Genomic DNA, 72089 nt, shown 5'->3' with positions numbered 1-72089 from the left:
ACCCTTACGCGCGGGCGCGCATAGTCCCCTGCTTCGATAATTCAACTGTCTATATCACGCGCGGGCGCGCGTCATTCCTGGAGTGGGCGCGCATGGCTCTCTGGAAATTTTTCAACTCTTCTCTTTAGGTGACGCGTGGGCGTGCCAGATCCAGGCGCGGGCGCGCATGGCATTCTGATCCATCTTCATCTACTCTTCAAAATCACGAACCATCTTTGCTTGCTTCGCCCTTTTCATGACTCCTTTGATTTCATCCATCATAACTTCAATATTTTCTGTATTTCCTGACATCCAATAACAACAACAACAATTTCCACGTAATTCCGCTCAAAACCAAATAATTATCCAATAATATCAACACAAATTAAGTGCACAAAATGCAATTATCAAATTCTCCCAAACTTAAATGTTTGCTAGTCCCGAGCAAAACCAATCAAGACTCCAACACAAAACATACAATACTCACTCAACAAATCAAGACCAATCAAGAATTACTATGAAACAATGGCCTTAGCAAAATATTCAGAAAATTTCATCCAATCATATCGAACTATCACTTTTTAATTTTCAACAAACACATGCTAGTGAACCTCCAAAACTTACAAATTCCGCAACTCACGTTCAAAATACTCTTATCCAAATCAATTCACACATTCATAAATCATGAGGACTTTATAAGGCAAAAGGATCAACGACAGGATAAATTACATTTGAAAAACACGCAAAAATCAGGTTATTTCACAAAAGAAACGTGTACGTGTTTCGGTCAAAAATTCATATTCATTAAAAGTGTCAATCAATCATCCATAGGCTACATTCTCGTAACCCTTCTCCACTAGTATATTGGGCAACTGTGACTTGGTCAGAAGGACTTAATTGTCTTGTAATGTAAGGCCTGGCTTATGGCTACAAATGAAGGATTAAGAATTCAAAATAAGAAGTAATTTATATTCCTAATTTCAACTCCCTTTTTCATTCACAATTTCACACTTATTTTTCTTCACTTCAATGAATTTTCAACTTTTTCACAACTTCTTTAAAACTTTTTTTTTTCAACCATTTTTTTTTTCTACTACCTTTTTCTTTTCAATCCATCCACCACACCAATCCATTTTACACAAATAACACTAGGAGCATATAACATTTTAGCATTCAAATTACTCCTTTAAAGGTAGAAAATAGTGTATAGGCTATTCAGGTAGTCAATGTAGAACCTTGAAATAATGACGAATGGGGGTTTAATCACACGTTTACACGCATGCCATTCGATTTTCAATAAGGCACAAACAAGGTACTAGAGATAACATGTAAAAATAGGGTAGCTTGAAAGGCTCAAACGATTTCACAAAAATTGCCTAAATCATTCCTAATCACAGTTATGTCTGTATTGCGCCTCAAAGGGTTTCCGAACTAGTTCTAGGCAATCTCAATTCATAAGTAAATCACATGAATTTTAAACAGTGCAGAAAAGAAGTAATCATCAACAGGAAACGATGATTTTCAACAAGACTCAGATCATGTACCTAAAGTACTCATGTATATCTTGTGAAGGCTCGAAGGGCAACTAAGGATAAAATAATTTCAATAAAAATCAGGCCCAAGGATCCCAAAAATTGCCTCATTCATTTCTATGTTTGTATGTTTTAACTCTGACTTAAGAACAATCACAGAATATGTAGGGATTCATTCATCTCATTAGTTCACCAATAAAAATTCTTTTAAGTCCGATCATGGAGTTGAGATAAAAACAATCATTTGCATCATTGGCCAATATATTTTCATTTCTTTCATGGTTTCTTGAATTTAACTCGCATTCACACAACAATTCACACTTTTCCAACCTCACACACTATTCTTGTGACAAAATCCATCCCACCACCAACACAACACAGAAGAGTAAACAAAATAAAACTAAAAAAAACACAAAAACTAAACACAAAAAGAAACTGAAATAAAACTCAGGAACAAGTTCAGCAATTTTGAAGCAAAATCAGCAAAATTCCACCCCCCCCCCCCCCAAACTAGGTACAATAAGTGTCCTCAATGATTTAAACAAGAAAGAATAAGGACATGTACCTTAAACGACGACCGTCAGTGGTCGTCGCTTTCTTCACTCTCATCATCACTATCAACAACAGGTGCCAGGTCTGAAGCACCAAAAGTAGGTGGCCACTGGGGATAAGGAGGAAAAGTATGAGCCGAGCTCGCAGCATGAGGAAATTGTTGGCTCAATGCACCAGTGAATCCCTTCATATAATCCATGAAAACTCCATTTTTCTGCTGAAAGTGATGGAACTCTTGACGATGCTGGCGCAGATCCTTCTCAAAAAATGTAACACGTGCTTCCAAAGATGGAGGCGTCTGAGTCTGTGCTATAGAAGCTCTACTAGCCGCTGTGCTAGCATTGAACGCTCGTCGGGCTGCACGTTCTCGCAGTTCACTAACAGATGGATGGCGAGTAGAAGAACCACCATCGGGTATAAGGGTCGTGGGCTTCAGCAACTCTTCAGTAGGGCTCCAAACCACACCCACTGCTTCACATAAATCCGTAATAATTGATGGCAAAGCGAGCCCACCCCCCCCCCCCCCCCTCAAATGACCAGTGAAAACGTTCTGAATAGTTTTTTGACAAATACGGCCTAAATCCATAGACATTCCTTCAACAATGCAATATACGAGAATCGCTCTCTCCCTTGTGACCTCATGATCATGGTCAGTAGGTTTAAGTCTAGCGCAAACCAAAGCGTACCACCTCTTGGTATCCCTTTTCAAATCTACCTTCTTCAACATCACTTCCCAGCCTCCAGACGGCTCCCGCGACACAGATGGATTGAATAATGGCATCATAATCAATCTCCCCAGACTTATATGCAACATATTCATCATTGTCCACTGGCGGGATATGAAACAGAGTGTTAATCGCAACCGAGTCAAAAGGCACCATCCTGCCTCGCACCAATACCTTGAATTCAACGTGCTTAACCTTCAGATTCACATAAAATTCCCTCACCAATGAAATAACTGCTTCTTGGGGCTGCTTAACAAATTGAAGCCACTACCGCTCGAGGACTTCATCCCCGACATTACACCGAATAATCCCTTTCGGCTCAAATCCAATTGTCGTATCAAACCCTCTCTCAGGCAAAATATTCTTAGATAACAACGCATGATAATTCTCTTTGGCCTGTTTTTCCTAGAAACGATAAGCATCAAAATTAGGGGCCGAAGAAGAGGATTCACCCAACTTAGTTTTCTTCTTTGGAGCCATATGTCAAACACTTAGAGGGCACAATAATAATTCTCAATTCAACAAGAACAGATCAATAGCCGTGACGCCCCCAAACTTATCAATTCAAGTCACAACACATGCTTCTCTTCAATGTGAAACGAGCACTAACAATAACTCAAGAAACCCTACAACTCAGATACAAATCCAAGCCACAATCTCCACTATCTCAACAACCCAATAAAACGGAGAATTTACGAACCCTTAATCATAGAGACCTACCACTTAAACAAGAGCAATTGCAGCACGAGCCAAAAAGAAATCTCGTTGTGCCCTAGCCTATCGTCTCCCTTGTAGCTGAGAAGAAGAATGAGAGAAACAAGGAGGAGTATGAAGAACACAACACGAGAATAAGGAATTGAGAATGGGATTGGCAATTTGGAGAAGAAAGGAAATGAAAGAGAAGGAAAGATAGGGTAAAATCAGAAGAGAGAATGAGAAAGGAAGGAAAGAAATCGAATCTGAAGAGAGAATGAGAAAGGAAGGAAAGAAATTGGTGTTTAAATTCAAATGGGGCGGGCGCGCATAGAACGCTGCTCATGTATTTTTTTTTTTGCCCAAGACGATGCACGGGCGCGCCAGAGAGACAGGCGGGCGCGCATAAATCTCTATAATTTCATATTGTGCGGACTTTTTCATGCGCGGGCGCGCCAGAGTGACAGGCGGGCGTGCATAAGGTTCTGGACCAGTTCTTTAATTTTTTGAATTTGTGACGCGCGGGCGCGCCAGATGGGAGGTGGGCGCGCATGAGGTTCTGGAATTTTGTTCCTGAGAGAGAAAAAAAAAAAGAAAAAAACTCAAAACGCGAAAATAACAAAACTAAACGCAAAAAAAAAACGAAATAAAATTAAAAATAGACAAAAAGAAAATATGGGTTGCCTCTCAATTAGCGCTTGGTTTATAGTCCTTTGCCGGACTTGCACCAAATTTAGACCGGGTCTGTGAGCAAAGTACTCTCAGTACTTCTTACTTCGGTACCAAAATAGTGTTTAACTCTTTGCTCGTTCACCTTGAATACCCTTCCATCTGTACCTCGAAGCTCAATCGCACCGTGCGGATATACCTTCTCCACCTTAAATGGTCCAGACCATCTGGACTTCAATTTTCCTGGAAACAATTTCAGACGGGAGTTAAACAACAATACTTTCTGACCTGGTTTGAATTCTCGAGGTACAATGTTTTTGTCATGCCACTTCTTTGTTTGCTCATTGTAGATCTTGGCATTCTCATATGCTTCACTTCGAAACTCGTCCAATTCCGTCAACTGTAATTTACGCAACTCCCCAGATGTTTCGATATCCATATTCAGCTTCTTGACAGCCCAAAATGCTTTGTGCTCTAACTCCAAAGGCAAATGACATGCCTTAACAAACACCAACCTATACGGCGACATCCCAATCGGTGTTTTAAACGCAGTGCGGTAGGCCCATAATGCGTCATCCAGCTTGATTGCCCAATCTTTTCTATTCGTCTTCACCGTCTTCTCCAATATTTGCTTGATTTCTCAGTTAGAGATTTCCGCTTGACCATTGGTTTGCGGATGATATGCACATGCCACCTTATGCCTGACACCATACTTAGTGAGCAAGGTATTAAAAATTTTATTACAAAAGTGCGTACCTTCGTCACTGATTATTGCTCGTGGTGTTCCAAACTGTGTAAAAATGTTCTTCTACAAAAACTTTACTACAACACGAGCATCATTAGTAGAAGTGGCAATTGCTTCCACCCATTTTGACACATAATCGACTGCCAATAAGATATAAGTGTACCCAAAAGAAGGGGGAAAGGGACCCATAAAATCAATACCCCACACATCAAACAATTCCACTTCTAAAATATTTGTAAGGGTTAATTCATGCCTTCTAGATATATTCCCCGTTCGTTGACACTTATCACATGATTTCACTAAGGTATAACTATCTCTAAACAATGTAGGCCAATAAAAACTAGATTGTAGTACCTTAGCAGCAGTTCTGGTTGCTCCAAAATGTCCTCCATAGGGTGAGGAATGGCATTGTTCCAAAATTTCATTTGCCTCTTGCCCCGCCACACATCTTCTAATCACTTGATCAGCACAACGTTTGAAAATGTAGGGATCATCCCATAGGTAGAACTTAACGTCATGGAAAAACTTCTTCTTCTGATGTCGGTTCAACTCTGGAGGCATAGCACCACAAGACAAAAAATTCTCAATATCAGCAAACCATGGAATAGAAGAACTTACCTAAAATATCTGCTCATCCGGAAACAATTCCTTTATGCTCTCCTCCTCCTTAACGTCCTCTAACTCCAATCTCAACAAGTTGTCAGCAACTTGATTTTCACTACCCTTTTTATCCTTGATCTCAAAATCAAACTCTTGTAAAAGTAGAATCCACCTTATCAAGCGTGGCTTGGCGTCCATTTTGGAAAATAAGTAGCGAATCGCTGCATGGTCAGTATAAACAACTACTTTAGTACCAATTAAATATGGACGGAATTTATCAAAAGCAAAGACTACTGCAAGCATCTCTTTTTCTGTAGTGGTGTAGTTTTGCTGTGCGGCATCCATGGTGCGACTGGCGTAATATATGGCTAGAAACATCTTATCTCTTCTCTGGCCTAACACAGCACCCACTGCATAGTCACTAGCATTGCACATTAGCTCAAAGGGCTCCTTCCAATCCGGCACAATCATGACGGGTGCGGTGATCAATGCCTTCTTGATCTTTTCAAAGGCCTGCAAACAATCATCATCAAATATGAATGTAGAATATTTTTCAAGCAAAGTACACAGGGGTTTTGTGATTTTTGAAAAATCTTTGATGAAATGCCTATAGAACCCTGCATGGCCTAGGAAACTTCTGATGCCCTTGATATTCTTCGGAGGTGGAAGTTTCTCAATTGCAACCACTTTGGCTCGATCTACCTCTAATCCATTGGATGACACTTTATGTCCAAGGACAATGCCCTCTTGAACCATAAAATGACATTTCTCCCAATTAAGAACTAAATTCTTTTCCTGGCACCTTTGTAAAACAAGAGAAAGATTATGCAAGCAATGATCAAAAGAGGAGCCAAATACTGAAAAGTCATCCATAAAAACTTCCATCACTTCCTCCACCATATCTGCAAAAATCGCCATCATACACCGCTGAAAAGTCGCAGGTGCATTACATAGGCCAAACGGCATCCTCCTGAAAGCAAACGTGCCATAGGAACACATAAAAGTAGTCTTTTCCTGATCCTCCGGTGCGATAGCAATTTTATTATAACCTGAATAACCATCTAAGAAGCAGTAATAGCAATAACCAGCAAGTCTATCAAGCATTTGATCAATGAAAGGAAGTGGAGAATGATCCTTACGAGTAGCTTTGTTCAACTTCCTATAATCTATACAGACTCGCCAGCCAGTTACTGTACGTGTGGAGATTAACTCATTATTTTCGTTTTTAACCACAGTAATCCCACCCTTCTTAGGCACCACTTGAACAGGAGATACCCAACTACTATCAGAAATATCATAAATCACTCCTGCATTCAACAACTTTAAAACCTCTTTCTTAATTACTTCTTTCATAGCGGGATTCAACCATCGCTGATGATCAACATAAGAGGTATAAGACTCTTCCATCAAAATTTTATGCATGCAAATTGTTGGACTAATACCCTTAATGTCAGAAATTGACCACCCTAAAGCAGTTTTAAAATTTCTCAAAACTCTCAATAACTTATCTTTTCTACAGTAGACAAATGAGCAGATATAATAACAGGACAAGTAGAATTTTCACCAAGGAATGCATAACATAAGTGTGCAGGCAATTCTTTCAAATCATGAGTTTCAGTGGATACCTTTGGTGCACTATGTTCCAATGCTTCAGATTCCTTAGTACTCACCATTTTTTCTTTCGGAGCGCTGTCAAGGAATGCTTTTTGTTCATGTAGCTCCCAATCCTCTTCCTTATCAAGCACCTCATCCGCCACCAAACATCTTTCGAGTGGATCAGTAATTCCTGCACATGAAAAAGAATTATGAGAATCAACAATTTCAATACTTTTACATGTACTTACCTCGTTTGGTCCCCTCATGGTGTGATAAATATTAAAAATCACAGCTTCACCACCAACTCGAAGTGTGAGCTCTCCCTTGTGGACATCGATCAGTGCGCGTGCAGTAGCTAGAAAAGGTCTCCCAAAAATCAAGGGAGTTTCTTCATCTTCATCCATGTCTAAAATCACGAAGTCTGCTGGAAATATAAACTTGTCGACCTTCACCAAAACATCCTCCACAATACCCCGTGGATATGTGATACTCCGATCAGCCAGCTGTAATGTGATGGTGGTCGCCCTGACTTCTCCGAGCTCCAAAGTCCTGTATACAGAAAAAAGCATCAAATTAATACTTGCTCCTAAATCACATAAAGCTCGATTTACCTTAGAACCACCAATAAAACAAGGGATAGTAAAACTCTCTGGATCCTTAAGCTTTTGTGGCAACTTTTTCTGCAGGATTGCGCTACACTCTTCTGTCAGATTCACCACTTCATTGTCTTGCAATATCCTCTTCTTGGACATTACATCTTTGATGAACTTTGCATAGTTAGGCATTTGTTCCAAGGCATCTGCAAACATAATATTGATGTGTATCTTTTTGAAGATGTCTAGAAACTTGGAAAATTGCTCATCAAGTGCCTTTTTCTTAAACCGCTGTGGATACGAAAGTTGTGGCTTGTACATCGATTTTAATTCAGATTCTTTCTTGGGCTCTTCAACCACGATTTCGTCAACCACTGGTTCTTCAACTTCCTTGGCTTTGCTCTGCTCCTTAGCCTCTAACGCCTTCCCACTTCTTAACTCCACTGCTTTGCATTGCTCTTTTGGATTCATTTCAGTATTGCTGGGAAACTGTCCTCGATTTTGATCCTTTAAAGCATTCGCAAGCTGCCCAATCTGTGTTTCCATGGATTTCATCATAGCCCCCAAACTGCACATATGTTTCTCCATGCTATCCATTCGAGTTTCAGTCCTCGACATTCTCTAGTTAGATTCAGTAACAAATGTAGACACAACATCTTCCAAAGATGCTTTACCTTCACCTTGATTTGTATTGAATCCCGGAGGGGGTTTCAACACATTTTTGTTGTTGGAATAGGAAAAGTTTTCATGGTTACGTAAACCAGGATGATAAGTATTAGGATGAGGGTTACCTCGATAATTTCCATAGCCTCTGGGATTGATGTATTGAGCTTCCTCAGGTGGATGAGATTCTTCTATGGCAACCGACACACCTGCAGGTTCTGCGATATTCACCTTGTTCAGAGAAGCAACTTGTGTTCTCAACGCAGATAGTTGTGCAGTGATGGATGTGAGAGGATCCACACTGTACACTCCCTTCTTGACTCCCATACGTTCAGACGGCCATTGATAACTATTGATAGTTATTTGTTCCAGCATATCATAGGCCTGAATTGGGTCCTTGGCAAAGATAGTACCCCCAGCAGCAGAGTCCACAGACATTCTTGTAGGTGTATTAAGTCCATTGTAAAACCACTCGATCTGTTCCCAATCTGAAAAATTGTGGTTCGAACAACGTTTAAGTAAATCTTTATACCTTTCCCATGCCTCATATAGCTGTTCTGAATCATGCTGTTGAAAGTTACTGATCTCAATCTTCAGCTGGGTGGCCTTGGATGGTGGAAAGAACTTCTCTAAAAATTTCACAGTCATGCCCTCCCAAGTTGTTATGCTTCCTAACGGCAATGACTGCAACCAGCTCCGTGACTTGTCCCTGAGAGAAAAGGGAACAAGCGTAAACGTATTATATCCTCAGAAACACCATTTATTTTTACCGTATCAGTAATCTCTAGGAAGGTGCGCAAGTGTAAGTGAGGATCAGATGTAGCTCTTTCATTGAATTGGTTCTGCTGAACCATGTTGATTAATGTCGGCTTCAACTCGAAGTTGTTGGCATTTATTGTCCCTCGAGCAATTCCAGAATAGTGAGCCTGGATCGTCGGCCTGAAATGGTCTCTGATTGGCACCAAGGGCAATTCATTGACATTTTCTTCAGCCATGTTAAGTTGTTCTTCTCTCCTAGCTCTTCTCAAAGCGCGTGCGGTTCGTTCAATCTCTGGATCAAAGAGTAAAGAATTCGCACTTTGTGTTCTTCGCATGAACTGCAGTTAAGAACAACAACAATTAATTAGTACTTAAAATAAGATGAAATAAAATCTCTAAATTAAAAATTAGACTAATTGGTAACAAGACTAAACAAAATCAAAAATTACTCCCCGGCAACGACGCCAAAAACTTGTTGTCAAAAATACTTGCAAGCGTACAAGTGTCAAGTTTTAATATAGTGAATTAATCAAGTATCGTTTTCTCAGAGAGTAAAATGAAAATATTCAGTACTTGTAATTAAAATAGTCTTAATTTTATTTAGAAAATTGAACTTTTAGAGGTTTGATGACAAATTAAATAAATAAAGAAGGTTGTAAAGCATGCGCAAATAAAGAAGGTTGTAAAGCATGCGCACACACAATCCTTACAAGATTATCAATCAGAGAAAAATAGTCTAGAGGTTTGATTTCACCTGGTGTCGACAATATTCATTCCTAATCAATCTATTTTCATGAGTTCATTTCAATTAATAACCAAGAACACATAAATTATACTATTTTCCTCTCCCGAGTATCAAATAGAATGTATCAATTACAGATCGATTCCAATATCCCTATTAAAAATCTACTTGTAATGATATGTGTAAAACAATGTTCTTTCTAGGCTCTATTAAAGCTATAAGATCTTCCGAGTCATATAAACAATTAATAGTGTGAATCTCATTTATCCTATTCTAAATCCCCTCTCCCGAGTGCCGGATTCTGAATAAATATGACAAATCAATTTATGGCCAGTAAATTGAAAAGAATCTCAAAACTAGAATCGCAATTAATTTAGAAGAACTCAAATCATTAAAATCAATAATTCATAAATATGTCTTGACCAGGCTACAAACCTCTAGACTTAAAAAGTTTAGTTCATAGCAAAATTTATAACAACCCAAATCATGTTTAAGAATTCAAACATAATTCAACAATCAAAAGAAATAAATAAAGAAGGAATAACAAAGCCGTAGTCTTTCTTCCGTGTCCGGTTGAAAAGTCTTCGTCTTCGTTCCAAGCAATCTTCAAATCTTGATCCCAAAAAATCTCACAAAAGTGTTCTCCAGATTATTGTGTATTGGCGGCTAGATCAGATCTTCATTAGGTCTGAAAACTTCCTTAAATATTCCCCGAAAAATCATCCAAAATAATTCCAAAGATATCCCAAAGTTTCCAAAATTACAAATATTCAGCGACGCGCGGGCGCGCCACCCTCACGCGCGGGCGCGCATAGCCCTCTGTCTCGATAATTCAGTTGTCTCTATCACGCGCTGGCGCGCGTCATTCCTGGAGTGGGCGCGCATGGCTCTCTGGAAATTTTTCAACTCTTCTCTTCAGGTGACGCGCGGGCGTGCATGGCATTCTGATCCATCTTCATCTACTCTTCAAAATCACGAACCATCTTTGCTTGCTTCGCCCTTTTCATGATTCCTTTGATTCCATCCATCATAACTTCATTATTTCCTGTATTTCCTGACATTCAACAAAAACAACAACAATTTTCACGTAATTCCGCTCGAAACCAAACAATTATCGAATAATATCAACACAAATTAAGTGCACAAAATGCACTTATCATTCGTTTACCACACTGTCCTCATTAGTATTCTCATCAATAGGTTTTTCAACTTTAGTTTCTAGAATTTCTGCATGAGGTGTTGTCGGAGGTGTTGGCAACACTCCTTGGACAACATCTGAATTTCCAGAATTATCCAGCAGATCATCAACTTCATCCTCAGTTGTTTTCTTCTTTAGATCTCTGACAGCATCTAACTTACTCAAGTTCTTTAGTATCTTGAAATTTGCATGACCCAGTTTTTGATGTCATAAATCAAACTCATTCACTTTTGTATGTCTACAAGTCATCTCTTCTCCAAGTTGATAGCAGTTATCGAATGACCTTGTACCTTTCATGACACACAAATTTGAATCATCAAAAACTTTGCATAATTTCTTATCAAATTGCACATGCAAATTATCATCACAAAGTTGGCTTATGCTTATTAGATTTGCAGTAAGTCCTTCAACATGAAGCACATTTCGAAGCTTAGGCAAACCAGCAACATTCAGAGTTCCCTTTCCAACAATGTTTCCTTTTGAACCTCCTCCATAGGTTACTTTTCCACTTTTCTGTTCAACGTAGTCAGTAAGAAACTTTTTGGAACCTGTCATATGACGTGACCTGCCACTATCAAAGTACCACACATCTGAAACATTAGTTCTCAAAGCAGTATAAATCATATGACAGTGATTATCAACTTTTGGTATCCAAACTTTTCTTACAGAAGATCTGTTTCTATAGATGTTGTGGAAGGATGTTGGCAACACCTTAGGCAACACATTTGATGCAGATCTCTGTCTGTAGTATTCCTGCAGCTTAAAACAGTATGGTTTGATGTGACCAGGTCTATGACAGTAGTGACAAATATACTTACGTTTCCTTCTAGACATTGAAGGAGAAGTAGGCTGTGGCTTTGGTTTTGGAGGATCAATTGGTAAGGCCTTTTTGATTGAGATTTCAGTACTGCTACTTTCTTTGACAAACACAGGGTCTTTTGAACTTTCACCACCTCAAATTTGCTGTTTTCAAAACCTAAACCAGCTGTATCATCTCTTCCCATCATGAGTAGAGAATCAAGCTTGGAAGTGCTTGAATTGAACTTGGCCAATGTAGCTTTTGCTTTTCTGAGTTTTTCCTTCACTTGACTTAGTTTCATGTCTTTCTTACTCAGCATAACTTCAAGTCTTGACACATCAGCCTTTAAATCATAATTTTCTTTTGAAATAATGGTGTTCAGCTTATTCCTTTCAATCCAATCAGTATGTATTTCTTCCAACATCATCTGAGCTTCTTCCATGGATATAATATCATCACCTGAATCATTATCACACACATTATCAATAATGGAAGAATTTAAGCAGACTGACCTTTGGAAGATGTTGTGGCCGGTGTGGCAACACCTGCGGCAACTCCTAAAGTATTGACTTGAAACTTCTTTTTGTTTTCCAGTAGGGCAGATAGGGCAGTGTGACTTTCTTCATCTTCCTGCTCTTCTTCATCAGACTCTTCATCACTTAAAGACGTATTCGTACCTTTCCTAAGCGTGTTAGCACACTCATTTGCATAATGTCCAAAGCCTTGACAAGCATGACATTGTACCGTGTCTAACTTCTTTGGTACTGACTTCTTCTTTCCTTCCAGCATCATTCGAGGCTTAGGAGTATCAGTAAGCTTCCTTGGTGATTGTTCTGGTCCAGTAATTCTCAGAGGCTTGTTAGAGAACAATGGAGCCTTGAGTTTTTGATCCGTCTTCCTTGACTCTTTCATCTTCTTCAGATAATCATTGAATTTCCTAGTCATGAGAGAGATCGAATCATCCTCTAAATCAGACTGATGAACTTCTTAGTGTAATTGAACATACTCCTCATATGAAGGCTTTGTAGCTTGAAGTGCTATAGAATTCCCATTATCCTTCTCTTGTGCTGATGAGTTCATCTCAAATACTTGAAGGATACTTATCAGTTCAGTCATCTTCATCTTTGAAGTGTCTTTTACTTCTTCAAGCGCCCAAATCTTCCCATTGAATCTTTTTGGCAAAGACCGAAGGACTTTGTTCACCATATTCTCACTGGCAATAGGTCCTCAAAGAGCATGCGCCTCTGTAGCTATCTCCCTAAGTTTCTTGTCATAATCAGCAATAGTCTCATTCTCATCCATCCTGATATTCTCAAATTTTGTGTTTAGCAATCTCAGTCTTGTTCTTCTCACACTATCAGTTCCTTCATAGTGTTTTTGAAGAGCTTTCCAAGCATCCTTAGCAACAGTGCAGTCAGCTATGATTCCAAATATTCTCATATCCACCGATGAAAAAATTGCATTGAGTGCTTTAGCATTTTAGCTTGAACTTTGTGTTTCCTCGGCGGTCCAAGTTTCTTCTTGCTTGATAATATACTCTCCTTCTGGATCTAACATCTTTGGAGGATTCCAACAAGTCAGAATGCTTTTCCAAGCACGAACATCCATCGCTTTGATAGTATATCGCATCCTAGTCTTCCATAGTGTGTAATTCGTGTCATCAAGGACCGGAGGTTTCAAAAACGAGTTCGCAACAGACGATGAGTCCATCTTATTCCCTGTAATAAAATAAATAAACCAAGATCAGTTCTTAGTGTATCAAGAAGATGGCTCTGATGCCACTTGTAAGGGAAAAGGGGTTGCACATAAATAGTTTGAGGTGTCGTCACAAGGTGTTGACAACACCTACAATAACACCTAAAGTAATTTGTAGCGGAATATAATTTAAACGTGAATAAAATAAACAAGCAACCAAATAAATAGACTCAAATGATTTAAGAAAGAATATAAAATACTCTTGCAGCGTCTCAGGGCAAAACTTCACTAGAAAAATAATTCAAAGAGTTTTACAAACCCTAAAACTAGTGATTATTGTAAAATAAATTTTCTCCAACATATGAGAAAATAAAACGAATAAAAAATAACTCCTAAAAATTCTATGCACGATAGAATAAATAAAATAGAGTAAGGAGTTGAAAATCTTGATGCCAAAACTTGTAGAGACGAAAACACTCTTCAATATTTGATCTTCAAGTGTTCTTCAAAGCATCAAGCATTCACGACCGATACAAGCTTCAGTTCTTCTCTCAATGTACGTACGTGAAGCTCACAGAAAATCACACGGTCTCTTTCTTATCTCTCTATCTTTCGGTCGGTCTATGTCTCTCCAATATATAGACTAGAATCCTTCCTTGTAGATGTTTCCTTGTAGACATGGGATTCTAGATCTTGTTCCTTTTTTATCAAGTCAAATCTATATAGTAAAGAAATTAAATCATTAGAGATAAGATAATAAATATTATGATTAATCATATCTCAAATAAAGTTATTTAAGAAAATAAATAACTTATGTATTAAAGATACTTCATGTCCATGAAAGACAAAAGATAGTAAATAAAATCTTTTCAAATAGAAGAAATTTAAGGAATAGAATATTCCTTTCACTATCATTTTACATTTTGAGTAAACATGGTGCCACAGGATTTATCTGCTAAATTTTTTTCAGTAATACGTACAATTCAAATGATCAATGGATAAATTAAGGAGTATTTGCAAAAGATGATGTTTTTATAAAAGTGGATGTCTCGCTCGAGCGCGCCTTGATACGCATCACTCTGGATTTTTATAGTAGTGGCTTACTACAATGAATGACTAAGATCTATTTGATCCGATGGTGGAGATTAACTCTTTAGAAGCTTCTTCCATCTACATAATTCTAGATGTCCCCTTCTATAATATTCTATACAAGTCATATATATACAAGTGCATTAATTATAGAGAGTTATACACAAGTTTATAGCATGAATAATATAGATACTTCTAGAATTTATGCAACCTCTACCACACCATGCTTTAGATTTTTCGGAATGCGCATGAAGGTGCCCGTTTGTGACATGCTGGTGCTAATTCTGAGATCCCTGAAATGAGGTACTGACTTGAAAATTGAATGCCTTTTGACATCCTAAATGATAACATGCTCTCCTTGTTGTATCTGCATTTTTGTAGTAGCTTTATATATAAAGTCATCGATATATATATATATATATATATATATATATATATATATATGTGTGTGTGTGTGTGTGTGTAAAAATGCTAAATGTTTTGGGAAGATAGATATAAAGGTTAGGTCAGTTCCGTGTGCTTGGTCTGACCATTGCAGGGCATTAATTACAATTGTGTTTTTTAAACTTGTTATAGAGTTTATGTTGTGTTGGACTGTTCACCTTTCAGAGAGCTCCTTTTGAGGCCCGAGATTTTACTGTATTTTGAGGAATCCGATCTAGGACGTCCATCACAAGTTAATATTCAATATTTTTTTGTTTTTTTCACTATGTTTCATACTCTATTACATGCAGTGGTTGAAAATAATTTTTATTTTTCCATTATCAGTCCAATGACGCTGCATTGCTCGAGATATTTCAAGAATGAATCTCATCTGCAAGAAAAATATGGTCCAGTAAGAACATCTATACATGTTTGTTCTTTCAACTTTGCAAAATATTGTTCCTTTTGAAGGTCAAGTTGTTGCTTTTGTTCTTCGCCTTAACAGGGAAATGACTTACCAGGAATGCATCGCTGACATATTTTTTTCACTTTTGGTTCTTTTTTGTGATCAAAAGTTTCATTGACATAGGTTTTGTGTCTTTATTGGCAGATATAAAAGGAATTTCAGGATTTCGCTGCTTATTTACCTCATATCAGAATTTTGACTTACTACGATGGGATGAACATCAATATACAAAAAGATATTCTCAAGATTGAATGCCCTCACATTGTCGTTGGAACACCAGGGAGGATACTGGCTCTGCTTAAAACCGCGATGTTCTTTCTCTAGGTTGCCTATAGATTTTCGTTTTGGATTAATGCTCGGTAATATTTGTAGTAGCCCGATTTTATTTTACAAGATTATTGAACTAATGATGTTATATTAAGTAAAACATGATTAAGAGATTCTAATATGATCAAACGGACCAAGATATTGGGTCCAGGATGATCGAAGAGATCGGATTAAGGATGTTTGGAAATGGCTCAAAGAACATATTAGTACTTGGGTAGGATCGGACGATCTGAAGAGATCGGACGTGCCAATATATAGAACGGATGGTCCGATCATGCTAGGGATCACGTCATCAACTGGTCAGTAGGATGATGTCATTGATTACATCATTGAGTGGACATCGGACGCTCCGATGTTGGGATCGGGCGTTCTGGTCTGGGTCAAATACAGGTGTACAGTTTGCATGGAATTGGATTGACATGGTGGAGGACAGGTGGTGTCGGACGTTCCGATCCCATGGGTATAAATATGGGCGAGATGGCTCATTTCCAAATGCTCAAAAACCTCTAACTAATATGTGATTCATTTCTAATCTGAATTAAAAAAAACATGGAAATCAATACTACTAATTACATATTCAATTCATTCAAATTTAAAAAGACAAGGAAATCAATACTACTAATTACATATTGTAATTAATTAATGAAATCATACTTGTTTGCAAATAAATACCTCAGACATCCTGTTTACAAAAAATACCTACGACATCCAATTCAAAATATTGATTCTCCAATCATTTCAAATTTAAAATTTAAGGCATAATTGATAATAAATTTTTCCCATTTTCCATTTGAACCGTTGCGCTCACAAATAAACGACAGTCAAATATAACCGCTACTCTGCAATATTCATTTATTTTACATTGAAAATCTACCAAACGACTGATTACGTTTTACAATTAATAATAAATAATGAAATCCCTTCTTCTACAATTGTAAATCAAAATATCATCAAGAGCTAGCATCAAAATAAGAAGTAAAAATAAAAATTATTAAAGTAGAAAATGACACGGTGGTCTCAAAGTTGACCAAACTATTTGTTAAAAAAATCTCAAGCATACGTCAAATGAGAGAGTTGGTGTGATACCCGGAGCCAAATGTCTTAGCCTCTTAGGGCGATATATGGTTCGTAATATGAGTAGTTAATACTTAAAAATTAGAAATCACATCAATGAATGCGCGACAGGTGGCATGAATGAACCAATCTCACATCGAAATGAAAGGTACTACTCATATCACGAAGTACATATTCTTTTCGGGAGCCCATTATATAAGAACTCTAAAGTTAAGCGTGTTTGATCTGGGACAATTATATAATAAATAACCCTGAGAAATTTTTCGGAAGCACGTGTGAATGAAGCCATAAAGACGTTGGAAAGACTTCTGCTGATATAGTTAGTCGTCGAATATGAGTAGTCAGAGTCGGCCTTTTTGTGTTAAAGAAAGTGGACTCCAACATAATAATTGTTCGGATAAGAAAAAAGAAATAATAATGAGCTTGCTTGCTTGCCACAAAATATCTTGTACTGTGCTGAGCTGTGAAGAAAAAAATATCTTGTACTGTCCGTCTACTTCATAAAAGATCACCATTAATGTCTGCTTGATTTTGCAGTAAAATGAAGCCAAACCGTAGCGACGTTCAATTAAGCGGAGAGGCGGCGGCGCAAGTGGAAGCGGCCACCAGAGATTACTTCGACCGACTGGCGCCCAAGCGCCCCACAAAGCCTCAGCGCAGCGAACACCACACCAACCATGCGGATGCTTCTTTCTCCTCCGCCGTCGACTCCAATATTCCTGAACTTGTCCAATTTCAAATTCTCGAGGAAGAAGACACTCAGGTATTTCATATTATTATTATTACGCAACAAGCAAGCAGTTACAGTACACCACGCCCTTATTTTTATTATTATTATTGCAGAAATTGCAGCTAAACAAAGTTGATGATGATGATGATGAGGAGTTTACGGAAACAGAATACTACAGAGACCTCAATTGCGTTGATAAGAACCATCATACTGTATGTATATATTTCATATCTCTAAAAAATTTCATTATCTGATACTGAAAAGATATTATTATGATCGAACTGACAATGGATCGGAGGAGATATTTTATTTTGATGTGAGCAGACGGGAACAGGATTCATAAAAGCGGATGACACAAAAGGGAAAGGGAAATGTTTCAGCCTCACACAAGATTCTTCTTCTGTTACCCAACACCATCACTCATGCACGGGAAACCCTGCTACTAATGACTGGATTCCAGCCAAAGGTGATGATATGGTAATCATTTACTTCTCTATTTTATTCCTCCTTTGATTGATTTACAGAGTGATATTTATTCTTCATAAATTTTTATTTTTAATCAGGAAAAGATAAAGCAAACATTGGGCTTTGTCTTTTTCATAATCTAATGGCTATTGCATTTTCTGCAGGTGAATTTCATCTCTGGCAAGCCCAACCGGAGTGAGCGAGATTAAAATCATTTAGGCTTTACCCACTCTGTCTCTCGTCTCGTCTTGTTTTTATTTTTATTTATTAATAATAATAATAATGATAATGGAATTTCGTCTCATTTCATTGTGGTTGGCATATTGACAGTTATTATTTATTTCCAATGCATCGTTCAAATTTCAAGTTCAAGGTTTTGTTGGTTCACTGAACAAAATTAGGATTTAGTGTGAAGAGGCAAATAATGCAAAGATTATGTTACGTCGATAATAAGTCGTTAATAACGATCAGGAGTATGATAATTCGAAATTTTAAATCCTGGCCTATTGGGTTATATGGTTTACGTTTCTTCTTTATTCATTTGAGTGCAATCTGGATATATCAATTTAATTCCGATTCAAACCCTTTTTTTTTTTTTTTGGCTTAAAAATGGTGTATGCAATTTTGGTGTATGACAGTTAAATTAGATAATAAGAAATTCCTACTTTCGATGTGTATATAACAATAAAAAAAGGTTAAGTAAGCAAACCCGACGCCAAATTCGCATCATCATACCAGATATCACTGATTAGCAAGAGTAGTAAGCACAGATACTTGAACAATTGTTTTGTTCTCCTACAAACACAATAGTACTAGTCTGCGCTCCCAGGCTTGATGTGTGATGCATCATTGGCTAAAAGTTAGCAACTACAAATGGTATTTTTCCTATACGAAGTGAACTCGAAGCATCGACTCACGAACTATTCTTCTCACACAATTAATGTATCCTTCCTTCGCTTCTACACGCGGGGCAGTGAGACCCTGGAATGGTTGTTCTTATACTGATAAAACGAAACAAGTCTAACTGATGCCAACTCATTTAAATAACTCGTACCTTAGACCAAAAGTATTTTTTGGCTATAAACCGGTAATGTACAAGCTAGCAGCAAAGACGATGTCCCTCTTAATTGCATTGGAAGCTGTTTCCATTTTCTTGTGAAGTGCAGAATTACCCATAATTGCTGCAGCATTTCTGAATTCACGGCACGTTTCATCCAATCTAAGAATAGTCCTAACTATCATGCCTTCAGGAACATCGGTGAGTTCACAGATATCAGCAAATGGAGTTCCCTGCCAACGGTTCAGAAATGGAGTGGTCTCAAAATTAAGCTAATCGAAGTGACTGAAATAATTTGTGCTGAAACCGCTTATCCAAAAGCTTGTGCTCCTGGAAGGTGGTACAATCAATAGGTTTCATATTTTAACATTCAAGGCTTGCACATGTAAGTTCGTTGGATAGCAGGCAACAAAGCCCTACCAAGACCAACTTAATGAATAAACGAGGCTTTGCAATCGAGGAGTCTTGCACCTTTTCTCCTGGCTCGATACCGTCTTGTAACCAATTGTTCCAAAAGCTCGAGATCATAGGAAGAGCGTAATCAATATGATAATAAATGCAAAAAAAAATTACCTTTGCCCACTCATAGACAACTTCGACTAGACCAAACTTGAGATTCTCTCGGGCATATTCCTGGGGATCGACTTGTAGTTTGAATTTTGATTGAAGCTCCCCAAGACTTGTTGCCATATCATACAATCTGAAAGTACAGGAACCTTGAGATAAAGCATGTAAGAATTGTCTATGTATCTAAAAATATTTCTTTTAATAGGAATGCAAATAGGAGCCATTAGACATTATGCTTATAGACAAGGAACCACAGCCAACCAAACAAGAAGAATAACATGGTTTTACAAACTTCAGTGAAATGATAGAAATTATTCTAGTTCTGTGGTCATTTTTACACAACTCGATCAACATGAAGAATCCTTTAAACATACTTCAAATGGCTAGGTTCTGTAAGCTAGAATTTAAATCCCTAAGAATCTAAATTTTTTGAACAAACACCAGAAATGTCTTCCCAGAAGGATCTATGATAACAAATATTGTATGGTATACATGGTTCAACTGAGATGACAAATGGATTGCCTTAAATGTACACACAGGACAGTTTCATTGCAACACATGTTTCTAATTTGAGCAGCACTGCATGAATTCCATCGCGCAATCATTAATAAAGTAATAGAGTAAATACGATATATATATATAGCCCATAAGCATATGAAAATGCTAATTGCAAGAATATCAGCAAATGTCAGCTGACGCGTGATCTAAAACTGGGAAGTCACCAGTCTTCACAACAAAGTATGTATCTCGTGGAAGTGGCTGAAAAATCATCAAACCTCTTTTTAGCTTCAGAGAGCTTCAGAGTAAGACTAGGTTCGGATGTGTTCTTTTGCTGGAATACAAAAGCCGACATTATAGCCACAGCTTCTTCTGGTTCCAGGCCATCTAGTTGATTTTCAAACAAGAACTCTGTACATATCAACTCCTCCCCAGAATTCATTTCACAAGCAACACGACCTTTAATTTGCACTACAAGATCAGCGTCAATGCATCCAATTTCCTTCAAAACATCAATCTGAATTGGGCAAACTATGATGTCAAATAGGATAATAGAGGCTTCAGCAAATCCTAAATCAAACACCCTTATTAATGTAATTGTTTCTAAAATAAAGGTTGCAATTGGCCATCGAAAATGAAACCACGTACCCGGCCCTGAAAATCAGGCATCTGTTGAAGAGCTTCATCTGACATCTGAAACTTAAGAGCATTCACCTCCTCCTTGTGTCGCTTCATTTCTCTAGCCATCTTAATGTTTTCATCCAGTTTGACACAACCATGACACTTACTTTGTGCCATCTTCTGCAACAGGATATTCCATTTGTAGTAAGCCTCAACAATATCAAGGTCTTTCAATTTCAGATCTGGCAAAGATTTTCCAGCACAGGTCAAGCACAATATCACTCTATCAAAGCTTACAAGAATAAAAAGAGAACATGGCAGCTCAAATGGACCTACCCTGAGATGTGTTTATATCAGTAAAGCCCTATTTTTAAGAGAGATGTTTTATGTGTTATCAATATGACTGCACCCAAAAATCACGCGGATTCAAAAGAGAGATTTAAGATTTACTTAACAGTTATATTTGCGCGTAAGGTTGGCCATTAAAATATGTTCCTGCTCCTTGTTAGTAGCACCCCAAAAACATAATATAATCCACATGTTTACATGTTATAACAAAAACATAATTCCATTTTTATTGGCTGAAATGAGGTTTTATGAAGATCAATATTCCATATTTTCCATGGATCAATTTAAAACTAGGGCTACAAGCGAAATTTTCTGTTATTAAGTCGTAATTTTGAATCTATATTTTTTCTTATTTACTTCAAGTCAAATTTTGGATATGCAGATAGTAGGCTGATATTCATCCAATTCTACCCAAAGTTTATTTGATGGGGAATATCAATACAAATGGGAAGTTCTTTAATCTAGAGACAGATACTTGAAACTAGAACGCTTGATGGAATCAATCAGCAAGTAATTCCCTAGCCAATTCCTTCTTATCACATGCTCCTTAACGAATTCAAAAGGCAGTACATTTGAACATCAGTGTCCATTTAAATTTCTCATGCGCCACAGTTGGAGAAAACATGTCATGTAACTGAAATATACAAAGTACTCATGCAACAAAAACATGCTCACCAGATCAAATATACTACACAACTTTAATTTTCATTGTACATAAAAATTCACCATCCAAATTATTTTACATCATTACTTGACAGAACACGGATGTATGAATGGGGGCATAAATATGGTTGGACATGTTATAAAGCCAATTTGCTGTTTTCCTTGACAATTGCTACAATCAAGCTTTTGCAAACGCTGCTCACTCTAAACTGGCACCCAAGGTGAACTAAAAAAGTAACAAAGGATAAAGGATTGCCTAATGCAATTTGGAAAAGATTAATAATCAAGCTGGGAATGGAAGACAATAGACATCAACTCACAAACTTGGGGTAGATTCTTAAGAAATCTGTGATATCAGAAGCTTGGAGACCACAACATATTATATTTAGGAAGCTAAAAATTATGCGAGAGTTGTAGTCTTTTGAATACTTGTGAGTCTGAATATGATTTACCTCTTGTATGTTATTCACACATTTTTTTCCTACAAAATAACAAGATAAGAATTTTTACAGTATCGGTCTTATTATAGTATGATTATTATGATACTTTGACCTCATTTCAGTTTATTATCATTGATATTGATTAAATATTTTTGAATTAGTCCCTAGCTACTATCCTTTTAAAATAATATTGGAAGTTCTATTGCAAGTTTAAGAATAGCATTGTCATAGAGAGGAACACCTTTGGATCTGAAAGACTAAACGGAAAGGAAGACAACTATCAGCAACGAAACAGACATATGAGTGTGTTAACAGTGGATAACCAAATCATGAGCATTCTTATTAAAAAGGAAAAACAGAAACAAAAAGATAAACAGGAGAAATGGTATCAGAATATCCCCAAAAATATTTGGGATACATACAGTTAAGATCAATTAAAACCTTAATTATACTTCTCAGTGACGAGAACAGTTTATCAAAACAATATTCTGTAATTACAGGCCAATTAATTTTGCATTGTATATTAGTTTCTTCATTTTTGGTTGGAAAAACAGGAAAGAAGAAAAGATTTTTCAAACCGTGAAGCATATAAACATAATACACCTGTATTGATATATCTAACTTTGCTTTTATTATTAAATAAGTTCCGCTCCTTATTTATTTCTCTTTCATAAAAACCCGCGAAGCGATTTCCAAAAATTTTAAGGTCTTCAAGACTACTAGACCATAGCTTTAAATGTTGTCTTAACGGTATAAAATAAAAACAGTAGGCAGAAGTTTCGGCCTCAAAGCAATTAGCACATAGGTCAAAATCTAAACAATGTAGAATTTTCCTAGGAGTGCAGAACTTGGACGTGATACAATTTGGTAATACTTTTTCTTCTTTTCTATTAATTTTTTAAAACTTAAAGTCTATTATTCAACTGCCATTTAGCTTTTTTTCTTTTTGATGATTGGCAGAAACACATTCTAAAATCCAAACTTATATTTTAGAATCAATTGCCATATCAGAACATCCAGCGGTCTTTGAAATGGTTGTATTGCATAGCAGCCAGGCAGCCAGGAATAATGTCCCAAGGATACTTAGATATCAAAGGACATCTAAACCACAGTACCGAAGTATCAGTTACAGTGTTGCCACTATGGTCAAAGAAATTGAGTTTATTACTGGTGACCAATCAACTATAGGTGCAAGTGTAAAGTAGCTGTAAGGAAGTACCTTTCACTGGATCTAAAGCTGGTGGGTATTTATTTCCATCTGATTTCAATGTCAAAAGCTGCTGTACTGCTTTAGAATAGGCACCAACACTCACATCTTCCAGAAGCCCAACTTGGTCGATAATTATTTTGCGACTGCATATGGATAAAATCTCATTATTCTCAACTCCTCTAACCTCATAATTCACCCCAGCAGTGAGACCATGGTGAGGTAGTTTCAAATTGACGACACCAGATCCTTTACGAGATGATGCTGAAGAGTAATAATCGTCTCCCAAACCACGTTTTGATTTTGGCACTAATATTTGGAAATCAACTTGTTCTTTCGCTCCACTACTTGATGGAGTTTGGAATCCCAGAGGTAATTCAGGCGTCAACACTAAGACTATGTATTGTTTATAATTGGCTGAAGGTGCTTTGATGACAACACCTAGTAAATGATCTTGGGCCTGCCAGTACAGAACAGAAGACCAAAAATAAGAGTTGTTTTTTTTCGAAAGGAAAATAAAAGTGGTTTTAAACATTATTATATTTTATGCAAACATGTGAAAAACTGTGGTAACATGAATTTATCTGCATTGGTAGACCACAAAATTCCTCTGATGATGTGTCTCAACATTGAAACAAAAATTATTATCATCTTAAATGAGAATAAATGAATTCATTCAAGCATTTCAACTAATCCATATATAAGAATTTGGAAGTGATTGCTATAATAGGTATTCTTATGCATTGTAAATTCATCAAAGCGGTTACCCTTCGTGAAGGGAAAATTAAATTACAGGTTAATTTCTCTAATTTGTCTTCAAAGTATGATACATGCAAATTTTAGGATATTAGAACATACCAATTGTGATTTCACCAATACCACCCTTCCCGGAGTTAAATGTTGTTGAGAAGCTGGTGACTGCATGACTGCCTCCGCTATATGATTGCCATACCTCTCAGCCTCCGAATACAACTCATAATAATCCTCTATCCCAGGTTCACCTTTAATGCATCTGCATTTCCATAAAATGCTTCATCAACTCATAGCTCAACGATCGAGCTAGGAATTTCGGTTGGCTATTTAGAAGTACTTTGGTTGAAAAGAAAATAGGGTGAAATATATTTAGTTGTGACGTGTAGGGTAATGATTTGTCAATTCTGAGCAGCAGATATTAATGCTTATTATTAGTTTAATTTAGCTCAAGGGCCCCGGAGATATATGACATTGAGGGGTAGTGAAACCAAAGAAATAGGGAAGGGGGCAGTGAAGTGGAGTAAAGGTCTGTTGCCAAGTAGCAAGATGAGAATTGGTGAAAGAAAAGCAGAAAGCGAGGGAGAAACTCGATTGAAATAAAGCGTACTACAAAATATTACTTTTATATATATTACAAAAAAAATACAAAGAGAGAAGGGCCAAGAAGATCAGAAGCTGAGTAAAAAACTGAGCCCAGGTTAAAAAAAAAAAATTTGATGAAATTCTACTTTCCCCACCAATAATAAACTCAGTATGCAGGCAATTTCATTAATGATCACATCCTGTAGTGGACGAAAATATCGAAAGTAATAGATAATTCATGCACGTGAAGTTCATAGCCAAGGATAGAATCTTAGTTATCATTTTTCATAGGACTCTAGCTGTTTATGTTCTAGTTAGTAGTACTTATTTTTAAGTAAAAAGAATTATCTCATCGAGATAAATGATAATCATAGGATTTAGTTTAGGATTTGATTTATTTTTATCTTTTGGATTTTGCATGTTTCCTTATATTTATAGGAGCAAGCTTCAATTCAATCATTTACTCAAAATTTTGTGTTCCTAAGAGATCCAAGGTTCTCTCCCAACGAGCCTTGAAACTAGGAAATCGAGAGGTTCTCTCTCACGAACCTCAAATTTAAATCATTAAGACTCTTATCGATCAACCAGTAAGTCATCCCATACCACGGTCCATAACTCAGGACCATAACACATCCACTCATTAAAAAATCTTAACGCAACGCGCTTTTCACGCCAGGTTAATTGCAATAAACAATAAGGCGCAAATTGAACATCAATTACAGCAGATATCCATTTTCCAATAAACCACAAAGTTAAAGAATATTACAAATATGCCTTCAAATTAAATTTTTTAGAGTTTTCATGTCGGAATCAATCTCCTGCCACCTGGAGTTTTAACATGACATAGACTTTCATTTGATTGTTCTCTCCATCTTAGTCAGAAAATAGCACAGTATCATGTTATAAAAAAATAAATTAAAAAATATATATATAGCACAGTATCTCAACTAGACAACCAGTGTTCCATAAACCAGAAAACATGATGCACCAAATACCAAACTTTCTCAAGTGCGGCATAAATATGTTGAGATAATTATAAGATACAAGTAGTCCTGCCAATATTGTGGGATCGACAAGTCCCAACATTTCTTATGCAATATTCCTCAATCTAACATAGTGCGTAATACAGAAAAATATCAAACATCCGAAGTTTGTGAAGTAATTATAAAATACAAGTAGTCCTGCCAATTTTGTGGAGAGCAAGAAGTTCCATTATTCCATATGTTGTATCCCACAATCAAGATAGTGCGTAATAGATAAAAATATTGAACATTTAGCATGAAAACAACTTAATTTATGTGTTGCTTGGCATTCTATTGACGATGGTGATGCTGGTCAGAATCTTAGTTCAGCCCCTCATATAATTAATGTGATGCAGATTTTGACGTGGTAATATCTAAATATCTCTGTAATCTGTATCTGGCCTTCAAACTTTTAAGGAATCTAAATAAAGAAGAATGTACAGATGCCGACTACAGCTGATCTTCTCTGAAATGGTGTTTGCATATTAGCTGGAGAATGACTACTCTCTTGCAAGCATAGGAAGAAAGCTTTTATTCCTGGTACAGCCTCGAGTAGAAGTATAGTAATATAGGATATTGTTCATGTGATCAAGATGAATAACAAGATACAAAGCAGTACTCATGCACTCAAATGGTCAATTTGATGCCCCAGTGAGACAGTTGTAAAGCTTGCCAAAATTACAAAGTGGAGTGTGATATTCACAGTAAATCCCAATTTCTTCAACATGAGAGAAACAAAATGAGAAACGAGACACAAGGTAATGAAGAAGAACTTTATCGGAGAGTGAAATTCCGAGAATATCCACATGATAGCATGAGATGTTGAATAGAAGATATTTAAGAACTGGAGGAAAAATTTAATGGTTCCACATTTTCTATAATGTTCAAGTAGCCACAAAAGCATTTGTATCATCCCCAGGATCAAATTAGCAAGCAATTAGTAAAGAATATGAAATGATGCCTGGCTTTTTAGGAGAAATGAATAATAATCCACTGAAACCCAGAGGATTTTAATGCACGTGTTTTAATCAAATAACCCTTTTGAAGTCATCCACTGATTTGATTTATTCAATTATTCAATCTAAGATGTTATTAAAATGCAGTTGTAATCCAGATCACTAAAACCAGAAACAGGGGGCATGAATAACAACTATTATGAGTGCCATAATGCATCGTGGTAAAAATACTTGAAACAAAAACAAAATAGTAATAAATATTTAATTCAGTAAAATCCATCCCAATTCACAATTTTTATGTTGATTATGATTATTTTACTCCTAAAACTTTATAGTTTATTACACGATTTTTAGCACATAAAAACACAGAATACTCTGTATTGACAAAGATCTTTGCATAATAATGTCATCTTTTCAATGGTTCAAATTGAAACGTGTACAATATTTCAACCAAACCAACACTAAAGTCATGCTTGAGAGAGTGGACGCAGCCCTAGATGACGGGATTTCAATTAGTTTTAATGATAGTGAGTGGTGGCACATTTCAACCAGTGTGCTTTAGTACAATTACAGAAACAATCCCACTAATGGAAGAGTCTGAACGACCACAAAGAAACATGCATTTGATTCTCAAGAAAACACTGTTATTAAAACCTAATTTTATCAGAACAAGATAAGCTCATAGAGGAGCAATCAATAATATACTGTACTTTGAACTGCAACATAGGTATATTAACATGCTTACTCGATTATTTTTGTAGGTTGAGCAAGCTTTCGCATTAGAAGTTGCTGTTTCTCTGGAAGATTCTTCTGAGTATGAAATTCAGCAAAACTTCTTTTAAGCATGTCTTCCACCTGCAGTGATGTATTGCAACATGCACAGAAAGAACTGTGAAAAACAGCATGGTTCAAATAATACAGTAAGGCACCGTTCTTTTCACTGTATTACTAATATATGTATAAGTTATCCCATCCGATCTCACGTTCTTCTCATCATATTATTTATCCATATATTAATTATTTATTTTACATCAATCAAATCATTAATTATTTATGTCACATTAATCAAATCATTGGATTCAAATTACTATATTACCCTTTATAAATAATATAAATTTTATTTTATATATTATTAAAAGGACAAAATAGTCATTTAATATTTTTATATAAAATTTAATCAATCAAATCAAATAAACCATAATCTATCAATCAAATCCAATATTATTTTAACTATCATTTCTTATTTATTTTTATTACATTATACTACTTATCTATATACTACTTATACCATACCTCAAACCAAACGGTGTCTAAGCTAACATCACAAACAATAGATAGCAGCAGAGAATAAGTTCCTCCATTTTGATCATTTTCGACATGGTTCACCTAACTAAACCAGCTACCAACACCTTCGTTTACCTATCTGTTTCTACTAAAACAAAATCCCCTGAAGTAAAAAAAAATTCATTAAGCGCAACCATATTTTCATACACTATGCACTCATGTTCAAAAGACTTTCTTCTATCAAGTCAAAGCACAATATACCTTCAACTCTTCAACACGTAGAAGATGCAAGATCATAATATATGTCAATCGAAACTGAGATTCAAGCCTAGTTGCACTCCCAACTAAAACATGTTTTAAATCCTTCTCTTCAGGAATATCATCACGACACATCACAACTACTGTACCAATTTTATCAAGTCCTCTCCTACCAGCCCGACCAGCCATCTGAGTATATTCTCCGGGAAGTAACTGTCGAAATTCCCTGCCATCGAATTTCCTTAAAGAATCAAAAACAACCTGCCAAAACAAAAGAGAGAGTCACCAACAATACTGAGAAAAGGATGAATTCTTGTTCAACCTTTGTTTCTTGATACAAAATCGATTGACAGATATTGAGCAAAAATGAAGCGCTTAATCTGTTAGGAATATCTTTTATTGAGCAAAAACAGGGCCTCAAATTTATGTCAACACCTCACAACTAATTTAAGCCAGATATCAAGCAAAAATGGGGCCTCAAAGAACATAGGGCCTTCATTATTCAAATAGCGTGTAACAATTACCAATCCCAGCTGAGGGAGTCAAACATGAATGTACGTAAACTAGATGTGAAAGCAGAAAGGACACCTGTAAAGCATCAATACGTTCCAGCATAACTTAACAGGGATTGTGCTTATGTTTCAAATGATAACATACATAGGAAGAAAGAAAAGGAAAAAAAAAATCATGCGAAGGAGTGGAATTAAATGAAGCAACAATACCAGGTTTAAAGAAAGATGGAGAGTACAGCCAAAAAATTTCAAGGGATTTTAATTATCAGTTGTGGTATATATCATCAATGGCATCACCAATGGCAAAGTTTCCATTTCTTTAAAGCTACTGAAAATAATCAAAATCACAACGTCAAATAAGTGGGAACAGAAATTCGGTTAAAAGGAGATAAAATAAAAGTTAATAGGAAATAAACACCATCATATACTACATGTTCAGCATCATTCATTGTAACCCAATTCAAAGTAAGCCAACACATTACCGTCCTTGCAGGGGCGTTAACTCCCATTGCAAATGTCTCTGTTGAAAACAAAACCTGCAGATAACGCCAATCAAGAAACATTGGAAGACCAAAGAAAATAGATCATGCATGCCAGTATGACTTGATAAGTGTCATGCATATATGCATGTTTAAATGTTGAAAAGTTTTTAAAAAAATCACATCAAAAACACCAATGAAAGTTACTTTTTTCAAATCAAAAAAATCTACTACAAACTAACGACTGGCAAACCCACTTGATTTAGCAGTTTTCGCTAATGAACGCTTTATTTTCTTTCGATAGATTCGATTGAAGTTACTTGGGACAAGATAAAGTTGAGCGGATCATCTTGGTTACACAATATAAAAGAATTTCAACCTTTTGCGATTTCAGATTTGTATAGGGATTGGAGCTTAGCTTTGAGCTAAATTTACTTGAACTTCTTTTGAGGATTAGTGGATCACTGGTCCACAATTTGTACTTTAATTATCTTAATTATTAATAATATTTATGTTTCTGATCAAAAAAAAAAAAAAAAATGATAGTAAATTGCATTACAAGGATAAAAAAGAGATGATTACTTTGCCAGAATGATAAAATGATAAGAAATGACAATTTCAACACTGATATTTATCTCATTTACTCTCCCTTTACTAAATTATTACATGGATACAAATGAAGTTTTAACTTTTACTTTGACGGACGGTACAAAGAACTCTTACATCCAGAAGTTTGCTTCCAGCAACTTTACCTTGATAACACCACGACAGAATAGCATTTCAACTACTTCTTTCACAATTGGGAGAAGTCCAGCATGGTGTACACCAATTCCTCTTCGAAGAAGGCCTTGAACTCTGACAACCTGAAAATACACATAGTAACACTTCGGCATCCCCAAAGGAGACGTTAATAAAATTTGAATACAACACCTGTGGTAGATTTCTATCTGATCCTTTGAGCCTTGAAAATGCTTTGTCACAAAAGATCCGAATTTCACTTTTCTCTGAGCTAGTCGTGAGGTCCGTCCCAGTCAAGTTATCCGCTGATTTATCGCATCGGTTCTTTGAAAAGCAAAATATAACCACCTGCAGAAACAGATCAACTAGGTAAGCAAATCTTAATTTTCAACAAGAGCAGAACACTTTCTAGCAATCATCTATCTCCAAAAGTTAAAACATTGAACATCAGTAGTTGCACTGAATTTCATGGAAACAGTAAAAGTCCTTATTCACAAATGTCGTGATTTCAATGGCAGAGATAAGCATCACAATAAAAAAAAGTATTGAAAAATTGCAACTGCTCACATAATTTTGCTATATGTAGTTTGTATCACATGCAAATAATATCTGCACTGGTATGAACTAACATACATATGAAATAACTTTTCTTACATACAGGCAAGAGGAATTTTTTGGCTAGCTGATTAATAAGTGACAACCATATGGAAGCTTCTGATCTCCTCAACCCCCAACTGTTGCTAGCATTGTTTTGATAACCCCATCCAGCTCCAGAGTTCACCAAATTCTGAGATCCAGAATGTTTGGCCTGTTTTGCATTAAAAGAACTTTCACGTTTCTGATTCCTGGCCCTTTCATTGGCAGGTAAAGGCCCAGATCCTGCACCACTTGTAATTGCGGCTGAATTTTTCTTTTTGTAAACATCTTTGGCAGCTTTTAACCCCTGAGGGATGATCTTCTCATTTTCACAAATTTTATAGAACTCTCCAGAATAGAAAAGACAGTGCTCCAGAGGGACTGGTCGTTTAATGGTCCTGTTCAAAGCAGAACCAAAGCCAAAAAAATCCCACCCGTAAAACTAAGGTACAAATACATATTGCCTTTAAGAAAATTATAAAGTGACACCATAGTGGTTTCTTTCAAGTTGAGACTACTGACCCAGTAACACGAATTTGCTTTTGCTTCGTCCGACCAATCCAATCGGCAAACTCAAATGTGTTGGGCACCTAGAGAAATGAAAAAACTAGACTTGTCACTGGAGAAAGCAACCACCCCTATACAACCTCGTGATCTCAGGATAAAAGGAATTGGATCTTCAACATGAATGAAAGTACAAAAATGGGAAACTAATGAACAAAATTATGGCTAAACTAGTTGGCTCAGATATCATGGAAATGACTCACAACTTCCCATCAATATCCTGGGTCTAATGATGAGATACAAGACAAGTTTACAAGCTAATTATAGGTATGTAGGCAGCATCAACTTTTTAAAAATTAAAAAGAAAACAAGCTTTTTATTTATCATAGGGAAAGCTTAGGGATGAAGTCCTTGTACTCTCTCTTTTAACATGCAACTACAACCTCTTGCCCATTGTTTGAATAAATTATATCTTTGGGATCACGATCTTGGAATCTAAATTCGATACAAGAATTTCACGCTTCTTGAAATGATTATCTAGAAAAATTTTATTTTACTTAGCGGAGGTAAAAAATCTTCTATTTACTTCAGATGAGAAGATATCATGATATAATGAGACACGGATCAATGAATATAAAAGGTTTGTATTGTTATGGTCAGCAAAAGAAGTATGCATCCAGAACAGAACACATACAGTGGCTGAGAGCAGTACGAAATTGATATTCCTCGGAAGCATGATAATAACTTCCTCCCAAACCACCCCTCTTTCAATGTCGTTAACATAATGCACTTCATCGAATATAACCTGTCATTCCACAAATAATCAGAATTGGAAAACAATATTACAAGAATGTAAAAAGGTGTGAGAGTAACAACTTTTGGGCAGGTAATGCAAAGTCAAGTACCACACAATAAGTGTCATAAAAAAACACCTTACCCATTCTATGTCGCGTATTATATCAGCACCCCTATAGAGCATGGATCTCAATATCTCAGTGGTCATAATGAGACAAGTAGCATCCGGCCTCAAGCTAACATCACCGGTAAGCAGACCAACATCAAATTTTCCACAAAAATCTCTGTACTTCTGATTGCTAATGGTTTTAATTGGAGCCGTGTATACAGCTCTTGTGCAATGCTGCATTTTTACAAAGCTTTAAAATAAACTACAATCCATAAGCACAATAGACCACATAATAAGAAGATATGAAAGAAAGTTTTTTCAAGGGGTTAAAATAGAATTCATAGCTAGAAGATTCTCCTCCTAAATCCACGAGCACAGACATCAGAAATCAGGACATACTTTCGATGCTAGAGCAAAAGCGTATTCAGCAACAACTGTCTTGCCAGCCGACGTATGGGCAGCCACAAAAACAGAATCCCCCCTTTCAAGATAATATATGGCCTGTACATAACATGAGACACTAAATTCAGTATGTAGTCAGCCCATTCATGAAAATCAAAACCCAGAAAACCAATTCAGCGATGAAGGGCATCATAATTGAAATATGATTTTCCAGGGTAAAAACCGAGTCCTCCAATGATTTCTGAAACTCGAGAAACAGAAATCAATGCAGTAACCAGATTCCAAAAATTTTATGTGGCAATTTAATTCTTTCCCTTGTCATTTTTATATTGGTGTGTATATTATACATATATAATCAATACAAATCCATATTTAATATCCATACATACATCCATTACATATGAACGGTGAACCTATATCAACACGTGTACGAGTTTAAATGGCATGCAGTATTTCATAAACAAAATATTGGTTATTCGCTTACTAATATTTTTGAGCGGTATTAACAGATTTTTTATTTTTTATTTTTTTATAAGAAACGTAAAATATTATATAATTAAAATAGGGTTGATTACAAAGGTGAACCAGTGGTCCACAACTAGCACTAATCTACTACGAGAAAAACAAACTACTTCAATACTAGACTCCAATCTCTATACAAATCTGAAAGCGCAAAGGATCGGAATTCTGTTAAATTATGTATCCAAGCTGCAACTGTTAACTTAATTATCCCAAATTTCTCCAAACGAAACTTCTTTGTCTTCGAAGATCCTGCTATTCCTTTCCATCCAAACTGACAAACAAATGCAGTGGGTTATAGCTGCCCACAGAATTCTCCCCTTTCTTCCCCGTGAGTCCCCCAAATCTGCCTTGAACGATATTAACAGATATAATTTCATAGTTAAACTTTTCTAAAATTATACTGTTATTATGGATACATAGATGTGTAAATTTTTTATGTAAACTAATTATTATTCTCATTAATTTCAACCACAATTCCTTACTATCTAATACAACCATAAATGATATTTAAAGATTATAATCGTATTGAATATTGATTCACAATACCACTCATTCGCTATTGACTGCTGTGAACAATAGATCTAAATAGTTAATTTATTCAATTATTCTTTACCACATATAATGATGTGAATTTACTATTAATAGTCCATAATTATTTATAATAAACCATAATAAGTTATATATAATAACTAAAAAACTTAACAAATTTGTACGGTTTACCTAAATATAGGTTCCACCCTAACCATGTGTATGCCTACAAGACACTTAAAATTAAGGTCCTCTCCAAAGATTACAATGCTTAGAAACAGATATTGAATAATCAGATATCTCACAATCAGATAATCAATCCCATAGTAATTAAAAGGGCTCTCAAGTGTCCCGGGCTTTGAGTGCAAAGCGAGGAGTGCGCTTTAAAAAAACAAAGCGCAATAAATAAAATATTATATAAAAAATAAAAATAAAATCAAAAATTTTCAAATATGAAACATGAGATATCAAATATTGAAATCATCTTCATCTTCCAAATATCAAATATTAAAATGTGAGGGCAAAAGGCAGAGGCAACTTGATGTTAGGGTTTCCTCAACTTCTTTTAAAATTTACCATAGGAGAAATCTCACTTTTAAAGGGTGATTTCTCCAGTGCCAGAATTATTTTTTAAAAAATGGAAGTCGTGTGTTTGGTGCGCGCTTGGGCACGTGCTTCATGTGCTTTTGGCAACTGTAGATAATCCCCGACTAAGATATGATTCCGTGAGAAAGAAATGAAACCAGCAAAAGAAACCATCCCTAGTTCCTTTTACCTGGAAAACCTAAAATTAGTAAACGATAATCCATGCTTCCATGCTTTCAATAAAGAAGTATGTTGCTTGTCCCCGCTTAACTCACTATCCCCCCTCACAAAAATGACAGTTGAAAATACTTAAAACTTCAATTAGTTCCATGTTATCAGGACTCCAACACGAATAACAAAATCATTACTAAAATAAATTTGTCAAATATAACATACAACAATAATTTAACAATGTCTACCTCCTTTTGGAAAGAATCGAGTTCAAATGGAAATTTAAGTGCCATATCAGGAACAAGTTCTTCAAATCGTTCGACAATTTCTTCACTTCCCCCAAGAAGAGCCCATGCCTATTTATAAAACAGAGAGAATGTTTCATAAATCGTGAAATAAAATAAACAGGAAAGAGTTTGAGAATACAATCAGATATTCAAGCATTCCATATTTTATGAAATCATCACCTCTTTTGATTGCTGCCCACCGATATTTGTATCTCCATCTAATCTTGACTTTAATTCTTTCGATTCACTAGACAAGATTTCATCAAGAAGAGAGGATGGTTTCTTTATCACATTATCAGCAACATTTAGATCATTTATCTTAGTTGAGTCTTTTATCTCAGGTGGATCTTTTATCTCGGTTGGATCTTTTATCTTGGTTGCTATTTGACTAGGTTCGTCAACAGACTCCACCGGAGTTTCGAACTGGCGCGTATGACCTATATAGTAGCTTCACAATTAGCCTTATATAAACCCAAAAAACAATAAGGAAAGAAAGAAACCATATAATGCGAGACTAATGACAAATATTAAATTCACCAGCACAAAACACTTTCAAATAATCAAATTAATTTCAATGTTGAATTTTCATCTAATCTGTAGTTATAAAAGATACACAAGAACCAAAATCCTAAGAGCAAGATATGTTTCTCATCGAAACATTACCGTTAAAGAATAGTACTTCAGAATCTAGATGTGAAAAAAAAAACTTGATCAACTAGCAGTCAATATCAATTTTACAAATCATTGAACATACAAACCAATATTAATTAATTTCAAGCAAATACAAGTAACAATCCCATCGCATTTCACCTCGAATTTACAGTCCTTGCATTCTCCAGAAAGAAATTTCTATGCATGGCAAAGGGGTTCACAAAGCAACCATTGCTGGTCAAGAAGCCAGAATGAATTGCATGTAAAATAAGACTGTAATACGTTATACCTTCATTACAATTTCCAAATGCGCCAAAGAGCAAGTTCCAAATACAACTTGCACAATCAAACTATTTCACAAGTCACACTGAAAATGAGATTTAAAGTGATTTTATTGAAAAAGATATTGTTGACTTAATGAACCTTCAAGGTAAGCCACAAAATTGTAGCACCTTGCTGCACCGCATATGTTTGTTTAATGTTTGGTGCTTTAAAAACCATGATCTTCTCAGATACATATGTCACGTACTCAAGAGTCAAGAATGTGAGTAAACCACATGAGAACTTGTACTTGAAATCATGCGTATGAACGGATAAGGCACATGCCAATCTAAGTAAAAGGCACATGCCAATCAAAGCATAAATAGTCGAGATATTAATTAAAAATATCCTATCAAGTTTGGAAGATAATATATTTTTACTCAGTTAAACTTAGTTCGGGCATAAATAGTCGAGATATTAATTAAAAATATCCTATCAAGTTTGGAAGATAATATATTTTTACTCAGTTAAACTTAGTTCGGATAGACATTATTAGAATTTGAAGTTTTACGTTGATTTACATTGCTACATATTAAGATACTTTAGTACATATGGAAATATCTTTATCGTTTAAAGATTAATAGCATATTTGATGGCACTACTTTGGACGGTGGCGATTCATTGTATTTGCTGGCATGTTTGGCTAGAGACGAACAAGAGAATTTTGTAAGATAAAGCGGAATCGGGAGTTAAGTGTTGGGCAAAAATCAAATTGTTGGCTTCTACGTGGATTAGGAATCATAAAGAGTTTGCTATGTTCTCGATTCTAGATTTAGTCACAGATTGAAGCGTTATATTTTATTGATATTTAGTGGGTACTAAAGGCTCCATCTGCGGATAACTCATCCGCCTTTTGTAATTATGATATGATCCTCTTTATATATATATAATATGTCTCGTTTCTTATCAAAAAAAAAAAAATTAATAGCATTCAATACTTTACACTTCTTCAAATCGTCCATTTTCCACGGTAAAAATAAGAAAATATGGGCAAGTGAATATTATGTGTGTTCTTGTTCATGAAATGACTAAGATACTGGCATTTATTGACCAAAACACCTGAGTTTACAAGAAAAAAACCTCATATAAAACTTAAACATGATTTTTCAGATCATAATTTCAATTAGAACTAATTAAATCACAATAATAAATTTTCGTAATTAGAATGATATACTTTCCTAGACTTTACCCAAGGTTTAAGCATTGACCATTAGACACTTCAAGTTCTGACAGAGACAAGAAAACACGAAAGATGACTTTGTTTTTATGCAATTACTTTGTGAAAAATGCATGGATAGCTGACCAACCTCATCCAGATATTCCACCAACTTAAGGTTGCTGCTAAATCTTTTCCTTAAAAAGAAATTCAATACATAACATTACTTTTATTCAACATAGGCTTAAAAGGCTAAGCAAAGCTCCGTGTTGCTAGGTCCTGGAAACAACAAAGAAAGCAAGACTGCGCTCTCCCAAGAATTGGTCTTATATGCGACTCGTTTTGTATGATTGTCATTTCTCCCCACTAACTGGCATTTTATGATGTTCATCTTTTTTAACTTTTTTGATAGGAAACGAAATATATTCATAAAGATATAAAGGTAAATAATTACAAAAAGTCAACCAAAGGTCCACACAAAAAGAGATAAAAGCCAGAGTCAAGTCAGCATGATAGAAGACTCCAATCCCTATATAATTTGTAACCGAAAAATCTATTAACTCAGTCTTCGAAATCCAAAACCGAATCATAAATTTGATCTTGTCCCAACAATTGCCAGCTAGTTCTTCCTCATTATTGAAAATTCTCATATTTCTCTCCAACCAAACCATCCAACATATACAATGAAGTAACACGACCCAAAAGTTTCTACCCCCCCTGCCCATATAACGTCCAAAATTTGCTTCAAATAAATCCCGAACTGATCTAGGGGATTCCCATACCAAGCCCAATTCGGGCACAGTGAACAAGAGGGATACCTATTTTGCATCATCTCACAAGTCGGTAGTTTTCCAAGCACAACAGTCCACGAGAACACTTGAACCTTAGACGAGAATGGCACTTTCCAAATAATAGGATAAAGAGAAAATACCAATATGAAGATAGACAGATGATGTGCCATGACAAGATATGTCAATCATCATGACCAAGCTCAAGGATCACAGAATTACAAAGAGATTGGCATGACGGACTTAACAACTAAGACAGCAGCCATGATCTAGCGTCTGTTGGTTGCCCATCTTGAATTTTGTGGAAGGCAGGTGGTCACATGAAGAGACCACCTGAGATGCATATATTAAACCAACCACCATAAATGTCTAAATCAAGCTTAAAACCAAGAGCCTGAATATAAACGCTCTACAACACGAGGCTCAACTCTCTAACAAAACCAAGAAACAATGTATCACATAAATGAAAAAAAATCATATCTGAAAAAAATATTGTTCTCTATCACAGTATGAATATGAAGATAGACAGATGGGGTACCTTCAATGTTCTAAAAATTGGCCTAGGCGCCAGCCGACCGCACCGAAAAAAGTGCTTGTCGCCTAGACGGGCTCTAGGCAGCCCTAGGAGGAAATGAAATTTTTTTTTGAGCTTTTAAATCATAAGCTCAATAAAAAACTGACGAAAATTTTATTCACCCTTCCATGAAAACCCTTTCAACGCCGTTTCCAAAGAGAAGAGAAAAAAATATGGAGAATAATAAGTAGAGAAATTTATGGAGAAGAAGTAGAGTAAATTTGTGAAATTTCATTGGTTATGTAATTTTAAACTCATTTTAAATTTGATGTTATCATGTTGGAGTTATAATATGTGATTTATTATGTTATACCGTGGAATCCGCCTAGCGGCACCTAAGCCCCGCCTAGCAGCCTAGCGCCCTATTAGCACCTAGTGAATTTTAGAACCTTGGGTACCATGACAAGATATGTCAAGCGTCATGACTAAGCTCAATGAGCACAGAATTACAAAGAGATTGGCATGAGGGACGGAACAACTAAGACAGCACCCATGATCTAGTGTCTGCTGGTTGCCCAACTTGAAGTTTGTTTAAGGCAGGTGGTCTGATGAAAAGATTTACTAATTTTTCTCTCAAAGTTATTGAATCATAGTTAACAAATCAACACTTTTGGTGTCTGGTGGTGAATGATATTTGGCAGCAGCAGCACCATGGCTTACGGTTTAGCTCTATCGTTTTTTAGAAGCCTACGAGCAATTGGAAAATGTCAAATGAGTAAATTTAGGGAAGTGCATGCTATCATATTTCCTACATTTGTAGATGACAAAGATGCTAGCCTTTTTACAAGTTGAAATACCGAAATCTACAAGGAAACAAAATCTAATCTCCCAATGTATTTAGAAAGATCCAAAATCAAGTGTGAAATCGGGAGAAATTTATGTATTTTCTATCGTCATTTATGCCAACTAATGACACGACAAAAGTTATGCCTCCTCAAAGCTCACGCAAGCTAGTGTGCATTTTCCTTGCTTTAATTCTTCTTAAACATGACTAAGAATATCCAGTTATTTCGTATAATGAAATTTAAAAAGATGGACCCGGAATTGCACAGAGATAAAGATAAGAACCTGATGTTTATAGGTGAGGATAGAAACTAAATGAGGTGCAGTGCAGAAAGGTGTGAATCACTAGTTAAAATCATTCCTAAAATAGAATAAATTTGGAGCCAAAAATTATGCAAAGCCTGTTGAGGGAGAAACATTACTACAAGCACCGTAAACACCCATCCCTCTTCCTGATTTCCCTCCCTTATCTCCTAAATTCTATAATTACCATTCAGACGTAAACTCTTTAGTCATTATTAAATTAAACATAAACAAATTAAAAAGGCAAGAACAAAAGCTGAATGACCACCTTTAGCATTTTAGATCTTTAGTTCATAGTTCATAGTTCATACAATTTTCATGGGCTTCCGAGAATATTTTTGACCAGAATATTACGTAACATAAAACATCAGTTAAAAATTTCTTGCACTAGGTAGGCAATAATATGATAGCTGGTAACATCTCCATGAATAATTTCATAACCATTCAAACTTTTTTTATGCATGCTGCAATCAACTATGTTCAATGTCTAACCACCCAAATGCTAGAACAGATGTTAGCTAATTCCATCAAATAAACCAGAAAGGAACTCCCAGCTTAGCCTCTGGATAACTTTCAGGCATTGTCTATGCATACACTTATTATTGTAAATAGTACCATAATGACTACTAAGGATACACACCATCTCCAACGTACTCAAAGACATCCTCTTCCCAAGCTCTCTTGAATAAGTCATCAAACTGCAATGACAGCTCATTCTGCATTTTATACAAACAAATTAACATTCACAAAAACAAGAAACATGTGAAGCGCAATTGCTTTGAAGATATAGAAAGAGCATGCATGCATGTTTATGTGAGAACATAGTGTTAATTGACTTAATACAGAAGAAATAAAAGTACTATAACTGACCAGCTTTACAGCTGGCATGCTCTTGTCCCCATTTGTATTTTTGTCAACATTCCAAGTGCAAGAATGCTCCTTCAAAAGTTTAGGAATAATATTGTTGTGAGAAAATCATGGACAATAAAGAAATTTTTAGTACCTTGACTAATTATATGTTCTTTCATTACTGAATTAAGCACTACCTACCTTGAGATGACCTAGATTCAGTCCCTCTTTAAAGCCTGGGGGAAGTACTTGTCCAGTGCCCCCATTAAGAAGCTCTTGTGCCCATTCACCATTGTAACAACCATCTGGAAGAATTTTCCCCAAAGAATCAACATCATCCAGTCCACCTGGGCGAAAAGGACGACTACTGATACTTCCCCTAACAAAATCCTTAGCAGGTCCAACGATTCGCGGCAAAGAACCAGAGTTATCAGCTCCTGCTGTCAATTCCAATATATCCACCTGGCACAGTTAAAAATAATAACTCGAGATAGACAAGGAAACATTGTCGCCAAATATTGGTTACCATTCAAATTCTACAAAACCTGTGGAGAAACTTGAACCACACGTGACACATGCTTCAACAGATAAACATCTTTCACATCATCGACAAAAAAAAGCTCTTTATGATTTTGAAAGTTTAAAACTCACTGGTGATAAATAGAACTATCAGAGCAGATGTAGTTTCTATTTATAAAGATACTTTTTTTGCAGAGAAAAAATAGAACGTCACCAATGTCTCTTTAGAAACTTCTGTAGCCAAATAATGGTGAGACGTATGGAGCACCACCTCCTCCATTTGGTATTAAAACCATAGAGCGCACCAAGGCCCAAAGGTCTTACGGATCCTAGGCATAAGGCAAGGAACAAGCCTTACTAAAGTGAAGCTCTATAAGGAATATACACTACAGAACCCAATATGAACTTTGGAAGGTAAAAACTGACAAAAAAACGAGTAGTCATTGGTCCAGAAGCAAAATATTACTATATTGTGCATCTTATTTTAAATTTACTGTCTTTACATTTCCGTCATGATTAAAAAATGGCTATGAACATTTAAAATGCACAAAAGGTTGGCTTCATTGTCAAGATGCAAACTTAACCGAAGGCTTGCACCTTAACTCATCCAAGGTTTAAGCCTCCTTGAACCTTGATCCTGGTCGCTACTCGCTCGCTTTTTGCCTTTTAATAACTATGCACTCTCAATTATGATCTCATCACCTAATAATCTAATCATTTAACCCTGCTGGGACCGTGTTATATGCCTTTGTATTTTAAAGGCAATGTTTAAGCTGGGGAGGTCTAAATTGGATTTTTTAAGGGACAACTCAGCGTTGCAGAACCAGCAGTTTTTCCATTCATGCAAGTAATGGATTTGATTCCTTTTACACACTACAGACCAGCACTTTGCAAGTTTACGCCAGTCCAAGGATTCAAACTCCAAAATTTCGAGTCACAGATATATTTCTGACTTGGGTAAATGATAAATAAAAGCCAATATTTTGTACCTCAACCGACTCTGGCTCCCATCTATCCATCTCCCCGAGTCTTTTGCGCCTAGAAGGCATTTCCCATAATGGAACAACAAAGGAGCGCGGCAGAGATGGCTCCAACTGAATTTTGGCCCTCTCAAACCAGTCAAATTCCCATTGCTTTCCGGAATTTTGGGGGCAAAAAATATGTTCATCCAACCTGGGCTCCAAATATTTCTCCTTTACATACTCTTTTACCGATTCAGGTGTTTCCCTAGGGAAAGCCGGTGGCTGCCCCCAAAAAATGCAAACACAAAATGCCAAATAAGTTGTTAGAATATCGATTGGAAGGAAATGATGCATACAATAGCTCCATCTCAAAAAGAAAATAACAAATTGAAAATTCACGCTGCGTTCACGATTCATTAAAACTATTTTTCACAAATCAATAAAACTTAAAACCAGAAACATGTAAATCGCAAGTAAAATAATACTGACGAGAATAAAATCTGGAATGGAATGGAGTGGATTTTGGCGTTCCACCGGTGGGAGAGGTTCAATCCTGAGGTGGCCGCTATGACCCGTGAATCCCACGCGGAAGGATAAACCATCTGCGGCGGGCACCCGATCCATTTCGCCACTCAATTCGATGTGAGTGAAGAAGAAGAAGAAGAAACTAAACTGTAAAACCACTTACAAAACCCCTGCTTTGCTTTCTTCACATTACACTATCGTTGTATATAATTAATTAATGAGTATGGACATAGGTTATTCAAGTTGGTGAAGTTGGTGAATTTTTGGTAAGGGCAAGAGTTTGATTCTTCTACCAATATTTTTTGCTGTGTGGTTTACCTAACTAGGTATGCAGGCTATTGCGTTAGTTCGAACGTTTACACAAAGAGTGCATCGAACGGGTTCTCACGTCACAAAAAAAATTAATTAATGAGTATGAACAATATAATATATTTATCAATCTTTTAGAAAACTGTATTATTATTTTAATTAAGATTTTTGTTGCATTTTTTAAAAAAAAATTTGTGGAAAAATATGTCCACTTTAATTATATATCTACAAGAAAATAAAAAATAAATTATTTTGGTATTTCAATATTTTTGAAAACTGGATTCTTATCTAATATGCACACACTTTGTCAATTTTAACCTTATCATATTAATTAATTTTACAAAAATATTCTCACAGATTTTATCAAGTGTGTACAAACCAATGACAAAGTTGAAAATACACAATGAAAAACTTTGGCATTAGTTCACAATTTGATAATTGGTATTGATTGATTATTTAAGAAAATAAAATATAAAAAATACTTGCTCAATATCTTAAAGACAATTGTAATAAGTATCATAAATTTTTCAGCTATTTCTTTGTTGTGTGAAAAATCTATTTCTTCAATATTTTCTATAGCATATGAAAAACCAAGTAAAACATCATAGTTACAAAAACTGAAATGATTTAAAACAACAATAAAATTAAATTATATTTATAGAAAAAACTAGCTCACTGAAAAAAACTGTTTCGACAATCATGTATGAACTTTTCAAATTAGTAAATGACTTGAATTCATACATACACGATGAAAATGTTTCATCAAATATTTGGAAAACTTGAGTTATTACAACGAAATTGATACCAATTAAATTCTCTCTTTGAGTATAGACTTAACTATCTCCATCATTACTACATGCATTGTAGTGTCATGAATCCGTGAACTCTAGAAAAATAAAAAACAAAGAGTTAGAATAATTTTCACAAAATCCTCCAGAAACTCATCGGAAAGTACCTCTGCAAGAAGTCCCTATTGATAGTCCAAAGAATGAAGCAGAAGTTGAGCTGACTTCAAGAAGATCAACGTGTTGAAACTGAACTGGTCTCCCCAAAGGATGTTATTCTTCGACTTATAGATCAGTAAAAAAATCTTGAGACCGAACAAGAACAAACAGAGCAAGCCAGACATCCGAAAGAGTTAATGGTTGTTGAACTGAATCAATGCAGATTGAAGCTCCTCAAACAGAGACACTTTGAAAGTCTCTCTTCAAGAAGAATAGGTTCAAGCTGCAGGCAAATCTTCTATAGTTCAAATAACTCCGGAAGCCAATCTCCTTATCTCTGCACTGGGAAAGCTAACGGAGACTATCATCAATTTTTAGACTAACAAGGTGATTTCTGCTCTTGATGCGGACCAGTTCATGAAGCAACTACTTCTAGCCCATCTGACTCCAATTATACAAGAGGTCAAGTTTAATTCCTCAAAACTCAACATTTTGCATAAAACACAAATGAGGTCCATTGCACACTTGACTTGACATATCAACAAAGTTCAAACTTAATTAACAAGTAAATTCCAGGCCATGCAGTCCATCTTTGGTAGCCAGCTCACGAAGATAATGGAATTCCTTCAAGCTAGGGATGCCAAAAAGGAGGGAAAATCAAGGCTTCATCGTCTAAAAGGTCTCCTTCACCTAAAAAGCCTAGCAGTCAAGACAAAAGCATTGGAGATAGAAGTGGTCAACGAGGTCAAGTTACTCATCATAGTAGGTTAGATTGGTTTACAAGATCAGAATGACTTGAACAGACACAAGCAGATTAGATTGATTCCCCAATATCGAACTTAAATAAATGGACTAAAATATAACATCAATCTAATAAGAAAATTGACCTGATAAGTAATTTGGTCCTAAAAATACCTTGAATTGATCTGACCAAGATACTCTTTCATAACTGATCTGGACCAGTTCAATATATTCAAAGGATGAAGCAAAATAGTTTATTATTTAAATTACGATTGAGTAGTTAAAGATAAAGATAAAGCTTGAATAGCGTCATTGGGTTCCGTATTTGGCTATCGTCCAAAGAATCCCATGCCACTGTACTATTTTTGGATAGAAGACAAAGACACGTGACATTCTCTGCTTCATTGTCGGTGATTTTTGGAACAAAGCTGCACCTTTTTTTCATTTTTTTTACGTTACATTCTTTTCCTATAAATACTTGAAAATCAGGAAGGACAAAGAATAATCAAGAATTTTTTGCAAACTTTGTTCTAAGTTTTCGATCATTTGAAAGAATCCAGCTCAAAGTATTCAAGTTGCTGGCACACGTCTATTGAGATATTGATCAATCTTGTGATCAAACCGTACTGTTCTTCAAGCTTGCAGAGCTCAAAAATTGTATTAATTGTTAATTGTTATTGTAACTCTATTAGAAAATGTTCTGAGGAGAGTATGTTTAGAATAAGTTACAAGGAGTTCCAATTGATGTAGATTGGATTGGATTTGTGCAAATTATTGTATAAATAAAAGTCTTGTGGTGAAAATCCTTCTGGAAGTAGAACAAGAGGAGATGTAGAAGCTTAGCATTCGAACTTCCATTAAAAATATATGTGTTCATTACTTTATTGTATTTTCTATCTGCTCTTTATGATCAGCTCAATTTTGCATTCCAAGACATTTTTTGCACTGGCCAGCTCAATTCTTGCAACAACTTGTTTGTTAAGAAAAATTAGATAATCGAGCTGTTAACTTAATTGACGCAAAATTCAAAAAATTATATATTCACCCATCTACACACATTTTTGATCCTAACAAAATACTTCTAATTTTCTTTTATATTTGAATACAGTGTTTGCAGAAATCAAATAGACATCAGGCACCGCATCAAAGGTTTCGTTATTAATAATTTTTAAATCATGTGAAAGAAAAATTAAACGAGTTATATTTTTCAACTTTTTTAAATGTACATTGATAAATATTCTATTTAATGTACTTTTTTTAGAGCTGGAAAAGTTAAAATTTCTTTTTTTCGGTAGTCTTGCTTGACTTTACATAGAGATTTAGTGACTTTTAATTCATAGAGATTTGATTAATATTCTACTAACTATTACAACAAAATAATTAATTTGTAACATCAAATGATTATAATTTATATTCCCATCGAATAAAAACAGTAAGATGATTGTAAAACTAATTTTATTCTCGCAAAAACTCTTATGATTATCATACGAATTAATTTTATGAGACGGATCTTTTACTCGACCCAACTGATGAAAAATATTACTTTATATGCAAAAAATATTATTTTTCATATATATATATAGATCCGATCGATCCATCTCAAGAATGTCTCATAGGAGACCTATTCCATAATAGTAGTTTTTTAAATTATTTTTACACAAAAACTCTTGTAAGATGGTTTTGCGGATCAATTTTGTGGGACAGATCTCTTATTTGAGTCATCTAGGAAAAAGTTGTACATTTTATGTCAAAGGTATTGCTTTTTATTATACATATTAGCATAGTTGACCCGTCTCACGGATAAAAATCCGTGCAATCGTCTCACAAGAGACTTACTCTTATTTTTATATTTACTTTTTTGCTTTAATTAAAATTGTTGGATTCGAAAACACAAGAAATCTGGATTTTTATGATAATTATAAAACTTGTTATTGTGTTTCTAATATATTTACTAATTAAGTGTGTAGTTGGTAGATCAAAAGTTGGAAGTTTTGAGAAGGTGAAACTCAAATTTAGTCAAGCTGAAAAATTTGGCGCAGTTGATTGTTTCAAACATATCTCATAGCTCGTGACCCAAATGACCAGACGTTAAGACGGTTGAAAATGTTATAGCCAAATTGTTTTTATCATTTCAACTTGCTTATTTTCAAACAATTTCCAAAATGTTTAATCGAGTATTAGAGGGTTATGTTGAGTGTTTTCTACTCGATTTGAAAACCAAACTTGATATAATCTTTCGGTACTCGGTTCATTTTCGAACATTTTAAAAATGATTTGTAGCTCAAAAATATTTTTAAATCGTGTCTTCACACCTCTTCTAGACACATTTTCAATTCTAACAAAAACAACACATCAGATTTTTGTATATAAATCTTATGTACCATATATGATGATGCCCGGGAACAACCAGATAGTCAGGGTGGGCAGTTGTTCGGGCAAAAGCTTGGTAGGCTCTGACAGGTACAAGCCTGGTGGATAGATGATAAGTTTTTTGTTCTCTGAGCTCTTGTAGTGACCCTGCATTGAATCACCTACTAACTGACAACTATGACATGCATTATCTTAATTAAAACATAAATACTTAACAGAGTAAAATATGCGAAAACATAACCCATAATTTATATATCAAACTTAATACAATAGTTCAAAGCTTAAACTTAGTAGTGATACAACCATATCGAAAAGACTTTAAATAAAACTATCTAAAACATTATACAACTATATCGGATCCTGCTGTATAAAATGCCCACTGAAAGCTCCTGCTCTTAGTCCTGCCTCGAATTACCAGCTCCGTCCATCCTGCGACCTGCCCCGTGGAATGGGGTGTCCAAGATAATAACTAGGACGTGAGAGATTAACGCCCAGTGCATAAACATAAGTAAACATATGTATATGATGCATGCAATCGTGATGACGGGTAATAAGTCATCTGAAAGTCATGATAATAACCGACGCCAATGAGTTCTGTGACCACACGGATCAAATCTCTGGGTACAACCACACTCGCCTAGAACCCCCCACTATAACGGTACATCCGGTTCTAGAATATCTCTTAGAACCCCCCGCTATAGTGGTACATCCGGTTGTAGACTAAATACAGGTATAACAAAGGAATAATCTCAACGTGTATGCGCACATGACATATGAATATGGAAAGCAGTAAACCATACATCATGCCACAAAAATGAAACATATAAACATGTATACTCGCTGTCAATCTCAGTCAATGTATACGTACCTCTAAGCTAGTTTGAGTCTAGTAGGACCTAGGTTCCAAGCGTATATTCAATAGTTCACCATATTACTATACAAGTTCTATAAGTCTTAACTGAGCTAATAGATACTTCCAAAACTTAATAAGATTCCTGGACCATAACTTTGTCTGTATTAAGTCCTTTGGAGTCGCTCGTTCTGAAGGACTATAACAACACTTTTTGTTATTCCAGAACCTCTCTATAAATCGATGGGGTTCTCAATTGTATACCTCACATATATATAACTGAAGAAGGAAACTCGGGAATTCGATATGAAATTCTGAATCAAATGACCCCTATTTATAGGCCAAGATTCGGCCACATTCGAAACCTCCATTTTGGCTTCGGAGCATCCGAACTCTGTATGCATGACACATGACGATCGGAGCATCTGAACTCGGGATCGGACCATCCGATCTGCTGACTCTTGGATACATGTCAAAACTCGTGGCTTAGTCACATGCATTGTTGGCTGAGGGAGTTCGGACCGTCCGAACAGGGTTCGGAGCGTCCGATCCTGCCTTCCTTCCGAAGTAAATAGCTTCATTTCGGAGCTTCCGATCCTGCCGAGTTCGGACCGTCCGATCAGGCCCAAACTTTGGAAGTCCAATTCTTACTTATGAAGCCTGATTAAGCCCTTGAATTGGTTAAATACTAACTTTTAATCATGTTTATCATATTATTATCTTAAAATGGACTTTGGATTACTACATTCTCCCCACCTTTAGATATTTCATCCGCGAAATAACTCTAAAGTAACGATCAAAAAATAATAATTTGAAACATAAAACCATGTTTTATTACAATAAACTGTAATTAAACTGATACATGGTAATCAATAATACAAAGCAAACAACTCAGGATATTCTGCTCGCATATGGCTTTCCGTTTCCCAAGTTGCTTCTTCAATGCCTCGGCACTGCCACTGTACCATTACAAGTGGTATAGTCTTATTCCGAAGCACTTTCTCCTTCATGTCAAGGATACGGAGTAGTCGTTCAACATAAGACAGATTTGGTTCTAGCTGAACGTCAGTAGGCTGGATAATATGTGACTCATCAGCTATATATTGTCGAAGTAATGACACGTGAAAAATATCATGTATACTGGAAAGATATGGAGGTAATGCCAAACTATAATATGTTGTACCAATTTTGGACCCTCTACTTGTCGTTCTCCCACCTCATCCCAGAATAATGGAGTACAACATCGTCGATCATACAATGCTTCGAAGGGTGCCATGTCAATACTGCGATGATAACTGTTATTTTAGGCAAATTCAATCAAAGGTAACTGATACTGCCAAGTCAAGCCAAAATCCATTGTAGAAGCATGCAACATATCCTCAAGCATATGTATCGTCCGTTCCGACTGCCCATCAGTCTTCGGATGATATGCAATGCTCAAACTCAGAATGGTACCCAATTCCTTCTGAAAACTACCCCAAAAACATGAGGTAAACCGTGAATCTCTGTCACTGACTATGCTCACCGTTATCCCATGTAATTGCACTATCTCCTGGATGTTTAATCGTGTCATGCGATCGTAAGAATACTCCTTGTTGTAAGGAATGAAGTGTGTTGATTTCGTCAAACGGTCAACAACGACCCAGATAGCATCACACTGACGTGCAGTCACAGGCAAGTGGGTGACAAAATCCATAGTCACTTGCTCCCACTTCCATTCGGGGATCTCAAGATTCTGCAGTAATCCACCTGATCGTCGGTGTTCATCCTTGAACTGTTGATAAACAAGACATCGAGAAACAAACTGATATACACTCCGTTTCATCCTTTTCCACCAGAATCTGGTTCGCAAGTCCTTATACATATCATGCTTCCAATATGAATTGACAATCGACTCATGTGAGCTTGAGATAGAATATCATTACTGAGCTCCACATCATCAGGTAAAACCACTCAATTTGATAAACATAATAAACCATATGACTGATAATGGAATCCAGATGTATTAACTCCATTGGCTATACGTGCCAAACGCCGAGTCTTAATATCAGATATCTGAGCTTCTCTGATCCGATAATACAATGCTGGCTCAGATAAAATAGTATATAAACTAATTCCATTTCTTCCTTTCTTGTGCTCGAGTGTGAAACTCAGTGAACAGCATTCCTGAATCATATGAGATAAATCACTAGTCTGGAGTGCGGAAAGTCTCACCTGCTGACTCAGGGCATCAGCAGTAAGGTTGGCAGAACCTGGATGATACTTAATCTTGCAGTCATAATCTTTCAGTAAATCCATCCAGTGTCTTTGTTGTTGGAAAAAACTGGTGTGTTCCCAGATCAATCACGATTGATACCCGGTGCAGCGGAAGTTTAAAAATTTTGTTATGGAACAATTCCATGGTGTGGGTATCAACCATTCAACGATTAAATTATAAGTGTGTAAAATTCAAATAACAATTAATTAAATTTTACCTTCAATCTCGAAGCGAGATTATTGGACACCAACAGAATTAATCTGCTCTTGTTGTCTCTCCCTGGAACCGATGAACTCCTTCAATCAGGTCCACGAATGAGGTTTAAATCCCTTTGACAGATTGCACTAGAAAATCTGTCAGAAGTTTTCTGCGAAGAGATTAAACGAATCTGATTCGTTATTCCTGACTGCGATTCAAAATCACAGACCGAAATTTCTCTGACAGAGTGGGAGGGTGATCGGCCGAATTGAGAGAAATAGGGGCTAGGGTTTTCGAAATTTTTTCTCTCAAAATAATGACCTATCGTCTGTAATTTCTGTACTGCAATAACTTATTTATAATGCAGGCCACTAACATCTTAGGGCCCATTAGTCATAAGTTGAGGCCCGACAAGCAAAGCCCGCATGTTCAGAAATTAATATAAAATTCATCGTGACTCCGATTGATAAACCGATTTTACCAATGTGCACAGAAACCATTTCTGCACATTTTAAAGTCAAGATAAATTTTCCTGAATCCGAATTCAGTGGTTTCCAAAAATGTCCATCCCTATGTCATTTTAGGAAATCCTACTCCCTTACTCTTATTTAAGAAGTCCAACTCCTTAGTTCATTAAATTTAACTCTTTAAATTTAACTATCTCAACGGGGATTAAAACTCCATTACACTGTGTGACCCTCAATGGTTCAGGGATACAGCTAGCCGTGGGCTCACAACTCCTTGTGACTCGGAACAACACTTTCCGACTTGCCCAATGAATCATGGTAAAGCGCCTAGCAACATCGCCCCATGATTCCCTAGGTATCACTGATAGTGCCTACAAGAACCAGTAGATTTTGGTTAGCGTACAGTACGGTCCCTTCATCCAAATATCCCGATCGAATCAACAACCATTGGTATATCGAGAGTCGCTCAAGATTCGATAACTATGCAATACATCTTGAAGATCAAATTAGTGACATCGCATGTGCTACTAAGAAACCATTTCTTAAATCACATCAAGTACTCTGGCCAGAGATTTGTCACACTAATATCTCCTCAGATCGCATAGGATATCCACACTCGCAAGTATGTGGTGAATCCTTGACAACAATGCATTGACTCCTATATGTGTCGTAATTGTACCCAATCTCGACACCTGATGACCCCCATAGAGTCGGTAAACGAGTCAAAGCACAGCACTAGCATATAGAGTCTCCATGATGTTTCAAGTCGTAAGGACTAATGGTGTACAACCAAAACCGCGGACTTTATCCACTCGATAAGTGATAACCACTTGGAAAGTCCGGATAGGGTAGTTCGATTATTCATCCTATGAATATCCATTTGCATGCTTCGAACATCTCCATGTTCCCTACCAATGAAACGTGGTACTCCGCATCGCAAATGCTAGTCTCAAACTCGAGCGATCCTTATCCTTATTATCGGACGGCTCAATCGACTAGGAACAGTTTAGAATATACAGTGACTATAAGATGTATTTCATGATAGACATCCCCATGTTCTACCAACCTTACATACACTATAGTATATTCAAGGTCTTTATCAAAACAACAATAGTATATCACAATATAACAATATGAAGTAATATAAAGTCATTGCCATAAAAGTGTAAATAATATTAAACAAAAGATTGTTTATACAAAGAGTCATCAAAGCCCATAGCCACACAGTTGGCTCACTGGGCACCCACTCTTACAATCTCCCACTTGCCCTATAGCCAACTAGTCATACTACGTAGACCCATTGCTTCGCGATGTTTGTCAAACAATGGTCCTGGCAAGGGCTTAGTAAGCGGATCAGCGATATTGTCTGCAGAGGCCACTCGTTCGACAATGATGTCTCCTCTTTCCACAATCTCCCGGATTATGTGGTATTTCCTCAGTACGTGTTTGGATCTTTGATGAGACCTTGGTTCCTTTGCTTGAGCAACGGCACCCGTGTTGTCACAGTACACCGGGACTGGACCAACAAATTCAGGAATGACGCCCAACTCTTGGACGAACTTCCTCATCCAAACGGCCTCTTTAGCAGCAGCTGATGCTGCAATGTATTCAGCCTCAGTGGTGGAATCCGCTGTGGTGTCCTGCTTGGAACTCTTCCAAGAGACAGCACCGCCATTGAGCATGAACACAAATCCAGAGGTTGACTTCGAGTCATCCACATCACTTTGGAAGCTAGAGTCGGTATAGCCTTCCAATTTGAGTTCTCGTCCTCCATAAACCATGAACATATTCTTAGTCCTTCGCAAGTACTTAAGAATGTCCTTCACGGCTTTCCAATGCATTTGACCAGGATTAGACTGATATCTGCTCGTGACACTCAGAGCAAATGCTACATCCGGTCTGGTAGATATCATCCCATACATGATACTACCTATAGCTGACGCATATGGTACATGTGTCATATTCTCTATCTCTTCATCAGTCTTGGGACACATAGACTTGGATAGAGAAACTCCATGACACATTGGTAGATGTCCTCTTTTGGACCCATCCATTGAAAACCGTTTCAATATGGTATCGATGTAGGTTGATTGAGTGAGTCCTATCATTCTCTTAGACCTATCTCTATAGATCTGTATCCCAAGAATGTAGGATGCCTCTCCCAAATCCTTCATCGAAAATCTACCTGATAACCATATCTTTGTTGACTGCAACATCCCTACATCATTCCCAATGAGTAGGATGTCATCAACATAAAGTACTAAGAATGTCACCGCATCCTTAACTACTTTCTTGTACACGCAAGGTTCCTCCGGGTTCTTGATGAAACCAAAATCTTTTATGTTTCATCAAATTTCTGGTTCCAACTTCTTGATGCTTGTTTTAGACCATAAATTGATCTCTGAAGCTTGCATACCTTATGCTCGCTTCCCATGGATGTAAACCCCTCAGGCTGCTTCATATAGATTTCCTCCTTAATGTCTCCATTAAGAAAAGCAGTCTTCACATCCATTTGCCATATCTCATAGTCATACCATGCAGCTATGGCAATCAGGATTCTTATGGACTTGAACATAGCAACTGGTGAAAAGGTTTCATCATAGTCAACTCCTTGCCTTTGAGTATAACCTTTCACCACCAATCGCGCCTTGTAGGTCAATACCTTACCATCAGGCCCAAGCTTTCTCTTGTAGATCCATTTACACCCTATTGGAACAATTCCATCGGGAGGATCTACTAAAGACCAGACTTGGTTCGTATGCATCGAATCCAATTCAGACTGCATAGCTTCAAGCCATAAATTCGAATCCGCATCAGAAATTGCTTCCTTGAAGTTTCTTGGATCACATCCAATGTCGGGTTCATCTTGATCCCCTTCAAGAAGAAGACCATATCGAACTGGAGGTCTAGAAGTCCTCTCGGATCTTCTAGGTGCAGGCGTGTCCAGCAATGGTTCTTGAGGTGTAGGATCGTTATTTTGTATTTCGGGCTCTTCTCGAACTTCTTCGAGTTCCATCATCTCGCCTTTCTTATCCAATAAGAATTCCTTCTCCAAGAAGGTGGCATTCCGTGAAACAAACACCTTTGTTTCAGCAGGATAATAGAAATAATATCCGATTGAATTCTTCGGATACCCTACAAAATAACACAAGCTGGATCGACTATCCAACTTATCTCCCACTGTCCGCTTCACGTAAGCAGGACATCCCCAAATCCTCAAGTACGAATACTTAGGAGCTTTGTCATTCCATAACTCGTATGGTGTTTTGTCCACTGCTTTAGTGTGGACGTTGTTCAACAACAATACCGCCGTTTCAAGCGCATAGCCCCAAAACGAAGGTGGAAGCTCAGTGAAGCTCATCATAGATCGAACCATGTCCAACAAAGTTCGATTACGACGCTCCGATACACCATTAAGCTGTGGTGTCATAGGAGGAGTCCACTGAGAGAGAATCCCATTCTCTTTCAGATAGTCCAAAAACTCGGTACTCAAGTATTCTCCACCTCGATCCGATCGAAGTGCCTTAATACTTTTACCTAGCTTGTTTTCTACTTCAGCCTTGAATTCTTTGAACTTTTCAAATGCTTCAGACTTATATTTCATTAAATATAAATACCCATACCTTGAATAATCATCAGTAAATGTAATGAAGTAGGTGTGGCCATGTTGAGTCCCTACTCTAAATGGACCACAAACATCTGTATGGATCAAATCCAACAGATTTTGACTACGCTCAGGCTTCCCTTTAAAAGGAGATTTAGTCATTTTACCTTTTAGGCAGGATTCACAAGTAGGTAGAGAGTTAATATCAGACATATCAAACATGCCCTCTCCCACTAGCTTGTTCATCCTCCTTGAGGAAATATGACCTAGTCTAGCGTGCCAAAGGTTTGCCGGGTTTTGACTATCGATTTTCCTTTTGTTTGTTGTCGCCGGTTTATCAACATAATTCACTGGAACGTCTTTTAGTTTTAAGTTGTATAGATCGTTTTCAAGTTGTCCATTTCCAATTAAACATTCATTCTTGTAAATATTGCAAATCCCATTCACAAAATTGCAAGAATAACCATCTCTATCAAGCATAGAAATAGAAATAATGTTTTTAATTAAATCTGGCACAAATAAAACATCTCTTAACAATAATTTAAAACCGTTCTGCAAAGTCAAACAAACATCTCCAATGGCCGTAGCTTCAACTCTGGAACCATTCCCGAGCCTCAGCTGGGTCTCACCCATTCTAAGCCTGCGACTTCTTGTCATCACCTGCAAATCATTGCAAATGTGAGATCCACATCCGGTATCCAATACCCAAGAAGTTGTATTAAGTGACATGTTTATTTCAATATAGAACATACCCTTTGCAGTTCCCAACTGCTCAAGATATTCCTTGCAGTTGCGCTTCCAATGACCCGGCTTCTTGCAGTAATGGCAAACATCCTTGGATTTTCCATTGTTTGAAGCCTTTGTCTTTTGCTTCTTCTCGGGCTCGACTTTCTTGGGTGGGGTAGAACGTTTCTTGCCCTTCATACTTGGCCCCTTCTTAGCAGAAGATGAGGAGCCCACCAAGAAAGCTGGCTTATCCTTCTTAAGTGTGGATTCATATGTAACGAGCATATTGACCATCTCTTCAAGGGTGGCCTCTATCTTGTTCATATTAAAATTTATCACAAATCCATCAAATGAAGAAGGAAGAGACAGAAGCAATAAATCCACATTGAGTTCATGCTCCAACACCAAATCTAGGGTCGCCAACTTCTGTATGAGCCAAATCACTCGTACCCCATGATCACGGACCGAAGTCCCTTCACGCATGCGGCACGTCATCAACTCCTTAACAGTAGCGAACCTTTCAGCCCTCGACTGAGCCCCAAAAAGTTCCTTGAGTTGCGTGTGAATGTCAGCAGCATTCACCGTGTCCTCAAATCGCCTCTGGAGTTCATCAGACATCGAGGCTTGCATATAGCATTTGGTCTTGATGTCATGGTCACACCATGCATCAAGTTTGGCCAATTCCTCCGGACTTATGTCAGCTGGTGCTTCCTTCGGAGGTGCTTTCTCTAACACGTAGAGCATTTTCTCCGAAGTTAAGACAATCTTCAACTTCCGGAACCATTCCGTATAGTTGGCGCCAGTCAACTTGTTTTGTTCGAGGATCGAGAATAATGGATTTCGCGAATTCATTGTATGAAATACTGAAAAGAAAAACAGACATATATCAATGATTGTTTAACAATTTACTAAGACATAAAATAGGCGAATTTAATTTTATGAATCTCACTCCCACTATTTTAACGATTTCACCACCCTCTAGTGAAAACGGGAAACTTTTTCCTTAGTGAGAACATGGAGTCCAATTGACAAACTTATGGTCCCGAATAATATCAGCCAACCATAATTCTCAAAAGGTAGAGCCCAATTGCTTCCAAAGCAACCCCCATGTTTTTACCTCATGTCCAATAAGGGCCCAATAATATGACGCCGTTTAAAGTGACATGTCAAGATGACCCATCAATATTAAGTTGTGATGGACGGTCGCCATGTGGATCCCCCAATAATATGAGCCGATCCCATGGGAGTTCCACCCAACTTACAACATTTGTCGATCCAATGTACAGCTTTCCGACGGACGGGCCCCCCCAATAATATGAGCCGGACCGTATCCGCGGGTAGCGTCACATACATTGACCGTTGATGGAAGGTAGGAACATTTAAACAATATTTAAATTTCCTTTATTTATCTTGATATAAATTTTAAATCATATTTAAAATGAGGGATTTTATTTATAAAAATATTTGTCTCATCATATTTAATTTATTGCATGCATTGCCGGATTCATGCAATTAATGTCTAAACATGCATACAATCATAATATCACATATTATATAGGATGATCGATTCCATTTCTAATTGACCCATGGTTGCCAATCACGGGTCTTAGTCCAATCCTAGGTAATATGCAGTATGCAAATGCAATCCTATTACATATGCTTCCAATTTACATTTCTTCAGTCTTCATTGTCTGCTGGGCCCACCATCTTCAAATCTTGATCTCCCACTAAATCTAATGTATTTACAATGAATAACAATGACAAGTAGGGGATACATTTTTAGGGGGTGGGAACGGGCTATAAACCAAGCCCACTTTTATTACATATGACATTCATATCGGGCCATAAACCAGGCCCATTAATAAAACCAACAATAATAAAGACAAAATGTAAATTCCTAACATACACCTACAAAATTGGTCATGGCAATCGATCATCCTTATCCAATAACATTTAATTCAAAATTAATTTATTGGATAACATGCTGTGGCAATTCAAATTTAAACAAGATAAAATCATATTTTATATATAAAATCTCATTTCACATATAAAATCATATTTTATCTCTATATCAAATAAAATCATATTTTATCTATAAAATCCAATTTTACAAATAAAATCATATTTTACTTAATATATCATAAGATCATATCTTATCATCAATTGTACCAAAATAATTGATTTCAAAATTCAATTTACGGATAAAATATTAAAATTTTCCAAAAATTCAAATTTATCCAAAATCAATTTTAAAATTTACGGACTCGAACAATTCGATCCGAAATCTCGTGAACCAATCAAAAACAATTTTTGACCGGACCAAAAATAAAATTTTAAATATTAAAATTAATTTTTAAATAAAAATATAATTTTTCCCGCGGGCCGCCCGGGACACTCCCGGGCCGGCCCGCACCCAGGGCGCGGGCCGGGGGCAGCCCGGCTGCCCCCTTAGGGCGGCGCCGAGCGCCGCCCCTGGGCAGCGCCGAGCGCTGCCCTGCGCAGCGCCCAGCGCTGCCTTGGGCGGCGCAGGCAGCAACAATTGCTGCCCCACCGGGCAGCGATCCAATCGCTGCCCGGGTTTTGCCCCGAAAATTTTTTTTTTATTTAAAAATATTTATTTTGTTTCAAAAAACCGAGACTCAAAAATTTTGTACAATTGATTAATTTAATCGTTTGATCTGAGCAACCTGGCTCTGATACCACTGTTGGAAAAAACTGGTGTGTTCCCAGATCAATCACGATTGATACCCGGTGCAGCGAAAGTTTAAAAATTTTGTTATGGAACAATTCCATGGTGTGGGTATCAACCATTCAACGATTAAATTATAAGTGTGTAAAATTCAAATAACAATTAATTAAATTTTACCTTCAATCTCGAAGCGAGATTATTGGACACCAACAGAATTAATCTGCTCTTGTTGTCTCTCCCTGGAACCGATGAACTCCTTCAATCAGGTCCACGAATGAGGTTTAAATCCCTCTGACAGATTGCACTAGAAAATCTGTCAGAAGTTTTCTGCGAAGAGATTAAACGAATCTGATTCGTTATTCCTGACTGCGATTCAAAATCACAGACCGAAATTTCTCTGACAGAGTGGGAGGGTGATCGGCCGAATTGAGAGAAATAGGGGCTAGGGTTTTCGAAATTTTTTCTCTCAAAATAATGACCTATCGTCTGTAATTTCTGTACTGCAATAACTTATTTATAATGCAGGCCACTAACATCTTAGGGCCCATTAGTCATAAGTTGAGGCCCGACAAGCAAAGCCCGCATGTTCAGAAATTAATATAAAATTCATCGTGACTCCGATTGATAAACCGATTTTACCAATGTGCACAGAAACCATTTCTGCACATTTTAAAGTCAAGATAAATTTTCCTGAATCCGAATTCAGTGGTTTCCAAAAATGTCCATCCCTATGTCATTTTAGGAAATCCTACTCCCTTACTCTTATTTAAGAAGTCCAACTCCTTAGTTCATTAAATTTAACTCTTTAAATTTAACTATCTCAACGGGGATTAAAACTCCATTACACTGTGTGACCCTCAATGGTTCAGGGATACAGCTAGCCGTGGGCTCACAACTCCTTGTGACTCGGAACAACACTTTCCGACTTGCCCAACGAATCATGGTAAAGCGCCTAGCAACATCGCCCCATGATTCCCTAGGTATCACTGATAGTGCCTACAAGAACCAGTAGATTTTGGTTAGCGTACAGTACGGTCCCTTCATCCAAATATCCCGATCGAATCAACAACCATTGGTATATCGAGAGTCGCTCAAGATTCGATAACTATGCAATACATCTTGAAGATCAAATTAGTGACATCGCATGTGCTACTAAGAAACCATTTCTTAAATCACATCAAGTACTCTGGCCAGAGATTTGTCACACTAATATCTCCTCAGATCGCATAGGATATCCACACTCGCAAGTATGTGGTGAATCCTTGACAACAATGCATTGACTCCTATATGTGTCGTAATTGTACCCAATCTCGACACCTGATGACCCCCATAGAGTCGGTAAACGAGTCAAAGCACAGCACTAGCATATAGAGTCTCCATGATGTTTCAAGTCGTAAGGACTAATGGTGTACAACCAAAACCGCGGACTTTATCCACTCGATAAGTGATAACCACTTGGAAAGTCCGGATAGGGTAGTTCGATTATTCATCCTATGAATATCCATTTGCATGCTTCGAACATCTCCATGTTCCCTACCAATGAAACGTGGTACTCCGCATCGCAAATGCTAGTCTCAAACTCGAGCGATCCTTATCCTTATTATCGGACGGCTCAATCGACTAGGAACAGTTTAGAATATACAGTGACTATAAGATGTATTTCATGATAGACATCCCCATGTTCTACCACATCTTACATACACTATAGTATATTCAAGGTCTTTATCAAAACAACAATAGTATATCACAATATAACAATATGAAGTAATATAAAGTCATTGCCATAAAAGTGTAAATAATATTAAACAAAAGATTGTTTATACAAAGAGTCATCAAAGCCCATAGCCACACAGTTGGCTCACTGGGCACCCACTCTTACATTTGTCGCATATTCAACTACGCTTGAGTGAATAAATACTTCAGACTCTTGTGATCCGTAATTATCTCAAACTTCTCTCCTGTAATGCCCCGATTTTATTATAATTGAGTTTAATCGAGATAATCAGGGTTTTCAGTAATTGAGGATTGTTTTGTTATTTAGCAGGGGGTTACTTTGCAAGATTGGAGAAATAAAGGCCTGAAATGCAAAAGATGGGGTTTTATTATTAATATCATCAACTTGGTTGACCCATCACCTCACCCCATACCTCTCCTTCCTCCCTCTCTCTCTCTCTCTCGATTTCTCTCTCCCGGAAGCCATGAAAATCGATTTCCAAGCTTTTCTTTCCGTTCGATTCGCTCGATCCGACTGTTAGATTTTCATTCCGAGTTGAGATTCACGATCACCGCAACGAGGGCTTCATTTAGACGTAAGTTTTGCTACGATCTCTTGAACTTCGATTTTGTTGAGTTGTCAGAATTTGATAATATTGGAGTATGTCGTTCTTGAGCTAGTATAGATCGTGTATTCGAAGTCGATTTGGAAAAAGAACGAAGTTTGGATTTTATATGATTTTAGAGGCATATTTTCAAAAATGATGATTTTGATTGAGGTTGGATTTGAGTTGTTTTGATGGATTGTGATGATGATTGAGTTATTGTGATGTTGTTGGATGGTTTGTATTTTCCGGATAGTTAGTTTATAGCCGTTATGCCGTCGAAATCAAGTTTGAGTTATCGGTTTTGGTTCGATTTGAATTGTATATCGAATTTGATTGAGTTTGAACTCCGAGTTGATATCGAATCCGTGTCTCGATGTTTTGACAGTTCATTAGAGATTGGAATTAGAGGACTTGGAGATCGGTTACCAATCGAAGAGTTGAAAGACGGTATAGATTGTTTGATTTATCGACTTTGAGTTTCGAATTGTTTAGAGTTTGAATCGAGTTATCTCTTGTTTGACAGGATTGATTGAAGCTTCGAGAAAAAGGTAAGAGTCTACATTGAAATGAATGGGAACGAATACTCGAGATCGACTTATTCTCGAGTTTCCGAAAATCACATACTACATGTTTATTTGCTTGAGTGAATTGATTGTTATTCTATTTTCACTTGCATTCATATTGAGCCGACTTTCGATTCGTTTGAAATGAGACGTTTTAGGGAGCTATATTGAAGTGGTTTTGGATTTCGAGTTTTTCCAATTGCCAGAATACTTCTTATAGTTGCTCTGAAGTCTAGGGGATCGAGTTGATCGACTTCCACCCCAAAAGGGTGTGTCGATGAGTTGTCGTGAAGACTTGACCCCGGGATCCCAACCGAGTACCAATCGATTTTATGATTATCTGACTTGATAATCTCGACTTTTAAATCCATGCATTCATTCAATATCATTTCGATGTTATGATTTATGTTGACACGTTTCGATTGAAGTGTTTATTTGATATTGAGTGCATGTCTCTTTTACTTAGAAATTATATTTCTAACCGGTTTATCCGGCTATTGTCTTTGTTTGTATGTGTACTTGGCAACAGGAGGATCAGGAGCTGGACCAAGTCATTTGGGTTAGCTCGGGGTGTGATGATAGAAGTGAGACACCGTGTATCTTAGGGTCATACCTGAAGGGGATCGGTTAACTCGTGCCCGGAAACGCAGCGAAAATATAAAAAATTTTAACAAAAGAAATCCGAGCACTTGTGTAGTATTCAAAAAACTCAAACAACCATAGGGTGTTTAGAATTTTACCTATCAATCTCAAAGATTGATTTATGGCTCCAACCAAGTTGATAAACAACTACGCTCTTGAAAAGGGTAGACTCAATCTACAAGCTTTCAAGAGCACTCCTTGCTCAAAATGGATTCAACACTTCGAGCCTCCGAATTAGGTCCACGACTAGACGATCTAAATCCGCTCTAAATATGCACTAGAATATTTAGAGAATTTAGCATTGAGATATGATTTTCTTCACCATCAAAAATGAAAGAAAAATTTTTTTGGAGAATATTTTTGGAGAGGGTTCGGCCACTTCAAGTAAAGTGGAATGGAATATATGAATGTGTGTATATAATTATAATGGAGAAGGATTAATTAGGCACAATTAAGCCATGCATGGAAAAGTGCAAGTCATGCATGGAAAATTGTAAACTATCATCCAACTCTTCAAATTCCATCACACACAAACATATATATATCATATATATATATATATATATATATATATATATATATATACACGCCCAAAATATATATACATATATAAATATATATATTTAAATGTTTTGAACTTATTTTAATTAATTATTAAACCTAAACCAATTTAAGTTTAATCAATTAATTAAATTCAACTTGAACTCATTCAAGTACACTAATAACAATAATTATATAACACTATTTTATTTGAGCTCTACTAGACTCAATAGTGTTTAATTATTTGTACATTAAAATGTCAAATAGTGTTAAATTAATTCAACACTTGAATTAATTAACTAAGTTCAAAATAATAGTTTAGAAAATCACCATTTTCATAAACTAATTATTTTAAGTCAACTTTTAATCTTGGAACACATTCACAAATTAAAAGTTACTTATTCCATTCATTCTCCAATTTAGAAGTCAAACTTCTAATTTATTTTACTTATAAACTCCTTTATAAGTTGTTCAACACATTGAACTTATTTTAATCTCAACGGGATCTAAAAAGCTAGTACTTGTGTGACCCTCAATGGTTCACTGATACAACTAGCAGTGAGTTCACATCTCCATGTGATTCGGGATCAACAAGTCCCTTATATGAGCATACCCTATATATAGCTCCATTCTTATTGATCAACACATTGATAATAAGAACGTCAGAAAACTCAAGTCTGATAGTACCCAACCAGTCATGTAAACGTCTAGCAGCATCGCTTACATGACTCCCTAGGTATCAAATGATAGTGCCTGCAAGAACCAATCAATTATGGTTAGCGTACAGTACGGTCCCTTCAACTCATATATCCCGACTGATTCGACAACCATTGGTTTATCGAGAGTTGTCATTGAATCGATAACTATGTGTCATGCCGTAGTTGCATCGAAAGTGTAATTCAAGAAACTCCTTTCTTAATTACCACTTACTCTGATCAGAGATTTCAAGCTACGTATGCATGATATAACATAGGATATCCATACCCGTAGGTAAGCGGTGAATCCCCGACTACAATGCATTGACTCCTATATGTTTCGTCACAACACCCAACATTGCCACCTGATGACCCCAGATGAGTCGGTAAACAAGTCAAAGTAAAGCACTAGCATATAGAGTCTCCATGTTGTCCCGGGTTATAAGGACTAATGGTGTACAACCATAAACTAGGACTTCTCCACTCGATAAGTGAGAACCATTTGGAAAATCCTTTAGGGAGGGTTGTTCAGTGCACTCTACAAGGAGCACCTATTTTCATGCTTGGACATCTCCATGTCCCCTACCAATGAAACATGGTACTCACATCGCAAATACTAGTCTCAAGCTCGAGCGGTCTTTATCCTTCTTTATGGCGGCTGAATCGACTAGGAATAGTTTAGAATATACAGTATTCCAAATATGAGTTTCATGATAGTCATCACATGACCATCTCATATTCTTTCTACTATTTGTATATTCAAGGGCTTTATCTATGCAGCTTGCATGAGTATAAAGATAAAGATGTGCCAAATTAAATAATGTCAAATTTTATTAAAATAAATATTGTCATACAAGAGTTCTCTCAAGGACCATCGGACAACACATTGGCTCGACGGGCACCTACTCTAACAGTACCTTTTGGAGTTGTACTATTTTGTTTAGTCGAACGAACCCCTACCGTCAAACTTGTACTGTTAAACATCGTTTTGTTGGTGTTTCAACTCCTTAGATCTCATGTATTTATGATGTTTGAACCTTGGTTGCTTGAGTTTTTGAGTTTAGTTTGTTAGAATTCTTTTTTTGCCCTGGAGTTCAGCAGTTCGAGAGGGCGGCGCGGGCGCGCTGTTGATTTTCAAAGCGAGGGCGCGGGCGTGGGCGCGGGCGCGCTGTTCTTGGCGCGGACGCGCTGTTGATTTTCGAGGCGAGGGCGCGGGCGCGCTATTGATTTTCGAAGAGAGGGCGCGGGCGCTTGGTTCTTGGCGCGGCGCGCCGTTGTTTTGCGAGGGCTCGGCGCGGGCGCGCAGTGCTTTAAAAAAAAAACTTTTTGATTCGTTTTTCGCGGTTTATTGTGTTCGATTATGTTTACTTATTTGATAATAGAGGATTAGAAACGGGGTCTCACATTAGGTGGTATCAGAGCGATAAGATTCTTGGAGTCGAACTAGAGTGAGCGGGGTAGATCGAGTCCGCATGAATTGAACTCTCGCATGTGATTGATTTATTTAAATGATTATTTTAAATACGTGCAAACATGCTTTATCGATTCTTGAATTAATTGAATTACATGAGTAGTGATTTAATTTATAAAGCATGAATTACGTGATATATATTTGTCCTTTTACTATTATCTGTTCTCGTATATCATTGAGATTCATGAGTACTCAGAGCAGAGTTTTGGACACCGAGGTTATGAGATTGAGAATAAGTCTGAGATATTGTGTCCTAACCCTTGATATCAGATGGCACCGCGACGATCTTTGAGAAGGAATCAACCACCTTTGACTCCTCCTTCTACTGAGAATCCTCCGCCAGTTATTACTCCTCCGAATGATCAGGATAGTACAGGAGTGGATCAGTTTGATGCAACCGCGACCCCGATGGAGACTCTTTTGAAGAGATTCCGATCTTTTCGACCGCCTACTTTAACGGGTACCGAGAACTCCGTTGCTTGTGAAAGTTGGCTAGATGAAATGGATGAGCTCTTCGATTCCCTCGACTATACCGATGACCGCAGAATCAGGTTAGTCAGTCATCAGTTGCAGGGTGTTGCTAAGAATTGGTGGACCTCAACCAAGAGAGCGAATGAGAACCGAGGCACCGCCATCACTTGGAGCTTGTTCAAGACTGAATTCTACAAGCGTTTCTTTCCTGTCTCGTATCGAAAGGAAAAGGGTGCCGAATTTGCGAATCTGAAACAAGGGAACTTGAGCATTGAGGACTATGTGAGCAAATTTGATAGTCTCTTGAGGTTTGCACCTCACGTTGCAGATAACGAAGAAGCCAAGGCCGACCATTTCATCAATGGATTGAACCCTGAGATATTTACCATGGTCAATACCGGAAGACCCAACAACTTCGCTGATGCTATGGATCAAGCAAAGGGAGCCGAAGCCGGATTCTTGATGCAACGAGGTAATCAGGTAGCTTCTCAACAGCAGCAGAGATCTTTTCAGAACCAGCCTGTTCAATTTCAGCCTCAACAGTCTCAGTATAAGTACCAACCATCTCAACAGTCGAATCAGCCTCAGAGGTTTGAGGGAGGCAACAGTGGCAGAAACAGGCGAGATCAGTATCGGCCAAAGGGGAAGAATTTCAAGAAGTCTGGTAACAGTTCATCGAGTTCCAGTGGCTCTAGACAGTTCAATTCTGGGCAGAGTTCAGGGTTTTCTGGAGCTTCGTGCAGCAAGTGTGGAGGACGTCATCCAAGTGATCAGTGTCGAGGCGTGTTTGGTAGTTGCAACATCTGCCAGCAGCCGGATCATTTTGCTAGAGTCTGTCCTCAGCGATGATCCGATAGAGCTCAGAGCGGCAGTTCTTCACGACCGCCATCTCAGCCCGAGAGATCAGCTTCTGCAGTCCATTCTTTTCCACCTCAGCAACAGAATCGTCAGGGAGGTAATCAGAACCAGAACCAACCGCCACGATAGCAGGCGAGGGTGTTTGCCTTGACAGAGGATCAAGCCAATGCAGCTCCGAATGACGTGATAGCAGGTAACTGTTCGATCTTTGGTTATCCTGCGTTTGTTTTGATACGGGTGCTTCTCACTGTTTCATCTCTGAAAGATTTGTTGTGATGCATGATTTAATTGTTGAGCCTTGACAGAGGATCAAGCCAATGCAGCTCCGAATGACGTGATAGCAGGTAACTGTTCGATCTTTGGTTATCCTGCGTTTGTTTTGATTGATACGGGTGCTTCTCACTGTTTCATCTCTGAAAGATTTGTTGTGATGCATGATTTAATTGTTGAGCCTTTATCTGATGTTGTTTTTATTACTTCACCTTTGGGTGGAGAGACTGTTTCGGTGAGATTGGTCCGTAACTGTGTGTTAGAATCCGAAGGGAATTCGATTGAGATTGACTGCATCGTTCTTGGATTATCTGATTTTGACTGTATTGTCGGGATTGATGCTTTGACCAAGTATAGGGCGACAATAGATTGCTTTCAGAAAGTTGTTCGTTTCAGGCCTGAGATGGCAGATGATTGGAAGTTTTTCGGTAAGGGTTCTCGATCCAGAATTCCGTTGATTTCTGTGTTATCCATGTCTCGTTTGCTAAAGAAAGGAGCAGAGGGATTCTTGATTTATGCAATGGATGTTCAGAGGTCTAGTCCTGAGTTGTTTGAGATACCGGTTGTTAGCAAGTTTCCAGATGTTTTTCCAGACGAGATTCCTGGTTTGCCGCCTATTCGAGACATCGAATTTAGCATTGAACTTACGCCAGGTACTCAGCCTATTTCAAAAGCACCTTACCGTATGGCTCCGTTAGAGTTGAAAGAATTGAAAGAACAGTTAGAAGATTTGATTGCCAAGGGATACATCCGACCTAGCGTATCGCCTTGGGGTGCACCAGTTCTTTTTGTGAGGAAGAAAGACGGTTCTATGCGACTTTGCATCGACTACCGCCAGTTGAACCAAGCGACGATCAAGAATAAGTATCCTCTACCAAGAATCGACGATCTTTTTGATCAACTTCAAGGTTCTTCAGTGTATTCGAAGATAGATTTGAGATCAGGGTACCATCAGCTGAGAGTTTGTGACAAGGATGTGCCTAATACAGCTTTCAGAACTAGATATGGGCATTTCGAGTTCATAGTCATGCCTTTTGGTTTGACCAATGCTCCAGCAGTTTTTATGGACCTGATGAATCACATCTTTCAGTGGTATCTAGATGAGTTCGTCATCATCTTCATCAATGACATTCTGATCTATTCTAAGAACCGTTCTGATCATGCCGAGCATTTGAGGATTGTGTTGCAGACTTTGCGAGCCGAACAGTTGTATGCTAAGCTATCAAAGTGCGAGTTTTGGTTGGACCGAGTGGTTTTCCTAGGTCACATTGTATCAGGAGATGAAATATCTGTGGACCCCAGTAAGATCGAAGCAGTTATGAATTGGCAGAGACCAACATCAGTGCCAGAAATCCGAAGCTTCATGGGTTTAGCAGGGTATTATCGCCGATTTATCGAGTGATTCTCTTCCATTGCAAAGTCGATTACTCAGTTGACCCAGAAGAATGCACCGTTTGTTTGGTCCGAACAGTGTGAGGCTAGTTTCATTGAGCTGAAGAAGAGATTGACCAGCGCTCCGATCTTGTATTTTCCATCAGGTACTGGAGGTTTCTCTTTGTACTGCGATGCTTCTCACCGTGGTCTTGGATGCATTCTCATGCAGAGGAAGCACGTCATAGCTTATGCTTCGAGGCAGCTGAAGCCTCACGAGACTCGTTATCCGATCCATGATCTCGAGCTAGCTGCAATCATTCTTGCTTTGAAGACTTGGCGCCATTACCTGTATGGCGAGTCGTTTGAGATATTTTCTGACCACAAGAGCCTGAAATACTTGTTTTCTCAGTCTGAGCTGAATATGAGGCAGAGGAGATGGATGGATTTGCTTAAGGACTTCGACTGCGAGATCAAGTATTATCCTGGAAAGTCGAATGCAGCTGCAGACGCTCTTAGTCGGAAGCTTTGTTCTTTGTCTCTTTCTACGATTGGTGTCTCTCGATTGATTGAAGACTGTTGTACTTCTGGTTTGTAGTTTGAGACCGATAGGAGATCCATCAGAGTTTTTGCGATTCAGGCCGAGCCAGAATTGTTTCAATCGATTAGAGAGGCTCAGAGATCAGATCCGAGTATTCAGAGTTCGATAGAGGGAGTCCGATCAGGTCACCAGTCAGCGTTTCAGGTCAGGGTTGACGTTTTTTTTGTGAATAGACGTATTGTTGTGCCCGATGTTTCTGAGTTGAGACAGCATATTCTACGAGAGGCGCATTGCAGTCGGTTCAGTGTTCATCCTGGAGGCCGGAAGATGTATAATGACTTGAAGACTCAGTTTTGGTGGAAACAGTTGAAAGGAGACGTCACGAGGTTTGTATCCCGTTGTCTGAATTGTCAATAGGTGAAAGCTGAGAGGAAGAAGCCCGGAGGATTATTGCACAGTTTGCCTGTCCCGGAATGGAAATGGGATCATATCTTAATGGATTTTGTCACGAAGCTACCGCGTTCAGTCAGAGGTTGTGATGCGATTTGGGTTGTGATTGATCGGTTGACGAAATCTGCTTGTTTCATTCCTTACCGTATGACATACCGTCACGATCAGATGACCAAGTTGTATGTCAGAGAGGTTGTGAGATTGCACGGCGTGCCGAAGTCGATAGTATCAGACAGGGATCCGAGATTCACTTCTCACTTTTGGCACAGTCTTCAGGAGGCTTTGGGTACTCGTTTGCACTTGAGCACAGCTTATCACCCTCAGACCGACGGTCAGTCCGAACGTACGATCCAGACCTTGGAAGATATGCTACGGGCTGTAGTGCTTGATTTTGGCTCAGGTTGGCAAGATTCCTTACCTCTAGTGGAGTTTTCGTACAATAAAAGCTTCCAGGCAAGTATTGGAATGTCACCTTTTGAAGCTTTGTACGGGAAGAAGTACAGATCTCCGTTATTTTGGGATGAGATTTCAGAATCACCTGAGTTGGGTCCAGATATGATTCGTGATATGGCAGAGCAGGTGAAGCTGATTAGAGTCAGAATGAAGACAACCCAGGATCGACAGGCCAAGTGTGCGAATGTCCGACGCAGACCACTGTCTTTTGATCAGGGAGACAGTGTGTTTTTGAAGATTTCTCCTTTCCGAGGCACTGTCAGATTTGGGAAGAGAGGAAAATTGTCTCCGAGGTTCATTGGTCCGTATGAAATTCTGGAGAAGATAGGCGATCTTGCCTATAGGATTGCTCTTCCTCCGTCTCTTTCAGGCATCCACGATGTGTTTCACGTTTCGATGCTTCGTAAGTACCATCCGGATCCGTCTCACGTTCTTCAGCCGGACAAGGCCGAACTTGACGAGACTCTGAGTTACTTCGAGCGACCGATTCAGATTCTTGACAGAAAAGAGAAGCAGCTCAGAAACAAGTCGATTCCGTTGGTGAAGATTCAGTGGAGTCGTCACGGAGTTGAAGAAGCGACTTGGGAGACCGAATCCGATATGAGGCAGCGATTTCCAGAGTTGTTCGATTGAGGTGAGTTAATCTTCAGTTTGTTTCGTTTTGTTTAGTCTGTGATCTGTCAGATTTCGAGGACGAAATCGAATCTTAGAGGGGGAGAATTGTAATGCCCCGATTTTATTATAATTGAGTTTAATCGAGATAATCAGGGTTTTCAGTAATTGAGGATTGTTTTGTTATTTAGCAGGGGTGACTTTGCAAGATTGGAAAAATAAAGGACTGAAATGCAAAAGATGGGGTTTTATTATTAATATCATCAACTTGGTTGACCTATCACCTCACCCCATACCTCTCCTTCCTCCCTACTCTCTCTCTCTCGATTTCTCTCTCCCGAAAGCCATGAAAATCGATTTCCAAGCTTTTCTTTGCGTTCGATTTGCTCGATCCGACCGTTAAATTTTCATTCCGAGTTGAGATTCACGATCACCGCAATGAGGGCTTCATTTAGACGTAAGTTTTGCTACGATCTCTTGAAATTCGATTTTGTTGATTTGTCAGAATTTGATAATATTGGAGTATGTCGTTCTTGAGCTAGTATAGATCATGTATTCGAAGTCGGTTTGGAAAAAGAACGAAGTTTGGATTTTATATGATTTTAGAGGCATATTTTCAAAAATGATGATTTTGATTAAGGTTGGATTTGAGTTGTTTTGATGGATTGTGATGATGATTGAGTTATTGTGATGTTGTTGGATGGTTTGTATTTTTCGGATAGTTAGTTTATAGCCGTTATGCCGTCGAAATCAAGTTTGAGTTATCGGTTTTGGTTCGGTTTGAATTGTATATCGAATTTGATTGAGTTTGAACTCCGAGTTGATATTGAATCCGTGACTCGATGTTTTGACAGTTGATTAGAGATTGAAATTGGAGGACTTGGAGATCGGTTACCAATCGAAGAGTTGGAAGACGGTATAGATTGTTTGATTTATCGACTTTGAGTTTCGAATTGTTTAGAGTTTGAATCGAGTTGTCTTTTGTTTGACAGGATTGATTGAAGCTTCGAGAAAAAGGTAAGAATCGACATTGAAATGAATGGGAACGAATACTCGAGATCGACTTATTCTCGAGTTCCCGAAAATCACATACTACATGTTTATTTGCTTGAGTGAATTGATTGTTATTCTATTTTCACTTGCATTCATATTGAGCCGACTTTCGATTCGTTTTGAAATGAGACGTTTTAGGGAGCTATATTGAAGTGGCTTTGGATTTCGAGTTTTTCCAATTGCCTCTTATACTTCTTATAGTTGCTCTGAAGTCTAGGGGATCGAGTTGATCGACTTCCACCCCGAAAGGGTGCGTCGGTGAGTTGTCTTGAAGACTTGACCCCGGGATCCCAAACGAGTACCAATCGATTTTATGATTATCTGACTTGATAATCTCGACTTTTAAATCCATGCATTCATTAAATATCATTTCGATGTTATGATTTATGTTGACACATTTCGATTGAAGTGTTTATTTGATATTGAGTGCATGTCTCTTTTACTTAGAAATTATATTTCTAAACGGTTTATCCGGCTGTTGTCTTTGTTTGTATGTGTACTTGGCAACAGGAGGATCAGGAGCTGGATCAAGTCGTTTGGGTTAGCTCGGGGTGTGATGATAGAAGTGAGACACCGTGTATCTTAGGGTCGTACCTTTTGGAGTTGTACTGTTTTGTTTAGTCAAACGAACCCCTACCGTCAAACTTGTACTGTTAAACATCATTTTGTTGGTGTTTCAACTCCTTAGATCTCATGTATTTATGATGTTTGAACCTTGGTTGCTTGAGTTTTTGAGTTTAGTGTGTTAGAATTCTTCTTTTTGCCCTGGAGTTCAGCAGTTCGAGAGGGCGGCGCGGGCGCTCTGTTCTTGGCGCGGGCACGCTGTTGATTTTCGAAGCGAGGGCGCGGGCGCGCTGTTCTTGGCGCGGACGCGTTGTTGATTTTCGAGGCAAGGGGGTATTTTGTAGGGTATCCGAAGATAAGTTGGATAGTCGATAAGTTGGATAGTCGATCCACCTTATGTTGGATAGTTGATCCACCTTATGTTATTTTGTAGGGTATCCGAAGAATTCAATCGGATATTATTTCTATCATCCTACTGAAACAAAAGTGTTTGTTTCAAGGAATGCCATCTCTTGGAGAAGGAGTTCTTATTGGATAAGAAAGGCGAGATGATGGAACTCGAAGAAATTCAAGAAGAACCCGAAATACAAAATAATGATCCTACACCTCAGGAACCAATGATGGACACGCCTATACCTAGAAGATCCGAGAGGACTTTTAGACCTCCTATTCGATATGGTCTTCTTCTTGAAGGGGATCAAGATGAACCCGACGTTGGATATGATCCAAGAAACTTCAAGGAAGCAATTTCTGATGCGGATTCAAATTTATGGCTTGAAGCTATGCAGTCGGAAATAGATTCGATGCATACAAACCAAGTTTGGTCTTTAGTAGATCCTCCCGATGGAATTGTTCCAATAGGGTGTAAATGGATCTACAAGAGAAAGCTTGGGCCTGATGGTAAGGTATTGACCTACAAGGCACGATTGGTGGCGAAAAGTTATACTCAAAGACAAGGAGTTGACTATGATGAAACCTTTTCACCAGTTGCAATGTTCAAGTCCATAAGAATGCTTATTGCCATAGCTGCTTGGTATGACTATGAGATATGACAAATGGATGTGAAGACTGCATTTCTTAATAGAAACATTAAGGAAGAGATCTATATGACGCAGCCTGAGGGATACACATCCATGGGAAGCGAGCATAAGGTATGCAAGCTTCAGAGATCGATCTATGGTCTCAAACAAGCATCAAGAAGTTGGAACCAGAAATTTGATGAAACAATAAAGGATTTTGGTTTCATCAAGAACCCGGAGGAACCATGCGTGTACAAGAAAGTAGTTAAGGATGCTGTGACATTCTTAGTACTTTATGTTGATGACATCCTACTCATTGGGAATGATGTAGGGATGTTGCAGTCAACAAAGATATGGTTATCAGGTAGATTCTCGATGAAGGATTTGGGTGAGGCATCCTATATTCTAGGGATACAGATCTATAGAGATAGATATAAGATAATGATAGGACTCACTCAAGCAACCTACATCGACACCATATTGAAAAGGTTTTCAATGGATGGGTCCAAGAGAGGACATCTACCTATGTGTCATGGAGTTTCTCTATCCAAGTCCATGTGTCCCAAGACTGATGAAGAGATAGAGAAAATGACACATGTACCATATGCGTTAGCCATAGGTAGTATCATGTATGGGATGATATCTACCAGACCGGATGTAGCATTTGCTCTGAGTATCATGAGCAGATATCAAGCTAATCCCGGTCAAATGCATTGGAAAGCCGTGAAGGACATTCTGAAGTACTTACGAAGGACTAAGAATATGTTCATGGTATATGGAGGAAGAGAACTGAAATTGAAAGGCTATACCGACTCTAGCTTCCAAAGTGACGTGGATGACTCGAAGTCAACCTCTGGATTTGTGTTCATGCTTAATGGCGGTGCTGTCTCTTGGAAGAGTTCCAAGCAGGACACCACAGCGGATTCCACCACTGAGGCAGAATACATTGCGGCATCAGCTGCTGCTAAAGA

General features: G+C 37.4%; 2 protein-coding genes across 5 annotated transcripts; one reads left to right on the top strand and one right to left on the bottom strand.

Annotated features, from left to right (window-relative positions):
- Nucleotides 1–17298: 17298 nt before the first annotated feature.
- On the top strand, nucleotides 17299–18486 carry LOC140892477 (uncharacterized). Of its 2 annotated transcripts, none has more exons than XM_073301378.1 (4): nucleotides 17299–17682; nucleotides 17763–17861; nucleotides 17974–18115; nucleotides 18279–18486. In XM_073301378.1, the coding sequence occupies exons 1-4, from the start codon at nucleotides 17461–17463 to the stop codon at nucleotides 18311–18313; spliced, it is 498 nt and encodes a 165-aa protein (XP_073157479.1). In that variant the 5' UTR covers nucleotides 17299–17460; the 3' UTR covers nucleotides 18314–18486. The 2 variants fall into 2 exon arrangements, with proteins under 2 accessions (XP_073157479.1, XP_073157478.1); XM_073301377.1 differs by having other exon boundaries at nucleotides 17304–17682; nucleotides 17974–18126.
- Nucleotides 18487–18781: 295 nt separating this feature from the next.
- On the bottom strand, nucleotides 18782–42249 carry LOC140886515 (DExH-box ATP-dependent RNA helicase DExH11). 3 transcript variants are annotated; one of them, XM_073293114.1, is made up of 24 exons: nucleotides 41572–41707; nucleotides 40797–40911; nucleotides 40265–40525; nucleotides 40085–40153; nucleotides 39855–39930; nucleotides 34819–35075; nucleotides 34600–34707; nucleotides 32543–32644; nucleotides 32177–32377; nucleotides 31934–32044; nucleotides 31258–31325; nucleotides 30758–31133; nucleotides 30292–30447; nucleotides 30114–30224; nucleotides 29365–29418; nucleotides 28374–28631; nucleotides 27574–27683; nucleotides 24374–24527; nucleotides 23528–23975; nucleotides 20885–21099; nucleotides 20515–20753; nucleotides 19745–19871; nucleotides 19169–19404; nucleotides 18782–19095 (listed from the first exon to the last, which is right to left on the bottom strand). In XM_073293114.1, exons 2-23 carry the CDS (start codon nucleotides 40860–40862, stop codon nucleotides 19192–19194), a joined length of 3780 nt encoding a protein of 1259 aa, XP_073149215.1. In that variant the 5' UTR covers nucleotides 40863–40911; nucleotides 41572–41707; the 3' UTR covers nucleotides 18782–19095; nucleotides 19169–19191. The 3 variants fall into 3 exon arrangements, with proteins under 3 accessions (XP_073149215.1, XP_073149214.1, XP_073149217.1); XM_073293113.1 differs by lacking the exon at nucleotides 40797–40911 and adding an exon at nucleotides 42034–42249 and having other exon boundaries at nucleotides 18783–19095; nucleotides 41572–41826; XM_073293116.1 differs by lacking the exons at nucleotides 18782–19095; nucleotides 19169–19404; nucleotides 19745–19871; nucleotides 20515–20753; nucleotides 40797–40911 and adding an exon at nucleotides 42034–42249 and having other exon boundaries at nucleotides 20891–21037; nucleotides 41572–41826.
- Nucleotides 42250–72089: the final 29840 nt, after the last annotated feature.

The sequence above is a fragment of the Henckelia pumila genome, chromosome 3 (assembly GCF_033568475.1).
Source record: "Henckelia pumila isolate YLH828 chromosome 3, ASM3356847v2, whole genome shotgun sequence".
NCBI lineage: Eukaryota > Viridiplantae > Streptophyta > Magnoliopsida > Lamiales > Gesneriaceae > Henckelia > Henckelia pumila.
The sequence above is the reverse complement of the archived record's forward strand: the minus strand, read 5'-3'. Positions and strand labels throughout refer to the sequence as shown.

Excerpts from the sequence above, each read along its gene's own strand:
- LOC140892477 (XM_073301377.1), top strand. The coding sequence starts at position 17,461 with ATGAAGCCAAACCGTAGCGACGTTCAATTAAGCGGAGAGGCGGCGGCG. Across the intron at positions 17,683-17,762 it reads TCGAGGAAGAAGACACTCAG|AAATTGCAGCTAAACAAAGT; the intron begins GTATTTCATATT and ends TTATTATTGCAG. Across the intron at positions 18,127-18,278 it reads CAGCCAAAGGTGATGATATG|GTGAATTTCATCTCTGGCAA; the intron begins GTAATCATTTAC and ends CATTTTCTGCAG.
- LOC140886515 (XM_073293113.1), bottom strand. The coding sequence starts at position 42,168 with ATGGATCGGGTGCCCGCCGCAGATGGTTTATCCTTCCGCGTGGGATTC. Across the intron at positions 34,708-34,818 it reads GTGGGCAGCAATCAAAAGAG|GCATGGGCTCTTCTTGGGGG; the intron begins GTGATGATTTCA and ends TTTTATAAATAG. Across the intron at positions 21,100-23,527 it reads AGCTTTAGATCCAGTGAAAG|ATCTGAAATTGAAAGACCTT; the intron begins GTACTTCCTTAC and ends AATCTTTGCCAG.